The following is a 72089-nucleotide window of genomic DNA, read 5'->3' on the forward strand; positions in this document are numbered from 1 at the left end:
GTATCGCCGGCCGCGTTGGTCTCGCGGTTCTAGGCGCGCAGTCCGGAACCGTGCGACTGCTACGGTCGCAGGTTCGAATCCTGCCACGGGCATGGATGTGTGTGATGTCCTTAGGTTAGTTAGGTTTAAGTAGTTCTAAGTTCTAGGGGACTGATGACCTCAGAAGTTGAGTCCCATAGTGCTCAGAGCCATTTGAACCATTTGAACCTGAACGTATCAGCGTTCCTGGTATCGTCTAACGCTCCTCCAAACCGCAACATGTCTAGTTTTCGGTCGCAAACCAATCCTGGTCTCGTCACCAATCTTGAGATTACTCCAATCTGCAATGGTCGAATGTTGATGTGCAAAAGTGTACGTCCTTCGATTGCTACGGTTCCGTTGATTCTGTGAAAATCTTTCCATTGGTCGTGTGGAACGAAGACTACCCAGATAAAGTCTTCTACAAACTATTTGACCTGTGATACGAATCCCTGTTGTCCGGGAGAAGTCATTGCCATTATTTCTGGCAGTTGATAATCGGCGCCTGCGAGCTGACAGTTGGAAGAAACAATCCTCGATTAGTGGTGCCATACGAGGAAGACCAATTAGAGGTTTATAATTTCCATTTACCGTCGGTCTCTACTTTCTTTAGCAGCGCGGGATTAGCCGAGAGGTCTGGGGCGCTGCAGTCATGGACTGTGCGGCTGATCACGGCGGAGGTTCGAGTCCTCCCTCGTGCATGGGTGTGTGTGTTTGTCCTTAGGATAATTGAGGATAAGTAGTGTGTAAGCTTAGGGACTTATGACCTTAGCAGTTAAGTCCCATAAGATTTCACACACATCTGAACTTTTTTTTTGTGTACTTTCTCCAGACCTTAGACATATCACTTTGACTGACATTTAGCAGATCAGCAACATGTTGCTGTATATGACCTCCTGTAAGTAAAGCCACTATACAGTATGTTGCATGCCTCTACGTGGCATGTTAACGGTAGTGTTGAACGAAAAGTGAATGACGCTATTTTTGATACTGGACTTCTCTTGGTGTGCCGTTACGGCAGCGATATGTTTATATGACTGAGAAACGGCCACAAAGCACGCCAGTAATTACACTGTCCAGTATACTCGTATGTGCTCTTACTGATAATTCATAATGTGTCTGGGTCAATGACACCTGTAATATTGTAGATTGACTTTTGAAATAGTATTTAAAACATTTGTTTACAGTAAATCTTGCGTTTTATCCAAATTCAAATCACAAAACCATTGCAATAGTCCATGTCGATAGTCTATTTTAATGTCAGCCAATCCTGCTTTGTATGGATACCCGGCCTCGGTCTCAGTTTCTCGGAATTTGCCTCTTGATGCCATAATATTTCTCCCATGCATGGGAAATGGTACATTGTTTTTTAAATGCCTAATCTTCTTCCTATAGAAGTACCGATATGTGATATCATCCTTCTGTCCTACATCTAGTACTTACATTAAAAAAACCTTGCACCTTTTAATTCCAATATCTAATGTTATATGACCTTAAGCTGCAGGCAGTGGTCTATAATTTATATGTTACGGACGGCTTTTCTGGTGATAGAATCGTATGTTACTCCTTGCAATAAATTCCAAAACAGAATCTACTCCCTACTAGCTTAGTGGAATGTTCATGTCGCAAAGCACTTGTTATCGGATCACATGGAACTGTATAGCACAGGTCTTAACTATGGAACTCTGATACGGACCAAACGATGATTTTAACATCATGAAAAACTACACAAATTGAGAGAATGGTGGTATTGCCTATAGGTTCTACGGGTCGACAAAAAAAAATCGTATGCCTTGTCGTAAGTCAGGTGTTAAGACCACATATCTATGATAAAGAGCAGACCTAAGAGCGACAGATGGAGAAAAAACAAGAGTAGAATACATTTTAACGACGGCGCTCTATTTCCCACAGCGCGTATTGACAGTCAATGAAAACATGTGAAAAAAAATATTTTCCACAATACCGCAAAATGATCCTACTGTATTGGAAGCTGGTCTCTCACATGGATCACGTAAGGAAAGGTGGGTCCATATTTAACAGTAATATTTCTACAAAGAAGGAATAATTCACCAGTTTCTTCCCAGAAGAAGATTTTTCACATTTGAGCGTTGTTGGAAACACTCTCTGTTGCAAGTTCTTCTACTGCTGCTTTCATACGATTTGATAGAAATTTAATATTGGTTGCATTCTTGGTACTAACTTTCGCATGTCTGAGTTCTTCTAAAGACTATCCGTAAAATTCTTACACTCCGCAATAAGTAGAAAAAAGCACTAAGAAACCACACAGCATTTTCGGTCCATGGGTTCTTTGCGATCCAGCCCAATATTGCAACTCTTTACCATGATGGAAACACATCAGTGTAAAACAATAACGCTTCACTTTGTTTCTCATCACGTTGCTTAACAGCTAACTTCAACCAGCCTTGCATCATGTGTTCTATGCTAAGGGTGAGCTTACCGTATCTCGCTCATATCTCTTGTTGAGATACACAATGATGATGGTTCAGGAGATGAATGTGAGCTTATTTATATTCTGCACGGGTTACAAGTTACTACAGAAACAGTTTGAGCCACCGCAGGTACACTTTCACAACTATATTTCCTCAACGCCCTCCGATTTCCGGTATGTTACAGACAGGCTTGCTTTCATGTGTGACGTAAGGATCCAAAATGACGATATTTGAACTCACGGGAGCATGACGTCACTCAGGGCCACACCTTCTGCGTTTCTTTGTAAATGTATTCCAATTGTAAACGCTTAGTGTAGTTGCGTTAAATTTCTGTTCGTGTGTGTATTGATATAAACCAGAATTGGCTGACTTTAAAACTGGCAGTGAGCATGCACTAATGCAATGGCTTTGAGTAGTAAACTGGCTTATGGATTTAGATAAAATTGCAAGATTTCTTAACAAAATGGACGTGTGGGACTACCTAATATTCGGAATAAACGTGTACATATTCCTCCGCCAAAATGAACATGGTTTTTATGTTCTGGTTTATAGCTACGGAGTGGAATGTCGAACTTTGACCTTGGCAAAGTTGTCACAATTTATTAAATTCTACCAATATGGAAGTGTTATATTAAGGCAAGAGAAATTTGCTCTTCACCACAGCCAGCCGAGGTGGCCTAGCGATTCTAGGCGCTGCAGTCTGGAACCGCGCGACCGCTACGGTCACAGGTACGAATCCTGCCTCGGGTATGGATGTGTGTGATGTCCTTAGGTTAGTTATGTTTAAGTACTTCTAAGTTCTAGGGGACTGATGACCTCAGAAGTTAAATCCTTTAGTGCTCAGAGCCATTTGAACCATTTTCTTCACCACAAAACCACCAAATACAGACATTACCGAATTATGATTAACCATTGTTATTCCATGCGGTATTCCGCACTTCTTAAGAAAGGGACACACTGTGTAGAACTGACTTCAACCATACTGTTTACAATGTAGAGTATGAAAAAAAAAAATAAGTAAAAGCACATACATTTACCGCAACAGCCGAAATTCGATTTTTCTATAGCAGAAGAAAAGGAAAAGAAAGATACATATGGCACCGATGGAGTAGAGGGTGACAGTATGCGTACAATGGCAAGCGTATTATATGCAGCCATTCTTTAGCAGGTTTCCTGCATCTTATTTTCTAAGTGTTATGGTGTTACTCTGATATATGACAAAAGATCCTCTAGTTCAAATAATACTTCAGACATGGAGGAGATTTAACATTAGTTATCCTCCAACACAAAGAAAAGGTACCATGGCACACATCTTCTTGACTGAAGTGTGTGGTATTAACATCTGAAAAGTTACTTCTACCGTCAGAGAAGCATAATAATTATATCCAAGATGGAATTAAACGGATATTGCAACTTTCCTTCTCGAAATATGCACGTGAACTAGCTATCGTCTATAAACTAGTGAAAATATCTATTACTCGCCGATTACGCTTCTAGTGGTAACAGTATTGGCTTGCCGTTCAGGTGAAACAAATGTGGAATGGCAGCAATGGGAAGTGTAATAAAAGATGAAGTGGCTAACAAAAAAATGAACCATTCTAACAATTTTTTGGGTATTGGTTTTTAACCTGGGACCATTACCTGAATGTGTTAATTGTATATCCAACGAGGAGCGGCACGAATGAAGTCATGTAGTTGTAGCGCAATGCTACACAGACTCCTTCGTGCAGGTCGCTGCAAGATAGTTTTTAGCGTTGAAACTTCGAAAAAATGTTGTGGACGATGTATTACTCACTCGGCCACACGTCTCACGAAATTACGGATGTTTACTGAAAACTAATGCAGTCTCCATTTTATGCACAAAAATGGCTCCCTCTCATGTTAAGTTAGTATCCTGAGGTAATATAGTCCCTCATTCGGATCTACGAGGGAGGGGGGGGGGGGGGGTGGACAAATTGAAAGTAGGCAAAAAATCAAAACCAGAATTGGTACCTGGAATGTTAGAACTCTGCTACAAGCAGGGAGACTAGAAAACATGAAACGAGAAATGGAAAAGATCTAGTAGGAGTTGCTGAGGTAAGAAAGAACAGAGTTATAATCAAATGAAGATGTATGGCACTTCTCAGGAGAAGAAGTAAGAGGAATGAATGGAATAGGAATAATTATGACAAAGGAACTGGCTAAATGTGTGGAATACGTGGACTATGGAAATGACTGGATTATTGGTGTAAGGCTGAAAGGAGCACAAAAATATTTACTGATTGTCCAGGTGTATATGCCAACTTCAGAACATGATGACCAAATTGTAGAGGAAACGTGCAGAGTAACAGAGGGAATAATAGACGAAAATAAAATATCTTCAGAATAGTAATGGAAGAATGGAAAGCCATTGTTGGAAAAGGGAAATAGGAAAACATAGTAGGCAGTCACGATCTTGGAAAGAGAAATGATAGAGGTGAACTGCTAATTGACTTCTGCTGTGACAGGAAGCTGAAAGTGGCAAATACATGGTTCAAGAACCACAAGAGTAGACTCTACAGTTGGAAATCAGCAGTGGATAAATACAAAAACCAAATCGCTTTTATACTGGTAGAAGAAAGTTACAGGAATGGAACCAAGAAGGTGCACACATTACAAGGTGCAGATATTAATAGCGGCCACAATTTACTTATGGCAGAAATAGAAATAAGAATGAAAAAACTGAAGAAGGCGACCATGGTGAAGAAGTGGGATCTAGAGAAGATAAGATAAAACAAATAACAGATCACAGAAATGTTGTCACCTTAGTTTCCAAACACATCACGAGACAAAAAAACCACCCGATAATGTCAGCGAGTATGCTGAATATGCTTAAAGAAGGAATCATTAAAGCAGGACAGCAGAGTAAAGGATATGTAGAAGGGCCAAGGGCCAAAAAAAAACACGGGTCACACAAAAAATGATTTCCAAGATGGAGTAGAGAAGAAAATTTAAAAACAAGAAAACTGAAGATGCAAGAAATATGTACCGAAGGTTAAATAATGATGTGCTAAGAGGAACAGAGCAAGCTAGGAAAAGGTGGCTAAAAGAGGAATGTGATGGAACTAAAGAACTGGACAGGAAGGTAATATACGGCTTACTTTACAACGGAGCAAAGCCTATGACGTGGGATCGGAGCAGTGAGTGCTACTATAGAAATTTTGAGCAAAGACAGAGAGGCACTGTACAAAGATCGTGACGATGTCCTCCCGAGATGGGAAGAATATCTAAAAGAGCTATATGACACAGATCACGAACCAGAAACTCTGGAGCCTGAATCATTCAACAGTGTAAGTGATGACGAGAAAGTACCAATCATCATAATGGAAGAAATAAAGTCTGCCATAGTGGCACTGAAAAATGGCAAAGCAGTAGGTACAGATACGATACCGGGAGAAATATAAAACGCCTGAATCAAGATGGAATAAGAGAACAGTTCAGGTTATGTAATAAAATATGACAATGGTGAATGGCCTGAGGACTTTCTGAAAACAGTAATGATTCCTTTACTGAAAGAACAAGGAACCAAGATATTTAGTCAGTACAGCACAATTAGCCTTATTTAACATGCAGGCAAAGTTATGGTAAGAATAATTAATTAAAGACTAGAAAAAGTAATGCAGGAGAATCTTGATGACGAGTGGTTTGGCTATAGACGGAATACGGACAACAGAAATGCAATAGGGCTCCTACATATATACGGGGGGAATGGTTTACTGAAAAAAGAAGAGACCTCTACATGAGCATCATCGATCTAGAAAAAACATTTGAGAGTGTGGCTTGGAACAAGCTGGCGACCATAGTGAGGGAAAAGGGAGTGGACTGGAAAATCAGAAGACTTGTAAACTCATTATATGTTAATCAAAAAGCCTCAGTTACAGTGAGAGGAGAAAGTAGAAACTGGATCAAACTAGGAAAAGGAGTACGACATGGATGCTGTCTATAACCCACACTGTCCTGCCTCTACTTGGTAAAAACCTCCCTTACCTCGCGATAATGCAAAACGAGCCACCCTTCTACATCTACATGACTACTCTGCAATTCACATTTAAGTGCTTGGCAGATGGATCATAGAACCACAATCATACTATCTCTCTACTATTCCACTCCCGAACAGCGAGCGGGAAAAACGAACACCTAAACCTTTCTGTTCGAGCTCTGATTTCTCTTATTTTATTTTGATGATTATTCCTACCTATGTAGGTTGGGCTCAACAAAATATTTTCGCATTCGGAAGAGAAAGTTGGTGACTGAAATTTCGTAAAACGGTCTCGCCGCGACGAAAAACGTCTATGATGTAATGACTTCCATCCCAACTCGTGTATCATATCTGCCACACTCTCTCCCCTATAGCGTGATAATACAAAACGATCTGCCCTTTTTTGCACCCTTCCGATGTCCTCCGTCAATCCCACCTGGTAAGGATCCCACACTGCGCAGCAATATTCTAACAGAGGACGAACGAGTGTAGTGTAAGCTGTCTCTTTAGTGGACTTGTTGCATCTTCTAAGTGTACTGCCAATGAAACGCAACCTTTGGCTCGCCTTCCCGACAATAATATATATGTGGTCCTTCCAACTGAAGTTGTTCGTAATTTTAACACCCAGGTACCTAGTTGAATTGACAGCCTTGAAAATTGTACTATTTTTCGAGTAATCGAATTCCAACGGATTTCTTTTGGAACTCATGTGGATCATCTCACACTTTTCGTTATTTAGCGTCAACTGCCACCTGACACACCATACAGCAATCTTTTCTAAATCCCTTTGCAACTGATACTGGTCTTCGGATGACCTTACTAGACGGTAAATTACAGCATCATCTGCGAACAATCTAAGAGAACTGCTCAGATTGTCACCCAGGTCATTTATATAGATCAGGAACAGCAGAGGTCCCAGGACGCTTCCCTGAGGAACACCTGATACCACTTCAGTTTTACTCGATGATTTGCCGTCTATTACTACGAACTGCGACCTTCCTGACAGGAAATCACGAATCCAGTCGCACAACTGAGACGATACCCCATAGCTCCGCAGCTTGACTAGAAGTCGCTTGTGAGGAACGGTGTCAAAACCTTTCCGGAAATCTAGAAATACGGAATCAACTTGAGATCCCCTCTCGATAGCGGCCATTACTTCGTGTGAATAAAGAGCTAGCTGCGTTGCACAAGAGCGATGTTTTCTGAAGCCATGCTGATTACGTGTCAATAGATCGTTCAATTCGAGGTGATTCACAATGTTTGAAAACAGTATATGCTCCAAAACCCTACTGTAGACCGACGTCAATGATATAGGTCTGTAGTTAAATGGATTACTCCTACTACCCTTCTTGATCACTGGTGCGACCTGCACAATTTTCCAATCTGTAGGTACAGATCTATCGGTGAGCGAGCGGTTGTATATGAGTGCTAAGAAGGGAGCTATAGTATCAGCGTAATCTGAAAGGAACCTAATCGGTATACAATCTGGACCTGAAGACTTGCCCGTATCAAGCCATTTGAGTTGCTTCGCAACCCCTAAGGTATCTACTACTAAGAAACTCATGCTAGCAGATGTTCGTGTTTCAAATTCTGGAATATTCCATTCGTCTTCCCTGGCACATAGACACAGGCAACAGAGCATGCATAATGTCGGCACTAGTACAGTGTAAATCCACCTTTCGCAGCAATGCAGGCTGCTATTCTCCCATGGAGACGATCGTAGAGATGCTGGATGTAGTCCTGTGGAACGGCTTGCCATGCAATTTCCACCTGGCGCCTCAGTTGGACCAGCGTTCGTGCAGGACGTGCAGACCGCGTGAGACGACGCTTCATCCAGTCCCAAACATCCTCAATGGGGGACAGATCCGGAGATCTTGCTGGCCAGGGTAGTTGACTTACACCTTCTAGAGCACGTTGGGTGGCACGGGATACATTCCGACGTGCATTGTCCTGTTGGAACAGCAAGTTCCCTTGCCGGTCTAGGAATGGTAGAACGATGGGTTCGATGACGGTTTGGATGTACCGTGCACAATTCAGTGTCCCCTCGACGATCACCAGAGGTGTATGGCCAGTGTAGGAGATCGCTCCCCACACCATGATGCCGGGTGTTGGTCCAGTGTACCTCGGTCGTATGCAGTCCTGATTGTGGCGCTCTCCTGCACGGCGCCAAACACGCATACGACCATCATTGGCACCAAGGCAGAAGCGACTCTCATCGCTGAAGACACATCTCCATTCGTCCCTCCATTCACGCCTGTCGCGACACCACTGGAGGGGGGCTGCACGATGTTGGGGCGTAAGCGGAAGACGGCCTAACGGTGTGCGGGACCGTAGCCCAGCTTCATGGAGACGGTTGCGAATGGTCCTCGCCGATACTCCAGGAGCAACAGTGTCCCTAATTTGCTGGGAAGTGGCGGTGCGGTCCCCTACGGCACTGCGTAGGATCCTACGGTCTTGGCGTGCATCCGTGCGTCGCTGCGGTCCGGTCCCAGGTCGACGGGCACGTGCACCTTCCGCCGACCACTGGCGACAACATCGATGTACTGTGGTGACCTCACGCCCCACGTGTTGAGCAATTCGGCGGTACGTCCACCCGGCCCCCCGCATGCCAACTGTACACCCTCGCTCAAAGTCCGTCAACTGCACATACGGTTCACGTCCACGCTGTCGCGGCATGCTACCAGTGTTAAAGACTGCGATGGAGCTCCGTATGCCACGGCAAACTGGCTGACACTGACGGCGGCGGTGCACAAATGCTGCGCAGCTAGCGCCATTGGACGGCCAACACCGCGGTTCCTGGTGTGTCCGCTGTGCCGTGCGTGTGATCATTGCTTGTACAGCCCTCTCGCAGTGTCCGGAGCAAGTATGGTGAGTCTGACACACCGGTGTCAATGTGTTCTTTTTTCCATTTCCAGGAGTGTACATCACCAACTTTATTTAATCTATCCTTACTCAACACTGTTATATCGTTTGAAAAAATTTCGGCTGAATTTATTTCTGGCTGTAACCAGCTTTCTGTACCTATAACTATTTGAGCTTCAGAGATTTCTATCAGTGCTTGGAGCTTTGATTCTTCCCCAACACAGCTACTACAATTTATAACTATAATACCGATCCTTTCTGCAGCTACCTTACCGTGTTTTACCTGCCCCCTTTTAGACGGACGCCCTTTCTGTGGTTTCCTGAAACCCTCTAATCTAAGAAACCAACCAGTCCCCTCCACACAGCCCCCGCTACCAGCGTAGCTGTTTCCTGTGTATAGTGGACTCCTGACCTATTAAGCGGAACCCGGAATCCCACTACCCGATGGCGCAAGTCAAGGAATCTGAAGCCTACACGCTCACAGAACCGCCTGAACCTCTGATTTAGACTTTTCACTCGCCTCTGCACCAAAGGACCATAGTCGGTTCTGTCGAGTATTGGTCAGATGGTAAGCTCCAACTTAATCTTGGGAGCATGACTGGCAGTCTTTATCATTTCCGCTAGCCGCCCAAAACCAAATCTCCTCCAATCCAAAGCGACACACGTCAGGGTACCGACATAGGCAACCACCCACAGTTGGATACAGCCTGCACTCTTCATGGCATCAGGAAGCACCCTTTCCATATCCGGAATCGCTTCCTCCAGTATGAACATGGAGTGCTCATTGGCTTCTTTCCTGTCCTTGGCGGCCATTTTCCTAAGGTTCCCCATCGCGCCCCTGACGTTGGAGCTCCCAACTATCAGCAAACCCTCTCTCTGTGAATGGCAATACCTTATGGGCCGAGAAGCTTCGTCAGGAACAGAGTGGGCGACTGCATCCGACTCAGAACCAGTCAGCCACAGATAACACCCGAAACCTATTCATCAAACGAACTGGGTAGGCCCTACAATCAGCCACACATAAAGTCTTTCACTGCGTGCTGGTCTTTGAAATGATCTCCCACTCGACCACAGTTGATGGGTCAACCTCAGTGCAGGCAGTACCCGGGGTGACCACAGCAGTGGACCAATGATGGGACACGTGCTCGACGTCCCTCGCATCCACGCGTCTGACGCCCCACAGTGACTCACCTTGGCAGCAGCCTCAAGCTGTGTGATGCAAGCCAACACTGCCTGGAGCTGTGAGTGAAGGTTCACCAACTTAGCTCACACCTGTACGCAACAATGACAGAGCCTATCCATATCTGAGCTTGCTCCTGTTTGAAACTCATAAAGACATGTAATAAACAAACGGTGTACTCGCCTTATTAGCAGCAAAGAACTCGCGGTGCTCTCTCACTGACGGTTTAACCTACGCTGGTACATTATAATAGCCTGTCACATGATAATAGGATGCATTGAACCGTATCCGCATGTCTGCTGCCACGTAGTGCGCAACCGTAACTAGTCCTGTCAAGTTTTTTCAGGCTGGCCTCAGGATGAGGTACATAAACGATGAATCCATCGATATACTTTTCGTGCTGGATGCATCCAGTGACAAAGCTGCTGCTGTTGTTCATGTGAATGCAGAACGGTACGCCAGCTGGAGTGGCCGAGCGGGTCTAGGCGCTACAGTCTGGAACCGTGAGACCGCTATGGTTGCAGGCTCGAATCCTGCCTCTGGCATGGTTGTGTGTGATGTCCTTAGATCAGTTAGGTTTAAGTAGTTCAAAGTTCTAGGGGACTGATGACCTCCGAAGTTAAGTCCCATAGTGCTCAGAGCCATTTGAACCATTTTTTGCACCACGGTATCCTCAAAGACGCCATCCACATAACAAAGTTTTTCTTCACCTGCATCAACAGAATTTTGGCCATATTATAACACGGTACCTCAGCCTCATCGGAAATACTGGATATCGGGAAAACTGAAAAGCAACCGCTACATCAGTTTTAGTCCCCCCCATGTAGACGCCTCCGCGTGTTATGTTTCCGCTGGAAAGTTCCTGGCTACATGTGAGGAGGAACTAATAAGGTGAATTCTAACAACAATGAAAACCAGTGCTACTCTGACCTGGATGTTCGCCTGACGTGTCACCTATTGAATATTTCTAGGGTGACATAGAACGCCACTTTTCTCGTTCTGGTCACACCGCAGTCAAAGTGGATGCTTTTCGGAGACACTTAAAATCGTCATGGCAGTGTGTTATCAGCAGATCCTGAACTCCCTATAATTTCACTCGAAGTCTTCGAGAGGTTCAGTCTGTAGGGCATGTTGGCTTCACACCGTACTGAATCATCACAGTGAAAGTAAAATGTAGAGTTCCGTAACTTCCGTAGTTACAGATTTCGTTGTCTCCTTCTTAGTGCTTCAGTTTTCAGGAACAGAAGCGAACATTTTATGAAAGTTATTGATCATCTTAAACAAACATATCGTTTTCCTATCAACAGGAATTAAGATATGATCAAATCAATCCGTCATTTTGGAAGGCACACTTGTCCTGTATGCATCTATCGTTGCAGACATGTCCATCCTTAAATGCAACTTTTCCTCTGCACGAGGGCATCTACCAGCGGCACAATTCAACGCGTCACACAATACTCAGAGTACAGTGTGATTATAATTAAAATTCAAAACGCTGTAGAAATAACACCACTGGACAGAATGAAATCAGATTGCAACGGAATATTATCGGAGAAGTGGGAAACGTATGGCAGAAGGCAAAATAGCGTGAAAATTGATCAATAGATGGTGCTGCATGTGTCAGAATATGTAAATGGAAACACCTGTCATGCGCACGACCCACTGAATATGGTATAAATACTCGGGGTGCACGGATTTTCCGCCTTTCACGTCTACGACGTTCGTCATGATTACCTCAATGTAGGATCGCACTCTGATTGTAAAGCTGTATTGCAAGAAGACTGTGCACACGTCGCTCAGAAGTTCCGGACATTGAAGGATTTGAGAAAATTCGTTGGTTCCATGACTGCCATGGGGCTGGAGAAAATGATTCAGAAGTTCAAAAAGACTGGTTCTTTTAGTTTGCAATCTGGCAGAGAGAGGAATTAATTCAATGTCAGTGGAAGCAGTGGCCACTTCAATGCCGGAGACGAGCGGTGGTGTGCAAACGTGTTGTACTGGGAGAATTGACCGAACATGGGACATTCCCGTGAGGACGGTGCGAAAAATCCTAAGAAGCTTCCTTACCCATTCAAATTACCCGTGTGTACGTGTTGCTTCCCGATGAAATGCCAGCAAGAGAGACTTTTGCTTTAGAATTTCGTGCTCATATAGAAGTGGATAATGATTGGCCGTGGAAGATTGTGGACAGATGAAGCACACCTTCTGACAAGATATCTCAATACACAGAATTGTCGAATATGGACAACGGAAAATACACACGGAAATCAACAAGTACCACCTTATCATGAAATGGTCACTGTGTGGTACGGGTTTCAAATGGCTTCAAATGACTGAGCACTATGAGACTTAACTTCTGAGGTCATCAGTCCCCTAGAACGTAGAAATACTTAAACCTAACTAACCTAAGGACATCACACACATCCATGCGCGAGGCATGCTTCGAACCTACGACCGTAGCGGTCGCGCAGTTCCAGACTGTAGCGCCTAAAACCTCTCGGCCACTCCAGCCGGTGGTACGGGTTTAGAATATCATTTATCATAGGGCCATATTTTTTAGAAGAGACAGGTGCTTCTGGTCCTGTTACCTGTACCGTTACTGGTAAGCGCTCTGAGTGTCTTTTGCGCAACCACTTCATTCCAGCTCTCAAACATCATGGATGTGCGGATGGGATAATTTTTATGCAATATGGTGCACTTCCGCACATTGCAAATCCAGCTAAGTAGCTGCTGAAACCCCATTTCGGAAATGCTAGGATTATCAGCCGCCATTTCCCTGCAGCTTGGCCGTCCCGATTACCTGATCTTAATCCGTGTGACTTTTGGCTGTAGGGCTATATCAAAGATGTTGTGTTCAATGTTCCGATTGAAAACTTAGCTGCATTGAAGGTATGCATTACGCAACACATTCTGAACGTGAGCCCGGAAACACTTCGATCAGTTGCGCGGAATATGCTGTTTCACGATTTCAGCTAGTTGCAGCAAACGGCGGACAGCATATTGAAGATGTTTTGCGCCAGCCACACGGAAATTAATAATCCGGTTTGAATTTGACTGATGGTTTTTATGCGGCTTTTGGCCTAGGTACCCTTAAAAACCGATGCGATTGATGCTTTTTATGAGGTTTTGGCCTCAGGACAATTAAAAACCGATTTTTAACAGCCGATGTGATATGACCTGGCCGTGGTGGATCACCTGTACACGCATGCACAGTTTGTTTAACTTCAAGCGTACAGCTTATGCATTTATATATGATTCATTTGTCAATTTTTGTCGACCACTATTAAATTACGATGCTTTCACCGCCATCTATTGCTGCATTCGGTAAATATTTATTTTTCTTCTCGTACACGTTTTTCCTCTTTTCCACTAATATTCCGTTGCATTTTGTCGTTACTGTGACCAGTGATTTCTTCAGCGGTTTGAAACTAACTTTAATTATAATCACCCTGTACATACGTGATTCGAAGAGCACCATGATGAGTTTAGCGTACTCCCGTTTCCACTAAACTCCTCAGTTTCACTCACTTCTAGAAGCTGAGGCACCACCACGAGCAGACTGTATGCGCCTCACATCCTCAACCGGTGAAGCTGTGCATCTTACCATGGCATGGTTTCACATTCCTGCCACTACTTTCCCGAGCCTCATAGTCACTCATCTTGCAAGTCCACGATGCAAAGGCTGGTTACTAAGGCTTCCGACAGGTGGTCACAATAACGTGACTGGACCGTCTATTAACCATGTTATATGATAAAATACATGTTGTATACTGAGAGAGCTACTGCAGCACAATACTTATTAACGTGTTGTATGCCAGTAGAACTCTACATCCCAGAACTGGGACGCGCTGAGAACGTGTTAGTTGCTTCATTTGTTCACGAGCGGCGCGTCGGACAGTTTTGTGGAAGCTGCACAATATTTCAATGAGGCAGCTGCTCGTCATCTTCAGGCGCTTACTACCGTAATGTTGCAGTGGCTAGCTAATATACACAGTGAATCATTTAAAACTAGCACCGCATATATTGCGGAATTGGAAAGTGATATTGATGTGTGGTTTTCCCAGACCGGATTGGTAGTCGGGGGCTCGCATTATTATCCAAAAAACAGGCTGCAATGGAATGTAGAAAGTAAATATTTAGTGGAGACATACACTTTTTAATATGGAGCAGCGTCCAATGACATTAACAAATTAAACTTAGGGTAGATTATAATGTCAGTGATGCTTGTTGCCGATTCTAGTGCGAGCCTTTTATGAGATATTGTATTTTGTAGAGTTCCCTCACTGATACTTACACAATACCTGTGGTGGCACTCAGTGGAGAAGAACACAATTGCATTCACTAACCCGACAGTTGACCATCACAGGTTGTGTTCAAAATGAACACCGGTAACGGCAACACAAGTTTCTAGTCTGGTATGGTACGATTACTGCGCACGTGCTAGCATTTCGGCGGATATCTGCGAGCAGCCGTACGACGGTCTGTAGTTGGTACGTTCTTGTAGACAGCGTCTTTCAGCTTTCCCCACGGGAAAATGCCTACTGGCGTTATATCCGGGAAAAGGGCCGGCGTGGAGACATGCTGCAGCTCTTCCTGCACTACGGGCTCGAGGGCCATCATGTTGGTAACGCAGTGTTCAGTGTTCCGTCTATGAAAAGTGGATCTATGACCTGATGATTTATTATCCTACACCACACATTTACACCCCATAGACGCTCACGTTCAGCCTGACGAAGCCAACGGCGTATGTCAACAGACCAGTAATGCATGTTTCGGCTGTTTGCCTGGCCATGATACAAAATGGAGCTTCATCGCTAAACGAGGTACATCATTAACTTGGAGTATACTGCCTGTTTTATTGGTCATAATCGTTTCCATGCACCTCTTGATGGAGAGAGCTGCAGTAGGGATCTAACCTGTCCCAATGTAGAATTCATAGGACACTGGCCCAAATCAAGCCACTTGCTTGTGCGATTGTGCGGGAGCTAATGTACGGAGAAGAATATTAATTTTCTCCATCTTCTGCCGTAACTTGTATCCTTCTGTTACGTTGTCTAAATGTTACACTACCACTTTTACGTAACTAGTTTAAGAGTTTGATAAATAAATGCGGAGATAGTTAACCTCTAGCGGGATGTCTTGCAGCACAAGAACAAGCTGCATTTTTCCTACACTCGTCATTCATGTTAGCTTTTACTGTATCGCTAAATCCTATCGTTCACTCACTGCCTACCGGTTCGACTTCACGCAGGAACTGACTAGCAAGTCGCAATGTATTGAAGAAACACAGAAGCATACTGTTAGCAAACATAACAACATAGTACCTAGTAACTTCGCAGGTTGAATGACACAAAACAAGAATCAATTTGGAAACTCTTCAAAATACGAAGTCTCGTAAACGATTACGGTGCAACAAACACCACAGACTTTCTAATTTACCCCGAATTTAGTTTGTTGATATCAACAGGCATAGTTCAATTGAAAAAAGTGTAAATTTGCACAAAAATGTATTTTCGAAGTATTTGACAGTTTGTTTATTTCCGAACAATACGAGCCTCTGACTAGCAAATCATTCTGTGAAAGTCGCACATCATTAGAACTTAGGGGAGAGTGGGGGAAATACAAGCACCTAAGGAAAAATCGATGTGAAACACTCGTTACGTCATTAAAACCTAAGAAAATAAGTACATACCATACAATGGACATTTCTCCACATATTTCAATCGTGTGTAAATAGCTATAAACAGTACCTTAATTTTAAACATCAAAATAAAAAGTGCAAATGCGTTGTATTCCCCACCCTTGAGGGTAATAAAACGCAATATGCTGGATAATAAAACATAAAACAAACTAACCATAAAAATGTACAATACTTCCTATTTTTATTTGCTTGTTAGTGACTAAAAATAGTAAACAATGTATTTAAGAATGAAATAATGTAATTCTACAAACACCTGTTATAATTTTCGTTTTTTTTACATTTTTATTGATGTGAAAACAGTTCATTTTCTCATACAGCAAAGATCGCACTTGTAAACCTTTGGGGTGTTGCAGCCACTACATTCTTCATAGCTCCATCTGCTACAAGAAATACATCGGTACCATAGTTCACCATCTTTCCCAAACTCTCCGCAAATTAAAGAGACATCTTCTGAAATCGTCAATGGATCAATATCATCCATTTCATCGTTATCACAAATGTTCTGCAAGTCCAGATTTATGTCATATTTGCTGCTATTTTCACTTTCTTGGTGATGTTTCTTTTTATATAATGTCTGTTTCTTCTTCCATGTTGCAGATTTCTGCACTTATCTGCTTTATCCTTAAGATTTCTTTTCTTCTTTCCTTCAGCTTTCTTTTTCATGGCTTCTTTTTGTTTCATTATTGATAGCTCCGTTAGCAGTTTATTCTTCTCTGGAGTTGCTGTAAGGATCACTGACTTTCCCTTTGGCTTTCCCTTGGCTTGTTTCATCTTGGGAAGAACTTGTTTTTGTTTTACAAAACAAAAACAAGTTCTTTCCAAGGAGATATGTCAAATACACCAACGTGCTTGACACATGCACTTTTAGTTGCTGTTGTGACCTCTTGTAGACCTACTAGAAGTGGAACATCTTCTGCTGAAGATCCAGTAATCTGTTCTTGCCTCCTTTTGGGGATATGTGGCTCATTTGTTGATACAACCACTTCATTTCCATTTGTTGCATTCGGAACCTCTTCATCCTCAAGGAGAACATCTCTGAAGATCTCACATTGTTGTAAGTCGTCATGCTGAAATTTGTTTGGATTTAAAGGGAAAATCCCACATGCCTTAAACCCTGACTGCCCTTCTCCATGGTAGCGACCTTAATATATGCCTTATTAAAAAGTTCTGCTAACTCATATGGTGTAATTTTTTGATACACCTGTGACTTCATATACATGTCACATTCACGTTTGAAGGCTGATTTCAAAGAAGAAAAGAATGTAACATCTAGTGGTTGAAGCTTGTGATAATTGTGTGGAAGTATGGTTACCATGACAATAGAATGTTTTTTTACAAAATTCAAAAATATCAAGAGAAATGTGGCTGCTGTGACTATCGAAAATCAGCAGCACAGGGTCGTAAATAGTTGATTTTACATTGGTCTGAAAATGTTGGATCCATTCGAAAAATAATGATTCATTTGACCAGCCATTGATGGAACAACCATATATTGTTCCAACTAGTCCACCTTTACTTAAGAGATTTGACACCCTCTTCCTGGAGAAGATAAACATACCGGGGATGTAGGTACCAGCAGCACTCAAATGGTTCAAATGGCTCTGAGCACTATGGGACACAACTGCTGTGGTCATTAGTCCCCTAGAACTTAGAACTACTTAAACCTAACTAACCTAAGGATATCACACACATCCATGCCCGAGGCAGGATTCGAACCTACGACCGTAGCAGTCGCACGGTTCCGGACTGCACGTCTAGAACCTCGAGACCACCGCGACCGGCCCAGCAGCACTGAAACAACATACCACAGTCACGTTTTTCCCCCTTTCCCAAGATGTGGCTCCACCTATTTGTTTAACACCTTTAGGAGCCAAAATTCTCTCGGTCTTTTGTACAGTATTTATGCCCGTTTCATCGCCGTTGAACACTCGCCCCTCTTGAAATTTTGATTTTTCAAAGACTTGTTCTAAGTTTTTAAAATATGCAGTAACCTCTTCTTCATTAAATTCATGTATTCTGTTAATGCTAGTTGCTTCAGGTTGTCTCATGCTAATACCTGGGTTTCTTTTTAAAAATAGAGCTAGCCAGTCCTCTCTAGCTAACCTAGATGACTTATCAAAATTGTTTGCAATGTTGTTAGCCTGTGCATACTCAAATGCAATCTTTCGCAGCTGGATGCGTGTAATGCCATAGAACAGCTTCGCCACTGTAATAACATGATCCCTACTCTCATTTTCCTCTTCCATCAAAAATGTTGGGTTTCTTCCAAGTTTTGGACCGTCGGTATTTTTAATGTTCATTCTCGTTCGTAGAGTAGCTTCATGAATCACGAAAGCTCTTGATACTTCTCTAATTTTTCTTCCAGATTTGATGGCATCAAGAGCCTTACAAAATTCCTCTTGCGCCCTTTTTGCTTTCTGGGTTTTCGTTTTATAATATCTACCCATCTGAAATTTTAAAAGTACTCGTTAGTATTGAAAATATAACCTGCAAAGGGGAATACCACGCACTTCAACAGCTGCGTGGCATTACCCCACTGTAAGTTCGATGACTAACCTAAGCACAACTCGGCACCTAATTCAAATAGCGGGACAAATCTACTATTAAATTAAAGGTTTCATCTAGGGTTAGTAGTTGATATGCAAGAATAACATGAAAGCAACTTATAGTAGCACATAGCTTTGCAAAAGGCAGCTGACCAAAACTACATGAGACGCAACGAAAATACACAATACTTCGCTGCTCCAACAATGCCACTTCAAAATGGGTAGCGTAAGCGGCGTCGTAGTTGTTACTCCTGCCAGCAGGGTGTAGCACCAACTGGGAACAGTTTGCGCCATTCAAACTGCGTAAATCGGCCTGTGTGGGATTACCCAGATGCGTGTAATTCCCCCACCTTCCCCTACTGCTAAGTCAATATGTGCGGTGCAAGTGTTATGTGATATACATTGTGTAAACGACTTAGTGGATAACTTATAAGGTATCATGAGCTTTTTCACGTATAATGGTGATGTGTAAACCGAAGTCGCAACGCTAAAAAAATTTCGTTTGGAAAAAAAAGAAAAAAAACTGTAGCGAAATGCAGGAAGACCTGCCGACAATTGTTGGCCTTAACAGCAACACAGGTTGTGTATTGGCAATGGCTTTTGTTGCCAAACTTTAATGATAATTTAGCAGTCATAATCTTTATTAACTACACTACTGTTGAAAAGCAGCACGAAACTATAAAGCAAAACTCTGCTAAAATAATTAAGTTAGACGGAGACAGTAATAAGAGCGAAATATGACTGGTTCAAAATCGCAACAGTTATTACCAAAACAATAATAATAAAATGTTCAGTGTCAGAAATGGCATTACCTCTACTGTAATGACCGTGGGATAGCTGAGTGGTAGTTCCGCTTGGGACGCGACAGCGATCGGACGTGTCGGTACTTCCGCGTACTCGTAGCGCCGCAAGCCGTGTTTATAATAATTCTTGTATTGTGACCTGTGATATTCTCAGTGCTTCTTCACTACCGTCGTACACAAGCTTCTTAATTTTACTCACAGCAGTCCAGTGCAGTTATGGCTCCCAATGTACCTCGTAAGAATACCCTGTGTTTTGCATTTGAGAAATCTTCCAGGAATGTGCAACCGAGTTCTCAAGAAATCCATGACTAGATAGTAGATATTATTGGCATCACACCCGATCAGGTCCACACAGTATATTATGACATGGCAGAATACTGTTTGATGTGAAGTTTTGAGACCAGATACAACTGGAGAAAATTTTTGTGAATACATGTGGGAAAGCAGAGTTCCGACATCGTGACCAGTCGGTGAGTACAGTTTCAATAACTAACGCTGACATTGAGTATAAACAAGTGCGAGTGTTCAATTTGTCATCTGAGGTTGAGAGTTGTTTTCTTAGAGATGTCTTCGCCAAATACGGTGACATCCGACAGATTAGAAACGAAAAATGGTCGAGACGTCACAAACTCCAATGTTATAGTGGGGTTCGCTCAGATGACATGGCCGTTAAAGGCTCATGTCATTTACGAGGGGCAAGTAGGCACTTGTTTTATCTGTAACACGAGTGGCCATTTACGAGAGGATTGCCCACGGCGAGTTGTCGTGCTTCGAAACAATCTGCAACAACGACAGAGATTAACATTGGCTGATGCCCTAACTCAAAATCAGACACCTTCTGTGACTGAATCCCAACCGAGTGCATCTGTGTCAGAGGACAACGATCTCGGTAACAGCACCTTCCCACCCTTGCCTCAAAAACCCGTGGCCAGTCACCCCTTAGCCACAGGTGTTGCATTATCTGTCGGTAACAATCGACGACGTACTATAAATGACGGTAGTGGTTCCGGCGACCAGGTAGTAAAAAATCAAACCGATGACGCGGAGCCACGGGCCTCCACACAGGACACGCATGTGTCGGATGGCTCAGTTACGACCCGCCAAATTCCCATTCAACCGCCCGACGCAGAAACTGTCAATACGAGTGCAGCCGAGTGTTTACAGCAATCCGTTGCGATGCCGCTTGCCGACTCGCCGCAGGTGGCCAACACATAAGAGGCGGCAGTCAGTCAACTGCAACTCGTAAACACAGCGGATGAAGCACGCGGTGTAGAGCATAACATAAACAGCGGCCACCTCGAAACTGCTTCCACACAACACGAGGACCCGGACAGCTGTAGACAAACAGCCAGTGCGGCTCCAAACAAACACAGTGAGCCTACTGAAGACGTGTCTTCGGACTTGCCGTCACCCGTTCCGAAGCAAGGACTTTCACATACTGCTTACAGCCACGACTCGCCGACTCCGCCGTCTTCAATGACACTTCGGACGACTTTGCGACGGAAAAATAAAGTTAAACCATAGGACTCCGTGGGCTGGAAGTAACTGAAAAAGTAAAGTCAGCGCAACAACTGGTACAAAACCTGCGGATGTAAGTTTGACGTCCGACGGTGAGATGGACTGGGCTTCCTACGCTTCCCATCACCCACAAGTTTTGGTCCCTGAACATTAATAGAGTTAGGACACATTTAAAATTAGCAATGCTACGGCAGTTTATCTATGAATCCGAAGCTGATATAGTTCTGTTACAGGAAGTGCCTATCTTAAGTTTTCATGTATCAGGATTTTCAACAATCGTAAACACCGTGGCGGACGGGGGTACTGGTATGGCCATTCTATCACGAGACGGAATCCCAGTGACCAATATCGAAATGTTGGACTCCGGTAGGGGCATAGCTTGCCAAATTTTTGACGTCACGATTGTCAATATCTATGCTCCATCTGGAACGACCTTAAAATCAGAAACAGCTAACTTCTTTAAACAAGACATCATATACTTGCTACGCCGCAACCCAACCCAGTTAATAATTAGTGGTGATTTCAACTGTGTGATCCACAGGAAAGACCAATCGCCAAACTTTAATTACTGTAGGGAACTACATGATCTGGTGCGTCACCAGCAGCTGAAGGATGCAACGGACGCAAGATGTCAAACACACGATTGATTTTTACCAAACAGTTCTGTGAGAGTTGTATGCGACTACCACACCAACCAACACACAGCTGACGACCATGAAACAAATAAAGGCGAAGCTTATAGGCATAAAGCGAACGCATCTTGACGGACAGAAAATCAGATCTAAAGCAAAATCGCTTCAAGAGGACGAACTTGCATCGCCGTATCACCTCATAAAACATCGTGCCCATCGCAAGCGATGTTTTATCGGGGAGCTGGATACAGATGATGGACTGTTTCACCCGACAGAGTGATATTCTTACTGCAGTTTACCGGTACTTCACGGATCTGTACTCGCAATGCGATACATATGGTGATGGCGGCGGCGATATCGTGAGTGCTCTGCCCAGCGTAGTCACGCCTGCGGACAACTCGGCGGTCGTACACGATTTTGCTCCAGACGAAGTCCTTGAACTGATTTCTGGCTCGCCATCGAATAAATCCTCTGGCCCTGATGGTTTACCACGGGAAGTTTATGTGCGCTTCTGGCCCATAATCGGACACGCATTTACAGATGTTCTCAATGAAGTGATGCGAGGGAGTGACGTGCCGGCTGAAATGAAGGAAGGCCGAATTGTATTGATACCAAAAAGCAAACACTGAAAACCCTTAGATAACTTCCGACCTATTACTTTACTCAATGTTGATTACAAAACCTTCGCCAGAGCACTCAACAGCAGATTGTCTCCGTTAATGAAGCAAGTGATTCACTACCATCAATCATGCATCCCTGGTCACACTACCATGACGCCCCTTTCGGAATATAGAGATGTAATAGCCATGGCGTCAGTCACTAACGTGAATCTTGCATTGCTGTTTATCGACTTTTGCAAGGCTTTTGATCGCGTCCGCCACGAGTACCTCCTACAGCTACTGTAGCGTTGTGGTTTCGATCAACGGGTTATAAATGTCGTGCAACATTTCGTCACGGCCATTACAACCAGAATCAGCGTAAATGGACAGCTTACTCAACCCATCGAGGTCCAAAGAGGAGTGCCGCAGGGGAGCCCTCTATCCACGATGTTATTTGTTTTATCGCTCGAGCCGCTCTTACGCTCTATTCAAGACAAACTTGCAGGCCTTTCGATCGCCGGGACGTCCTTCGTGGTTCGTACTTACGCCGACGACGTCGGAGTGTTATTGCGCAACGACGGAGACATATCAACCCTAAAGACCGCGTTAGACGAGTACTGTCATGCTTCCGGTGCTAAAATCAACGCCGATAAATGCATATTTGTCAACATTCCAGGATTCTACGCAGTTACTATACCTTGAGCGAAGCGTGTCGAAACTCACCACTCTGGGGATGATTATCGACAAATGCCCGCTAAAAATGAATGCAAAAAATTGGAAGCAGGTCACCAATAAATGCAAGGTGCAATCTATGAAAACGATTGGCGCTCCGTTAACATTCTCCAACGCATACGACTCCTCAGCAGTTATATATTCAGTAAAGCGTACTATATGGCCCAACTATTTCCAGTCCTCAATATGCAGGCCAAACACGTGATGAAACTCTCTAATAGATTTATCTGGCAAGGGCATATGTTCAAAGTGAAATACGCCACGTTGACGTCTTCCAGACAGGTCGGCGGACTCAAACATACCTAACATTAACCGAAAGTGTACTGCGCTATATATTAAACGAATCACCCATTTGTTGGACAAGGAACCTCTCAGCGTAACTAGTTGGCTCTTCCGAACCTTACAACCCACCGATATGCATATACCCATTAGTGTAGGTAAAATACATTACAAACTACGACATGTCAAGCAGTTCTTTCTTGAAGTAAGCTATATTGATGGACATTATTTCACACAGGATTTACCGACGACGCAACTGTTACTAAAAAGATGGACATCTCCAATAGTCCAGAATCCCATTGAACTTAAATACACGAGTGTTTATTGGCAGGCAGTTTGGGACAACATAAGTTTAACTGTCCACACTGCTGAAGTGGCGTCTACATGGTATAGAGTGGTAAACGATGTTATACCCATTAATGAAAGGTTGCATAGAATCGGTTTAAGTGGCAGTGATAAATGCGTCCGCTGTGGTCTGGTCGACACCTTACGCCATCGCTTCACTTGTGGCGGTCATCTCATTAACTGGAAATGGGTGCAGCAGAGGCTGGGCCTGATTACCCGCAGCATCCCAGCCAGCCGCTGCACCGACATCCTGCTCTGGCCGGACGCGAAACATTTTCCCGCCGCCAAGAACAACACCGTGATGTGGATGTTAGGACAGTTTGTGACATACCCTCCTGGAAATTGAAATAAGAACACCGTGAATTCATTGTCCCAGGAAGGGGAAACTTTATTGACACATTTCTGGTGTCAGATACATCACATGATCACACTGACAGAACCACAGGCACATAGACACAGGCAACAGAGCATGCACAATGTCGGCACTAGTACAGTGTATATCCACCTTTCGCAGCAATGCAGGCTGCTATTCTCCCATGGAGACGATCGTAGAGATGCTGGATGTAGTCCTGGGGAACGGCTTGCCATGCCATTTCCACCTGGCGCCCCAGTTGGACCAGCGTTCGTGCTGGACGTGCAGACCGCGTGAGACGACCCTTCATCCAGTCCCAAACATGCTCAATGGGGGACAGATCCGGAGATCTTGCTGGCCAGAGTAGTTGACTTACACCTTCTAGAGCACGTTGGGTGGCACAGGATACATGCGGACGTGCATTGTCCTGTTGGAACAGCAAGTTCCCTTGCCGGTCTAGGAATGGTAGAACGATGGGTTCGATGACGGTTTGGATGTACCGTGCACTATTCAGTCTCCCCTCGACGATCACCAGAGGTGTATGGCCAGTGTAGGAGATCGCTCCCCACACTATGATGCCGGGTGTTGGCCCTGTGTGCCTCGGTCGTATGCAGTCCTGATTGTGGCGCTCACCTGCACGGCGCCAAACACGCATACGACCATCATTGGCACCAAGGCAGAAGCGACTCTCATCGCTGAAGACGACACGTCTCCATTCGTACCTCCATTCACGCCTGTCGCGACACCACTGGACGCGGGCTGCACGATGTTGGGGCGTGAGCGGAAGACGGCCTAACTGTGTGCGGGACCGTAGCCCAGCTTCATGGAGACGGTTGCGAATGGACCTCGCCGATACCCCAGGAGCAACAGTGTCCCTAATTTGCTGGGAAGTGGCGGTGCGGTCCCCTACGGCACTGCGTAGGATCCTACGGTCTTGGCGTGCATCCGTGCGTCGCTGCGGTCCGGTCCCAGGTCGACGGGCACGTGCACCTTCCGCCGACCACTGGCGACAACATCGATGTACTGTGGGGACCTCACGCCCCAAGTGATGTGCAATTCGGCGGTACGTCCACCCGGCCTCCCGCATGCCCACTATACGCCCTCTCTCAAAGTCTGTCAACTGCATATACGGTTCACGTCCACACTGTCGCGGCATGCTACCAGTGTTAAAGACTTCGATGGAGCTCCGTATGCCACGGCAAACTGGCTGACACTGACGGCGGCGGTGCACAAATGCTGCGCAGCTAGCGCCATTCGACGGCCAACACCGCGGTTCCTGGTGTGTCCGCTGTGCCGTGCGTGTGATCATTGCTTGTACAGCCCTCTCGCAGTGTCCGGAGCAAATATGGTGGGTCTGACACACCGGTGTCAATGTGTTCTTTTTTCCATTTCCAGGAGTGTATATCATCATCCACAACAGTGAAGGTAATCTCGTTAGTTTCGAGGCTTACACGAGGATGGCACGCTGGAAGATGAAACGTTATCCAAATTTCAGGAAGATTTTTGCTAACATGTTAGACATAATTTTTGAAAAACAAGGCGTAGGGTAATTGTCGATGCCTGTAAGGACACAGATCACATGCAAGACTATGTAGCGAACAATATACACAACGAATACGGGGCTATACCAGTTCCTAGGACTACTCACAACTTCCCAATGGTGTTATTAACTTCATTAAGACGTTTTTCATTAATTTATGTTCCTGTGCATCTCTTGTTATCCATTTGTTTGCTCGAAATGACTGAGTTTGGACGGTTATGAATCAAATGACACAACTGTCATTCCAGTTACGACAATCAATTATATATATGTTTGCGTTTCGGTTCTATGTCTCTCTCTGGACTGAAGAGGCTATTGTCAGTTTACTATTTATGTTCTATTTTGTAAGCTTACAAATGGCACTATATTAAAATGTGTTCTTCAGTCTATTGTAGGATACAATTCGTGTTAAATCAGTTCCAGGACTTCAGTATTTTGTTTCTGTGCTTATGTACATACATGGTTGTTTTAATAAAGGAAAAAAATTAAAAAAGTGGTCAACACGATCGAATGTCAATCCTAAAAGCCCGGTTTCGATTCCCGGATGGATCGGAGATTTTTCTCTGATCAGGAACTGCGTGTTGTGTTGTCCCAATCATCATCCTATCGACGCGCAAGTTGCCGAAGTGGCGTCAGATCGAAAGTCTTGCACCCGGCGAACGGTCTACCCGACTGGAGGCCCTAGTCACACGACGTTGTTATTATTACTCAAGCAAGGTATCGTGGTACGAAGCGGAAAGCTTGAGATTTTTGTATCGATGCTTTGTCAGTACAAGCACGAATGTGACCTAAGGCCCCTCCGCCTGTATTCACACACACACACACACACACACACACACACACACACACACACACCCGCGCGCGCGCTTTCATAAACGATGAATGTGACCTATCAAAGTTGATCAGATCGCTGTGGAAACGATATTGCGTCTGCAGTCGCCTGTAGTAAATAGTGAGGAGTCAGCGGCACACTTTCAAAATAAAAGAAGTACACAGCTGTGCTAAGCAACTAAATCCGTAAGTATCAAGATTGCTAACTACACACTGCAATGCCTGAACTCGTTTTTGAGTAATCCTGTGCAGAGGCGACACGGCCACGTCTGTGCTCGAGACACCGTCTCCCGGGAACCAGCAAAACAACGTCTGGCCTACTCTGCCGTTTTGGCGCCGTTCTTTCCATACCGACAGCCGCCAGACGCCACTTACCAGAGTAGGCTCCGCTGCTGCCGCACAGCAGACTCCGGACGCCAACATAACAGTGACTCTTCCATTCTCCTTTGCTACCACAAGCATCCGTCCGCTACGCGTCTCCCCATGAAGCACGGTCATTCTCGGTGGCTCTGCTGCGCGCCATCAACTCAGCAAGCAACCACTCTGGAGCAGACTGGACAACGCCCGGTGTGTCCGGTGCCACACACGATGTGTTCGCAGTCCTTTGCTGCCCACGACTTCACCGCTGACACGGAGCTACCGGCCGTCCACTGTCACGTACAGGACTCTGTAGTGCTGCCGCAGTCGCAGCCTCGTCGTCTCACGGTGGCTCTGCGTTCAGCTGCTTTCCACACCCTGCTCGCTCTCTGTCGCATCGGGAAGAGACCGCGAGTGTCGACGTCATCAGCCGAGTGGGCTGGGAGAAGGACACACAGTCACAAGCAGGATCGTCGCTTAATTCAAGAAATGCCACTCGACCATTAGTATAAAGAAATGGTTCAAATGGCTCTGAGCACAGTAGTGCTTAACTTCTGAGGTCATTAGTCCCCTAGAACTTACAACTACTTAAACCTAAGAAACCTAAGGACATCATACACAACCATGCCCGAGGCAGGATTCGAACCTGCGACCGTAGCGGTCTCTCGGTTCCAGACTGCAGCGCCTAGAACCGCTCGGCCACCTCGTCCGGCAAAAAGACAACATATTTCGCATAAATGTACAGAAACACCTATTACTGAATTATTAATCTGTTGCAGAATAGTCACTGCAAGCTATTATATATATAAAATATCCCTGAACAACGGTACGGATCAATTTAGAGAACGATAACAAAACTGTTGGCAGGTAACGGAGCTGCTAGGATGTAATTCATAAGCAGAATTCTCAGGAAAATGTAGTCCCCCCACAAAGGAGGTAGGTTTAAATCCGCTCAACCTAGTAGTATTTGTATACTGCTTGTCAGTTTGGAATCTGTGAGGGACAGGACTGAGAGGAATCAGATAACATGCGACTAAGGGCAGCGCGTTTCATCACAGATTCGCGCAGTAACTGCAAAAGCGAAACGAAGGTTCTCCGTCAACTCCAGACGCTGCAAGAGATGAATTCTCAATCAAGGCATTACTGCGGGATAAGTGTATCCTACAGTATGGTTCCATGTGTTTACAGGGGGGCCCAAAAGTCTTTTTCACCGAATAATGTTTGAAATGATACAGCCTCTTACTGAAGCCAAAAAAAGTGCACAAATTAACCAACAAGTAGCGCTTTATACGATGCAGTTGCAGTAATTGGCATCACCATTGATTTTTAGCAAGGATGGTGTTGTGGTTGGCAGGAGAGCTAACCGTGTTCCTAAAGGAGACCGAAATGCACGCGTTTTAGCTCACGCAGGCTGGCCTGAGGTATGGAACATGACAAGGTTATTAGAATTGAGAAAAACGGACCTAGCTGGTGGAATACTTAACTTTAATCCATTAATGACGAACGTCGCTCTTTATGGTACATGATTCACAATATCAATAGTACGGATACTGGCGCCTTGCTAGGTCGTAGCAAACAACGTAGCTGAAGGCTATGCTAACTATCGTCTCGGCAAATGAGAGCGTAGAGGTCAATGAACCATCGCTAGCAAAGTCGGCTATACAACTGGGGCGAGTGCTAGGATGTCTCTCTAGACCTGACGTGTGGCGGCGCTCGGTCTACAATCACTGATAGTGGCGACACGCGGGTCCGACTTATACTAACGGACCGCGGCCGATTTAAAGGCTACCACCTAGCACGTGGTGTGTCTGGCGGTGACACCACATTTATCCCCCGCAAATCGGCGTACGGTTATGGCATAAGGCTTCCGCCCGCCTTGGGGAGGACCGCATGTTGACGTATGCGACGAGGTGGGGAGCCTAACAACAGGCGAGGCTGTTCCACCCGCGCCCTGCCATTCGGACCGCGGGGAGCTAGGAAACGCCTGAAAACCTGCTCCAGGGTGCACGGCAACATGCGGTGTATGCGCCAGCAGAGAGACAAGAGGGGCCGAAGAGTCGACCTCCATCGACGGGCGAAGACGACATATGGTCCGGAGCGGGCAAGAGTTCCATGTCGGAGGACAACTGGTCACGGGAAGCAATCGGTGGCGCGTGACCCAGGGAGGCGCCCGGCGGTTGCAGCAAAACGTCCACTGCGGGCGTCGCCGCCGGGAGAACAGGCGGCGGCGGCGGCGGCGGCGGCGGCGCGTCGCCATGGGGCAAAATAGAAGGCAGCGTCGGTAACACCTGGGCCTGAGGCGAGCCAGTAGATGGGTCCCCGGGGCGCTGATCGGACGGCACCGTCGCTGAAAGCAGACGGCGAGCGGCAGATCCCGTGCGACGACAGAGGTGCAGCTGATTGAGATGCCGACGCACCTCACCATAGGCCCCCAAAACCAGATACATAGCGCTCCCGAGGCAGCGAAGAATGCGCCCTTCGAGCCAACGCCGTGAACCTCGGTAGTGGCGATAGTAGACAACGTCGCCTGGAGCAAAAGCAGGTGTCTGCCGCTGCACAGTAACCTGAAACGGCGGATGTAGCAAAGACATCAAGATTCGATGAGGGCGACCGTGGAGCAACTCAGACGGCGAGTGACCATCTCGGGACTGAGAGCGATACGAGGACAAAAAGTGCAATAACGCGACCTCCCGAGAATGCGACTCTTTTAACTTCAACATCTGTGACTTGAAAGTCCTGACCATTCGTTCACCGGCACCGTTTGACTGTGGCGAAAACGGCGCGGACGTCAGATGTTGAATACCATTGGCCTTGCAGAATGACTGAAATTCTGCGGACATGAATTGTGGGCCATTGTCGGAAACAATTGTCTGTGGAAGACCTTCAATGCAAAAGATAGCGGATAACGCTTGGATGGTGGCAGATGACGTCGTGGAAGACATCCGGACAACAAAAGGAAAATTACTGAACGAATCTAACACAACCAACCATCCAGAATTTCAGAATGGACCAGCAAAATCGATGTGTAAGCGTTGCCGAGGGGAAGTGGCTTTTGACCACGCAAAAAATTTCCGCGGTGGTGCTGATTGTAGTTCGGCACACACCATGCAAGAAGAGCACATATTCGTAATCGCGGCATCGATCCCGAACCAAGTACAGTGCTGACGAGCAAGTTGTTTCGTTCTCACTATACCCCAATGTCCTTGGTGGAGAACCTGTAAGAGAGGACTGTAACGAACGTGGTACCACGACCCTGGACTGATCATTATCAGAACGCAACAGCAAAACACCGCGTCGTACAAAAAGTCTTTCCTTGTGAGCAAAAAATCGGCGAACCAACGGGTCCCCGATCCGTGACTTTGACAAGGGCCATTGCGTAGCAACAAAACGCAGAACGGGAGCAAGGACAGGGTCGGCAGCTGTGGCTGTAGCTACACGACGAAAATCAACCGGAAACGATTCGACCACATCATCGGTTTCCGCATCAATGAACATGCAATCAAGTTCGGAGGAATCGAATGCCCTATCCTCAGCAACAGGCAAGCGGGACCACGCATCGGCGTTTCCGTGCTTAGCAGTGGACCGATACAAGATATCGTAGCGGTACTGCGAGAGGAATATAGACCAAAGAATGAATTTCTGAGCTGTACGTGGAGGTACAGGCTTGGTCGGATGAAAAGGCGATGTCAATGGTTTGAGGTCTGTGATTATGGTAAAGTGACGACCATACAAGAAATCATGAAACTTTGTAACACCAAATACGAGAGCCAACGCTTCTTTCTCGAGCTGTGAATAATTTCTTTGCGCACACGAGAGCAATTTGGACGCAAAGGCAATAGGGCGATCGTGCGATCCATCTTTGTGAGCAAGCGCAGCACCGATCCCGAAATCCGATGCATCCACCATCAACAAAAGGGGCTTCTGGGGATCGAATGGCGTAAGGCAAGTATTGGAAACCAACGCCGATTTCAACTGGCGAAAGGCGCGTTCGCATTCCGTCGTCCAGACGAACGGAACGCCCTTACCGCGTAAGCGATGCAGCGGAGCTGAAATGGAAGAGGCCTGTGGCACATAGCGGTGGTAGTAATTTATTTTTCCCAGCACACTCTGTAGCTGCTTCAAATTCTGCGGCGAAGGCAAGTCTTGTATGGCACGCAGGTGCGTGGGACTGGGATTTATGCCTTGGGCATTGATTACATGTCCAAAATATGGCAAGTCCCGAGCAAAAAACACACATTTGTCCTTTCGCAAGCGAAGACCATTTTGTCGCAAGACCTGAAATAATGTTCTGATATTGGCCAAATGATGTTCTTTCGTCATTCCGGAGATCACAATATCGTCCAGATAATTTGCTGCAGTAGGGACCGACGCACAAACAGTTTGTAGATATTGCTGTAACAATGCAGGGGCGGATGCACACCCGAATGGCAGTCGTTTGAATCGATACGAACGAAGATGCCTGTTAACCACCAAAACGCGCTGGGATTCTTCGTCCACCGGTATTTGCAAGTACGCATCTGCTGGGTCCAACTTCGAAAAATATTTACCCGGGCACAGTTGGTCAAAAAGATCTTCCGGGCGGGGTAAGGAAAAGTTGCAATCACTAGTTGTGGATTCACTGTTGCCTTGAAGTCCACACAAAGTCTCATTTTTCCGGAAAGTTTTGGCAAGATTACTTAGGGTGATGACCAGAGAGAAGCCTGCACACGTTCAATTATACCTTGTGATTCCAAATCGTGTAATGTTTTTGCGACCTCATCACGAAATGCGTGGGGAACATTGCGCGCTCTGAAAAATTTCGGTTGGCGTTTACTTTCAGTTCCAAATGTGCTTTATAGTTCTTAGCGCAACCAAGACCCGGTGCAACAATGCCTGCAAATTCTTCACATAGACGAGAAACACTGTCTGAAGGCACAGTGTGGTTCGCTGATAGGACCTGATTTACTATAGACAAGTTAAACAACTGAAATAAATCGAAACCAAACAAGTTCACTGCAGAACAAGAACGAAGGACGTAAAATGACAAGTTTTGTTTGTCCTTTGTATGTTGCAAGAAGGCTGCACTGCCTAACACAGGGATACGTTGGCCGGAGTAGCTATTTAATGTAACATTTGCGGCACGCAACGGAGGTGTGCCCAGCAGTTTGTAAGTGACTTGATTGATCAGTGAAACTGCAGCTCCGGTATCGAGCTGGAATGGTATCACTTTGCCGTTAATGTCCAAGTCTGCAAAAAGTTTATTGTCCTGCTGACGACAAGAGCGACCGTCTCGTGCAACGTGAACTGACACTGGTACATAATCACTTGCGACTTGACGGGAGTTCCGGCTATGTCGACGCACTCTAGTTTTGGGACGAACACAGTCACTGTTAGAGAGAGTGACACTGGGCGGAGTGGAATGAACAACATGAATTTCCAAGGGCGAAGTTTCACGAGCCTGACTATCCTTGGTTCGATTCCGATTCCGGCGTGAAGCAAAGGGCCTGGAACGGTTTTGAGCTTCCGATCTGAGTTTTTTCTGGCAAACACTCTGAACATGTCCTTTTTTATTACAATAAAAGCAAATAGCTTGGCGTGACGGGAAATTCTCACGCGAATGTTTAGTAGCACACCGCGGGCATGATTTGATCACTGCATTTGCTTGCCGTCGCGGAACACGTGGCTGAGAGCCTGGCGGCAGCGGCGCGGCCGGGCGCGATGGCTGTTTACTGCTCCGTACAGCTCGCCAGGCGGGCCGGTTAACCTGACATACTGCTGGCGAAGTTTCAAATGATTCCTGAGCAAAGTCATGTGTGTCCTGCCTATCCAATATGTCCATCACTTGTTGAGGTTTCAAAATCTGTTCCCTTATACGAACATCAGAAACGTCCTGTGCAATTGCTTTACATACCATAGTATCTAAATAAGGGAGTCCACATTGACACTCAAAAGCACAATCCCTAGTAAGGCCTTTCAAGGTTGCAACACACTCCCGATTAGTCTGACCTGCCGTACGTTTTGTACGAAAGAAGGTATACCGTTTGGCAACTACATTGACTGATTCCTTGAAATATGCATCTAATGCAGCCAAAATTTCTCCGTGGGACAGAGTTGCTACGTCGCGTCGGGGAAATAATTTGACTATCACTCGGTACGTTTGTACCCCTACGGAGGAAAGGAGGAAAGGAGGAAAGGCTGCCGATCGTTACCTTGAATTCTGTAGGCGGCGACATGGAATCAAAATTGGCGTGACCCCTCCGTCCAGCTTTCCAGTGCAGCATCAAAAGGTCGAAAAGTTTATGCAACAGCGTTTTGTGGCTGCGTGGTAGCGGCTGATGCCACATCGTTTTGCATCGCACGTTGACCCTGGACGAGCTGTCCAAGGGCATCCAGTAAGGCCTGCGTCTGCTGATTCTGTAAGCGATAAAATTCGGACAGTACATCTGGAGATTGTGGCAAAGCCATTACACAAGTAAATCAGGGCAATTTAGATAAGAACACTTTTACTCTCATCGCCAATGTTGTGGTTGGCAGGAAAGCCAACCGTGTTCCTAAAGGAGGCTGAAATGCACGCGTTTTAGCTCACGCAGGCTGGCGTGAGGTCTGGAACATGACAAGGGAATTAGAATTGAGAAAAACGGACGTAGCTGGTGGAATACTTAACTTTAATCCATTAATGACGAACGTCGCTCTTTATGGTACATGATTCACAATATCAATAGTACGGATACTGGCGCCTTGCTAGGTCCTAACAGACAACGTAGCTGAAGGCTATGCTAACTATCGTCTCGGCAAATGAGAGCGTAGAAGTCAGTGAACCATCGCTAGCAAAGTCAGTTGTACAACTGGGGCGAGTGCTAGGAAGTCTCTCTAGACCTGCCGTGTGGCGGCGCTTGGTCTGCAATTAATGATAGTGGCGACACGCGGGTCCGACGTATACTAACGGACCGCGGCCGATTTAAAGGCTACCACCTAACAAGTGTGGTGTCTGGCGTTGACACCACAGATGGTGTTCTTTATAATAAATGACCAACATATTGGCCGTTACTGGTCGGCAGTACCTGCAGTCCATCAACAATGTTATGAGTAGCACGATAGAGCATATCTAGAGGTATGGTGAGAAATTGCAGTCGGAGGTTGTCTTTTATAATCCCTAATGAGCTCGGACGATGACGGTAGACTTATGAGTACAGGTAATCCCACAATCTATTATCAAACGGATTCAGGTCTGCAGTCGTGGGAGGCAAAACAGGACGATATGGTGACATAGCATTCGATCCTCACCAGACGACGTGCGCACGAGAGCAGGGTCACCCCGGCCAGCGGATGGGGCACAAGCTCGAGATACTGAAGGAAGGAGAAGCAAAGCAGCTGTACACTTTTGAAGAAACCATTCTGGCATTTGCTAAAAGCGGTTTAGTAAAATCAAGGGATACCTAAATTAGGATGACCGGAAGCTTGTTTGAACCATCGTCCTCCCAAATGCGAGTCCAGTGTGGGAAGCACTGCGCTACCTCAATTCAGTATCTTTGGTTTCGAAAAAACCTCATGTCATTCCTGGCAAGTGTGTCAATTTTTACCTCTCTGCCTATATTAATCCTTGAATTAGTGCGTTTTCAAATGATAATTGACTTTTGAGCCAGTATGTGTATCTTCTGAGAAAAATTTGACGTAAAATTAGAAATATTGTAGCACAAACGGAGGCCAATCAACAGTGGTACTTCCCGGGAAGCATTTGCCACTGGAACAGTAAATGGGAGAAGTGACAATGATACACAAAGTAGGCCTACTTCCCGTCACACATGCCAGGCGACTTGTGGATTATATAAGCAAATGCCGATGCAGGTATGTAGAGCCCATCTTCAGCTTGTGGGTGGTTGATTTCTCCATTTTCAGAAAGTACTTTCGAAGTGAGTGTCATGTATGAAGGCACCAGAGGGAATACGGCGTGATTACCACGAGCGCCGTTGTGATCGAGTTGATGGCAAGGGCGGTCGCCGGAGGCAATCAGCGGCAGCAAGTGGAACCAGCAGCATTTTCTGGAGGCCAGCCGCACCGCAATGGCGGAAGCAGTGCAGAAGTCTGGGGCTCATCGCCAGGGGCTGGACCGCCGCAGCGGCTGAGATATCCATTACGGTAGAGTGGGCCACAGGGTGCTGGGATCAGTTGCTATGTGAAGAGTGGCGAGACATTTTGCCAGAGACGAGAGCGAGCGCCTCCAGAAACTGGCGTGTTGCGGTACTGTCGGCTAGACCACTACATTCTGCGTGGGGTGTGACTCCTGTATGAACAAATTAGCCTGCTGCAACGGCTTAAGTCTTTTTCCATTCCAGCCGGAAGAGCAGCGATTCCAGAGGAGCAAGAAAACTGTGTTTCTGCGTATGAAAAGGACGACTACCTGAGTGCTTTTTCAGCTAAGGGTTTTACGAAGTTGATTTTATGGTGGATACAGTGCGCTCTGTAGCATATGAGCGCTGCATAGGGTGTGCCTTACGTCTGTGTGCAAGTCCAATAAACACCAGGATACCCGCCTATCATGTAACTGCTGGTTTAATAGCTTTACATGCGTGGGCACACTTCATAGGTTTCAAACTTAACTCGATTAAAATGCAAGCAGTTTTAGTCACTCACGAAAGCCTTATTACCACACAGTTTTGAGAATCTCTTAGAACCTTATTCGTAAATGGCACAAAGATAATCGTTTCCACTTGTGTAAAGAAGTTAAGGTCAATTCCGAACCATCACTCAGACTGGACTGAAAACACAACTACAATCCTTTGGCTGAGCCAAAAACAGTTCGTTCGCTAGCGAATGTAAAACTGTGTGTCCTTTCGAGCTTAAAAAGAAGCTCATTAAGTCGCTAATAGTACCCCTACGGGCCAATATGTTCTCAAGATCTTACAAATGAAACTCCACGTAGATTACAACTGGAGAGCCGCGCGGGATTAGCCGAGCGGTCCGAGGCATTGCAGTCATGGGCTGTGCGGCTGGTCCCGGCGGAGGTTCGAGTCCTCCCTCGGGCATGGGTGTATGTGTTTATCCTTAAGATAATTTAGGTTAAGTAGTGTGTAACCTTAGCAGTTAAGTCCCATAAGATTTCACACACATTTATAACTGGTGATGAACTCTTGTCTGCGATACATTTGTGAAGTACGTTATTTCCATCATAGCGCACCTGCATACGAACAATTGTAATGGATGCATGTCAGTAAATTTAGAGACTATCATATTATATGCTGCATCGTCTTCTCAGTCATTGCACTCCCTGTTATTTATTTTCAACTGTTGCTCTAATATATCAACAGTGCAGAAGGAATACTCATTCTCAACAAAATGTGATCATCTCTGTGTCATTACACAACACTGAAATGTTCTGTAAATCATTTTCTGTACCAGGAACCCCATTTTTGGACCATCTTGCTAAAAAAGTCAGAGTAATTACATTCCATCCAAACATAAAAAGCAATTACCTGCCCACTTTCTATCCCAATAGCCATCTCTTCCGTTTATATTTTGCAACTCACTATTATAGATCATCCCCTCCCACAGAAGTTTTCCCTCTCTCATGTTGGCAGTGTACTTTACCTATAATCTGTTCTTTGCCAACAGTCACTGCAAAGTCCTGCCACTGTCAATATTTCTGCATGTATAATACTAAACATGCCCTTGAGGGGCTCATTATTGACTTGCTGAGTGCGAGCTTGTCGAACCCAGAGACTGGTAAGCTCCGCCAGTCCTCTGTCACTGTAAGCTCTGGGCATGCTTCAGAGACCACTGATCGGCGTTTGTCGAAGTGAATGGGGATCTTGGTCTGACTGCCCAGATCGCGATGATGTAAAAACCTCCATAAAAAGACCTTCAATCTCAGGTGTGCTGTGCAATGATGAGATGCATGGATGTTTAGGTGGTACAGTCCTTTGCGGACAGTCTTTGGAAACCTGGCACGCCTCAGTTGTATAAGGTTACTCAGGTATGTGGGGCTCTGTGTGGGTTGACCTTTATCTCTCTAGATGCCCATGGGACCAAAATGAGCCCTTCCAAATTTTTCCTCGTCTCAGCCGGCAGGGTCTTACAAGAGGTTTTGTATATCCAGTCCTGCTGATTCGGGGATTATAAACTGTTCTTCAAAATATTGTAACACGACGCATGCTGGTGATTAAAAAGCGTTTTCGATTGTGAAACGAAAATGGGGCAGCTTTGAGACGGTTCCCTCTTTTTACATTTAGATATTTTGAGGGCCTCGAAGGTACTCCAAAGGCATTGCAGATACTCTGAAATCTGTCACTGAACGAGTACCGGAATACTCAACCAGTCACCACCAATGGTAAGTGTCTTGGGGAATATTCCATAGAAACGGAGCTCCATAACATCTTGAGCTATAGCATAGATGTTGTGTCCTGTAGAGATCTTGTCGACATTCCCAAGGAGGAACTGAAGTATAAATGGTCTGAGGAAGAGACCATTGATGTGCAATAAGTTGTGTTGTAAAAGGTGGATGGGGTGTTATACACTGTGATTCCTTTAGCTTTATCTTCAACAGCATGGAATTCACAGAGCATGTCAAGGCAGGTTTTCTTCTTTTAAGTGTATGGCCTTAAGTCCCTAACCGAATAAGGTGCTTGAATTGCCAGCACTTTGGGCACATCACATTAGGATGTAATGTTGAAGTCACTTGTGGTAAATGTGACTAAGTCACTCATGATGACGTTGGTGGCTCCTCCCCTCCAAAGTGTGTAAATTGCTCTGGGGATCGCCCTATATGGAGTAGGGATTGCAAAGCCTTCCTTGAAGAATGAGAGATACAGGAGAATAAGACATCCAAATGCATCCCATACAATGAGTCTAGCAAGGTTTATAAGGCCATGCAGTCTTCCACATTCGTTACACCTTTTGTTTCAGCGCTTAAAAAGGCTTTTTCGTCAGCCAACGCTTCTGCACAAACTGAGGTTGCTATTGTCAAAACTAGTACCTGAATTTGTCAGTGCACATGCCAATTTCCAGTTGTTTCAGAGCCCATAGTCCTCCTGTGACCATCAAGGAAAGCGGCAGTTCCCACTAGTGCTGACATTCCAGTACCTCCAAAGACAGAGCCCAGTAAAACGTCTGGTACTGGTTCACTGTTGCTGTGGTAATTCCTCCAAATCCCTCCCAGTCTAAAACAGCAAACACGAAGCTTCCAGCATAGGCGAAATCAGTGGGTAAATGATGAATACCGTCGATGTCATTCGACTTGAGGTCTCTGCTGCTTCTGCTTCAGAGCCAATGGACTGCAAAGTCTGCCTGGGGGAGCGATTTTGCCCCAAGGCTGAAAGTCCTCCCACCCCAGTGGAAATACAGGTTGAAAATACAGCCCCTCTGATAGATGGCTCCCAAACTACAGTGGAACATGAGTGGGTTCAGGATTCATATGGAGGAAATGAAAATCGCACCACAGGCATACCCCGTGGTTTGTGTTTACAGGAAACCTGTTTCAAAGCTACTGCTGCCCTTGTTCTACTGGGCTATGCCCTCCACCAAAAGAATGACCTGACTGTGGACAGACCCAAGGGAGGTATTGCTGTGTTAGTCAATAACACACACTACTCCTCTGTTCTACAGACCTACAAGCAGTACCTATTTCTACCATGTGGGCCTGAAGATCACTATCTCCTCCCTGTACTTACCTCTGCAGGACGCCATAAAATCTAAGGTTCTTGTAGGCCTTATTGAGCCGCTGTGTGTTTCCAATGCCCATAGTATACTACGGAGCTCAAACCCTCCTTGCCCCAGAGGTCGAGCCTCTATCCTCAACATGAGCAATTCCTGTCACTTCTCAGCTGCTACTGGGTCATCCTCAGCCATCGACCTGTCTTTCCGATCTCCGAACTCAGCACAGTCGATAGCAACTGACGACTTTCATTCCACTGACGACTTCCCACTGTGAATCCAAATACTGGAGGAGGACTTGTTGAACAGAAGCCATTAAAATGGTTGATCAGCGGGGCAAACTGGATGCAGTACTGCAGGCTGGCTGTGCTTGAACGCTCCAAAAGCTTCCACGAACGGATGGGCCACATCATGCGAGTGATCCATCATTTCACTGACCTAACCATCCCAAAGTCCTCTGGTCAGCTTAGACGACCAGCACCTTCATAGGCACGTAACTGCCGTTCAGGAATCCTGGAATGGCATGTAGCTATTCGACATTTTAAATGCTTACCAACATCAGATAATCTCAAGGCGTTTCGAGTAAAAAGGTCAAGGCTCAACACAGCATTAAGAAGAGCAATAAAAGATGATAGCAAAAATTCAGAGACACCACAAAACGTTCCAGTTTTTCTACAACAATTGAGAAGCCATCTGGAGGATTTCCAGCGAACTCAACCGTTTACAAATAGCAGCAGTAATGAAACAGGGGTGACTCCAAACAACACCTGGAGATATCGTTCAGACACTGGCTAAGAATTTTACAAACAATACTTCCAATATGTCGGGATTCAACACCTCGTCACTACTGTACGACTGTCAGGAGGGGTAAGCTGGACGTCAGATCAAGTAAGGGGTTAGTCCTACAACTCCCCTTTCTCCATGCTAGAGCTGAAATCGGCCACGTGTGAGACTCGTGACACTGCACCCAATCACGACCAAATGTGGTACTGCTTCCTTCAACATGTGCCAGCGGTACACAAGAAAATCCTTCTCGAATGTTTTAATTTTATCTGGCAGACAGGCAACATCACTAACATGTAGAGGAAAGCAATGTTAGTGCCTCTCTTCAACCAGGGAAGAACCACACGTGTTCCAGTAGTTACTGGAGATGATAATTATAATTTTAGATCTGCTACAGTCCAGAAGAGATTGCAAGTCCTGTGTAGCAAGTACTCTGGAAGGAATGATTAACCTTCGTCTGAGCTGGTTGTTAGGTACCTGGCAACTCCTTATCCACTCTCAGTGCTAATTTTGGAGACATCCATCCATTGTCGTCAACCTGACCCTGCTAGAGGTGGTTTTTCTGCAGGCTTTCCTATGGAAACATCACTGTATTGGCATATTCTTCCATATTAGTAAGTCTTATAATTAGTATTTGGAGACACAGTATTCTTGCACAGCTGCATCAATGGGGCTTTTGTGGCCACCTTCTTGCTTTGGTCTTTCCGGCTTCAGTGGCTTTTTAGGACCTGCGTTGGTGACATCATATCTCAACGTTTTGAGCAGGAGAATGGTGCCCCTCAGGGCAGTTTCTTAGGTGTTACCCGTTTTGCCGTAGCCATAACCAGTGTCATGTCTACAGCAATGAGTTCTGTTCAGTGCTCCTTATTTACAGAATGTTTTACTGTTTTCTATTCCTCCTCTAATGTTGTAGCAGCGAGCCGTCAGTCTGAACTTAAATTGCGGAGACTGGAGGAGTGGCCTCCAAAGACAAGTTGCAGTTATGTGAGGATAAGTGTATGTTCATTTTAATCATTCTCGTCATATTTTTGATTTACCTTACTTGTATATGAAGTCTACATTTTAGAGACTTCGTGAGCTTTCTGGGTATTATTTTTTACTCCAAATTGTCGTAGTGGCCTCACCTGAGAGACGTGAGAGCCAGACCTATTAAGGAGCTGCACATCACAAAGTACCTTATCCACAAGTCTTGGGGAGCAGACAGGAAACGTTCGCTGCAGTTTCATAGGGTCTTCGTGCGCTCATGGCTGGACTATGGTTGAATGGTAAATTGATCAATGAGGTTCAAAAATCAAATGGCTCTCAGCAATATGGGACTTAACTTCTTAGGTCTTTAGTCCCCTAGAACTTAGAACTACCTTAAACCTAACTAACCTAAGGACATCACATACAACCATGCCCGACCCAGGATTCGAATCTGAGACCGTAGCGGTCGCGCGGCGCAAGACTGTAGCGCCTAGAACCGCTTGGTCACCCCGGGCCGGCCGATCAATGAGGCCTTCTTATCTGAAGATCATTGACGTTTTCCACATTGAGGGAATTAGGGTGGCCACAATTTCTTATAGGGCCAGTCCAATAACCAATTTTTTGTGGTCGGGGACCAGTCACCCACCATCCGACGGCAGCTCCTCCTCGTGCGTCATGCTTGTATTTCCTCACACTTCTGACTTCAATTGCATACCCACTGTAGCTCGTCCGCCTCCGGAACGCCTTTTCTCCATCCCTCCACGAGCCACAAAGACATTTGCGATCCGTGTGTGGTGTGTGCTGCAGTCGCAGGTTCGAATCCTGCCTCGGGCATGGATGTGTGTGATGTCCTTATGTTAGTTGGGTTTAAGTAGTTCTAAGTTCTTGGGGACTGATGACCACAGCAGTTAAGTCCCATAGTGCTCAGAGCCATTTTGTTCCAATTATCCGCTCTCCCTTCACTCTATCCAATGGTTTTACCTTACAGATAAAGTAATCCGTAATACGCAGGATGCCCAACTGCAGCTACAACGACTGGGGAAGTAGGTAGTAGGTGTCCTTCCACTGGGCACTAGGCCACGTGGGTGATGAGGGAAACTAAAGGGCGGATCTGGCAGCCAAGGAGGCATGTAGTGATCTTCAGTTATTTCAATGTGCCATCCCCCTGCATGCTATCACTTCACGGCTGAGGTAGAAAGTAATGCGTCGATGAGGAGAGGAGTGGCAGGAAGTCACAGTAAAGTCATAAACGTAACGTTGACGTACATCCTTCCAGCGACGTCGACGGATCGAGGTCCTTTCATACTCGTCTTTGCATAGGCTACAGCCCTGTGAAGCATGGCTGCTTGCTCTAGTGAGAGGATCCTCCAATGTGTGGTGCTTTTGGCGTATAGATTACTGTGCGCCAAGTTTTACTGGAGTTTGTTTTATTTTCAGACCAGCGGTCTGCAGTGGATTTGCCCACCTGATCTGCCCCCTACTTTAAATGACATGTAGGCAAATGTGGTTCGACTTTCAATGTTTTGTGAACTGTCCAACATTTTTTCCAGGATTTAGGGACGTGGTTTCATTGTGTTAATACGATGACTAGCTCTCGTGAATTTCCTGTGAGTCACATTTCCCAGAGCTTTCCTTTTCGCACTTCTGCGTACTGTCTTCTGTGTTTTAATGTTCTGTACGACTGCTTTCCGTCTTTCTAAGTTGTTATATCGCATGTGACATTGACTGGCTGAGTGGTCATTTCGAGTGCATGAGTGTGCAACATTTAGAGATAAGCTGCACATTCATTCGTTTTAATGAGTGTAAGAGTGCTGATTACCTCGCCGTTGAGCGCGCATCAGATCGAAACACACACACAAACGAACAACACACACACACACACACACACACACACACACTCACACACACACACACACACACACACACACACACACACGCACGCACATACACACACACACACACACACACACACACACACACACACAATGAATGTGTTCGTAATATCTATGTTACGTGTTGTTCCTGGTCAGATATAACAGAGGGCCGGAAGGTCTAAGCTGATGATGCTAAATAAGCAATAAATAAATATACATTTCCTAGTGACAACATTTTTACGATAGTCCAGGAATGCGTGTGACTATTTGTGCGTTAAGTATGTGATGATAGGAAGATTAATTCTATTAATCCCATAGTGTGTTACTTGAAGTACGCTGCGACCACGACTGCTGAGAAATCATCTTCGTGTGTGAACAGTCAATTTCTAGAATTACTGAATAAGATATTACTAAGATATATGTGCGCGAGCAGTTTGGTTGAGTATGGTACGCAACTTGTTGTGTGTTGTTGTAGCTCTCTGGCAACGTTAGTGATTGTAGTTGTGTGTTATGATACTAGTTAAATCTAATAATTCTTTTCCTTGTCTGTTTTACACCTGAAGTTCTACCAGACGTTTTGATTGGCTATTGCCCAGGGCCAAACGTTGTAATATTTTTAGGCCTGGATTTGTGTGTTGGGCACATTTTCGATTTTAATTCTGTGATTCAATTGAAGACATTTTGTGGTACTGATTGTGTGAAGGCCTGATTAAGAAAATTTTCGTTCTAGAGGAACACTTTGTTTCACTGAAAGTATATTTCTGTCCTGTTATTAGAAATATTTTCGTTTCAAATAAAATAATTAAGGCCCACGTCTGCACAACGCCTAGCCTGAGGTCCACTGCAAATAAAGTCTACGTTACTTCTCTTCATTTCTGCAATCTCGACTGATAAAAATATTGCCCTTTCGTGTAAACTATCAATATGAGTAAGCTGTAGACTCTCCTCCAAGGTGATAACAGTAGTGATTATATGGCCGAATGCATGCCCCCCTACATTGAAATACGCTCAAGTTCACTATACTACCTCAAGAGGCCTGCTGAATCACCTGACCTTATTCCTACACACTATATTAAAAGGAGCTTCTAAATTTCCTGGAATATTATAGCTCTTGCTGGACTTAATCATGAATGGGTACCTCCATCTATACTACTCGCTATTAAAATTGCTGCACCACGAAGATGACGTGCTACAGAAGCGAAGCTTAACCGACAGGATGAAGATGCTGTAATATGCAAATGATGAACTTTTCAGATCATTCACACAAGCTTGGCGCCGGTGGCGACGCCTACAACGTGCTGACTGAGGAACGTTTCCAACCGATTTCTCATACACAAACAGCAGTTTACCGGTGTTACCAGGTATAACGTTGATGGGATGCCTCGTGTAAGGAGAAGAAACGCGTAAAATCACGTTTCCGACTTTGATAAAGATCGGTTTGTAGCCTACCGCGATTGCGGTTTATCGTATCGCGACATTGCTGCTGGTGTTGGTCGAGATCCAATGAATGTTGGGAGAGTATGGAATCGGTGGGTTCAGAAGAGTAATACGGAACGCCGTGCTGGATCTCCACGGCCTAGCAGTAGAGAATACACGTATCTTATCCACATGGCTGTAACGGACCGTGCAGCCACGTCTCGATCCCTGAGTCAACAGATGGAGACGTCTGCAAAACAACAACCATCTGCGCTAACAGTTCGTCAACGTTTGCAGCGTCATGGACTATCAGCTCGGGGATCATGGCTGCGGTTACCCTTGACGCTGCATCACAGACAGGAGCGCCAGCGATGGTGTACTCAACGACGAACCTGGGTGCATGAATGGCAAAACGTCATTTTGTCGGATGAATCCAGGTTCTGTTTACAGCATCATGATGGTCGCATCAGTGTTTGGCGACATTACGGTGAGAGTACATAGGAAGCGTGTATTCGTCATCCCCATACTGGCGTATCACCCGGCGTGATGGTATGGATTACCATTGGTTACCCGTCTCGGCCACCTCTTCTTCGCATTGACGTCACTTTGAACAGTGGACGTTACATTTCAGATGTGTTACGACCCGTGGCTCTACCCTTCATTAGATCCCTGCGAAACTCTCAATTTCAGCGGGATAGTGCACGATCGCATGTTGCAGGTTCTGTAGGGGCCTTTCTGGATAGAGAAAATGTTCGAACGCTTTCCTAGCCAGCACATTCTCCAGATCTCTCACCAACTGAAAACGTCTGGTCAATGGTGGCCGAGAAACTGGCTCGTCACAATACGCCAGTCAGTACTCTTGATGAACTGTGTTATAGTGTTGAAACTGCATGGGCAGCTGTACCTGTACATGCCATCCAAGCTCTCTTTGACTCACTGCCTAGACGTATCAAGGCCGTTATTACGGCCAGAGGTGGTTGTTCTGGGTGCTGATTTTTCAGGATCTATGCACTCAAATTGCGTGAAAATGTAATCACATGTCAGTTTTATTATAATATACACTCCTGGAAATGGAAAAAAGAACACATTGACACCGGTGTGTCAGACCCACCATACTTGCTCCGGACACTGCGAGAGGGCTGTACAACCAATGATCACACGCACGGCATAGCGGACACACCAGGAACCGTGGTGTTGGCCGTCGAATGGCGCTAGCTGCGCAGCATTTGTGCACCGCCGCCGTCAGTGTCAGCCAGTTTGCCGTGGCATACGGAGCTCCATCGCAGTCTTTAACACTGGTAGCATGCCGCGACAGCGTGGACGTGAACCGTATGTGCAGTTGACGGACTTTGAGCGAAGGCGTATAGTGGGCATGCGGGAGGCCGGGTGGACGTACCACCGAATTGCTCAACACGTGGGGCTTGAGGTCTCCACAGTACATCGATGTTGTCGCCAGTGGTCGGCGGAAGGTGCACGTGCCCGTCGACCTGGGACCGAACCGCAGCGACGCACGGATGCACGCCAAGACCGTAGGACCCTACGCAGTGCCGTAGGGGACCGCACCGCCACTTCCCAGCAAATTAGGGACACTGTTGCTCCTGGGGTATCGGCGAGGACCATTCGCAACCGTCTCCATGAAGCTGGGCTACGGTCCCGCACACCGTTAGGCCGTCTTCCGTTCACGCCCCAACATCGTGCAGCCCGCCTCCAGTGGTGTCGCGACAGGCGTGAATGGAGGGACGAATGGAGACGTGTCGTCTTCAGCGATGAGAGTTGCTTCTGCCTTGGTGCCAATGATGGTCGTATGCGTGTTTGGCGCCGTGCAGGTGAGCGCCACAATCAGGACTGCATACGACCGAGACACACAGGACCAACACCCGGCATCATGGTGTGGGGAGCGATCTCCTACACTGGCCGTACACGTCTGGTGATCGTCGAGGGGACACTGAATAGTGTACGGTACATCCAAACCGTCATCGAACCCATCGTTCTACCATTCCTAGACCGGCAAGGGAACTTGCTGTTCCAACAGGACAATGCACGTCCGCATGTATCCCGTGCCACCCAACGTGCTCTAGAAGGTGTAAGTCAACTACCCTGGCCAGCAAGATCTCCGCATGTTTGGGACTGGATGAAGCGTCGTCTCACGCGGTCTGCACGTCCAGCACGAACGCTGGTCCAACTGAGGCGCCAGGTGGAAATGGCATGGCAAGCCGTTCCACAGGACTACATCCAGCATCTCTACGATCGTCTCCATGGGAAAATAGCAGCCTGCATTGCTGCGAAAGGTGGATATACACTGTACTAGTGCCGAAATTGTGCATGCTCTGTTGCCTGTGTCTATGTGCCTGTGGTTCTGTGAGTGTGATCATGTGATGTATCTGACCCCAGGTATGTGTCAATAAAGTTTCCCCTTCCTGGGACAATGAATTCACGGTGTTCTTATTTCAATTTCCAGGAGTGTATTTGTCCAATGAATACCCGTTTATCATCTGCATTCTTGGTGTAGCAGTTTTAATGGCCATAGTGTATGCAAGACATATCAGAAGAGATTTGAGAACCATTCTTTCCACTGACTGAAGCAATTAACATGGCTAGAGGCTATGTTACAAGGCAATCGCGCGAAGTCCTCCGGGTGTGATTAACTTTTCTATTTCCATGAGATTTGTAACTATATTAAGAACAGAACTGTGACAGCCTTCATGTTGTTCAGGTCCCACATATTAGCTTCTTCTGCATATCGCTACTGTGTCGGTAGGAGCGACGAGAACAACGGATTGGCAGAGCGTTCACAGGGGTTGGGTGCGGCGGGAGCGCGAGCGTCGCGGGTGTGAGCAGCAGCAATGGCGGCGGCAGGGCCAGCAGTGGGGAAACACGAGGCGCGGCGCCGACCTGAGGCAATTCCGGGTGGTAATCAGCCGCGGCGCCCACGGCTTATTGCGCCGCAGTGTGGCGAGGCTCGCTCCGGCTGGCGCCGGTTACACCAGCTGCCTTTTACAGCGCGCTCGGCAGTTCCCAGTGTTGGGTAGAGTAGAGTTACGAAAGCCCAGTGTCGCCTGCTGTCGTGTAGATGTCATGTGTGCATGTCCAGTAGTGGTGAACCGTATCCAGTTTTGATGTTACGAGGTAGTAGCCAGTAAGGGACTAGATACACAAATGTTATTTAAAATATTATTTTGCTCAGTTTGGGATGCCATTGCTATCGGAGAAGATAATTAAATCCTCACTGGTTTTTCTCTTCCTACCAGCACTTTACGTTCTCAGTGGTTTGGATTTTGCTCTACGGGCTCAAATTTAGATGCTGAAAGCTGTTATCAGTATACATTGCAAAGAGAAAATATAATCGATGAGGTGTGTATATTCATTTATTCTCCGCCCCCGGTAGATGAGTGGTCAGCGCAACAGACTGTCAATCCTAAGGGCCCGGGTTCGATTCCCGTTTGGGTCGGAGATTTCTCCGCTCAGGGACTGGGTATTGTGTTGTCCTAATCATCATCATTTCATCCCCATCGACGCGCAAGTCGCCGAAGTGGCGTCAAATCGAAAGACTTGCACCAGGCGAGCGGTCTACCCGACGGGAGGCCCTTCTCACACGACATACTTTTATTTATTTATTTAGCATATGGCTAGTGATACAACATCTATCATGATTGAAATCTACACTTGTATGTGTAGATTGCGAATGTTGTCTATAGTTTGTGGAATCGCGAGAGCGAAGTCACTAGCACTGACATTTAACTTTCTTGTCCTACATTCGGTCATGATGTGCTGGATTGTCTGTTCTGTAGCACCGCAGTCACACTCAGGCTCTGAAGTTATGTTCCAGTGGTAGTGGGAGGCTGCACTGTTCCCATAGATGGTTCGAATTCTGTTTAGAGTGGACTATTGTCTGCCAGGGAGGTTGAAACTAGGTGGCGGCTTCTTCTTCAGAGGAGGCATTGTTGGGCAGCATTTGTCATTAAGTCTATTCTGCCACTCAGTGGTAGTTGGTAGATGCTGTTCCTCGAGTTCATGCCATCTCTTGTTGGTGGTTTTCTCGAAGACGATTAGCATTAGCGTTGCTGACGTCAGAACGTATCAGCAGTTCCGGATTGCCCATTAGTTTGCTGAATTCTCTTAAGAGTAAGTATTTACGTTTGACATCTGGCGGGGAGATATGACTTACAAGGCAACCTACCCATCGCACCCCCCTCAGATTTAGTGATAAGTTGGTACAGTGGATTGGCCTTGTAAAACTGAACACAGATCAATCGAGAAAACAGGAAGAAGTTGTGTGGAACTATGAAAAAAATGATGTGAGCTCAGGAGCGCCGTGGTCCCGTTGTTAGTGTGAGCAGCTACGGAACGAGAAGTTCTTGGTTCAAGTCTTCCCTCTAGTGAAAAGTTTACTTTCTTTATTTTTGCACAGTTATGATCTGTCCGTTCGTTCATTGATGTCTCTGTTCACTGTAATAAGTGAGAAAAGGACGTGCCTCTCCAATGGGAAGCGAAAACATTTGATCGCAAGGTCATAGGTCAACCGATTCCTCCACAGGAAAACACGTCTGATATATTCTATACGACGCTTGTGACGGCACGTGCCTCACATGACTGGAATATGTGGTCGAACCACCTTGCTCATCGACTACTCACTTTGTATATTTTGCTTATTTTTTTCATAGTTCCACACAACTTCTTCCTGTTTTCTCCATTGATCTGTGTTCAGTTTTTCAAGGTCTATCCACTGTGCCAACTTATAACTAAATCTGAGGGGGGTGCGATGGGGAAGTTCCCTCGTTAGTACTGGTAGCCAGAGTGTGGGAGTAGATTTGGTTGTGCCAGTGATAAGACGCATTGTGCTATTCAGTTTGGTAACTGTGATATTTGTATAGGCGTTTATTTATACTGTTTTACCTGATCATGCCTGTACATTCCAGTCCTAGATTTAAAACTGTAACACTTCATGTTGCTTTGATGTGGCATTTCCAGAAGAACTTTTCTATGTTGCAGGAGAATAGCGACGGCGTCGAGCAATTGCTAAGAGGATCGTTTCTAATTTTTTTCTCTAATAGTTAAACACACGGGATGGTAGTAACATAAAATTAGTTCGGAAGGTGATATTTCTACGAAGAACTCATTTATTCAGATTTGAACTTACAGTTTCGAATATGGTTTCGTAGCTCCTCGATGTACATATGATACACCATTCTTCAGTGGCTACCACAAAAGGAAAGGCGACTATCTCCTCTGAATCAGATAAAATGGCGGCAGCGAAAAAACTCCTTACACTAATGGGGATGTATACTGTCCGATCACTTTCATGTGACAACTCCACAAAAGCCTAGTTTATTAGTTTTTGAAGAGTGAGACGAGATGGAAGAGAGTAAGTGATATTCCGGATGGTACGGCTAGGGATGTGGAGCCATGACCACTTCAGTGCAGCGGCTAGCTGTCCTAGGTTTCTCGGTTGAGGATCCACGCTGCGAACAGGTGACCCCACAGATTCTCGTTAGCTTGGAAACCGGAAAGTTTGGCGTCCAGGAGTCATCGGATAACTTATCCTGGTGCTCTCTGGACCACGCACGTACACAGCGAGCTGTGTGACATGTGGCATTGTTGGGGTTGGGTTGGGTTGTTTTGGGAAGGAGACCAGACAGCGAGGTCATCGGTCTCATCGAATTAGGGAAGGATGACGGCCGTGTCCTTTCAGAGGAACGATCCCGGCATTTGCCTGGAGTGATTTAGGGAAATCACGGAAAACCTAAATCAGGATGGCCGGACGCGGGATTGAACTGTCGTCCTTCCGAATGCGAGTCCAGTGTCAAACCACTGCGCCACCTCGCTCGGTGTGTGGCATTGTTCTATTGTAATACACTACCGTGCCCAGGAAAAGGAAACTGCATGTAGTGTTACAGACGGTCTCCAAGGATGAATGCATACTTGTGCTGATCAATTGTGCCTTCCAGAATGACGAGATCTTCCATGGAATGCCTCGAAAACTTTCCACATACTATAACGCTCCATCCTTCGGCCTGGAATCTCTAATTTCAGCAGCCCTTTCACTCCTCACACGCCAATGGCCGTCTGTCCGACGGAGCATAAAACGTGATTCATCTGGAAAGGCCACCTGTCACCACTCATTGGACGTCCAGTTTCGGAATGTTGTGTAAATTCCAGAATCTGATGAGCAACAGACGGCAAAGGTGTGTAAACTAGGGCTTGCTACAGAGGCCCCTACACAGCAACGTTCGCTGAAAGGTCAATGTGGAGGCACTGATGGTGGCCCCATGGATCCTGTGCAGCTCTTCGCCTGTACACATCTTCGCAGCTGCCATTAAGTCATTTTATTTACGGCCCATGTTGCACCACAGTTGCTTCTACGCCGGTTTTGAACAGCCGTATTTTGCCATGAACGATGTACAAGAACCACGGTGGTACTATGAACAGCTTACAAACCAACCGTTTTGAAACTGCTTCCACCCTTGTTCCGAAAGCCAATGATCATGACCTTTTGTACGTTATGTAAATCGCTTCGATTCCGACTTACGACAACGACTGTATGGTATTTCGCGTCCCGCCGACAAGCTTTATATATCAGCCTACATGCCCGTCTGTGAGTGATTATTGCATGTTGCCGTCGAACACAGTCGGTGGTCACATTAATGTGACCGGACCATGTACATAACAATCACACGAATCCGTTAACCAGTCTGCTGAGAGTTTTTCGTTCCTCATTTACTTTGTTCTGTTTTCTTGGTTTATTTTGTAACAAGAAGGACATTTCCTCCTACGAGCGGTAAATACACTGAAGCGTCAAATAAACTAGTGTAGCCACCCGTATTCAAATACCGAGATATGTAAACAGGCAGAATACAGTGCTCCCCTTAAGATGTGCATTTCTGCGACCATTTTACAACACCTTTTTGCTTCGAACGTCCATTCTTGTTATATGCCCAAATACTGATCAAAGCTACAGAGAAACTATGTATAAAATTACAGTATACTGGGAAAACTCAGAGTGATGATTAATAATGAAACGCAACAATTGTGGCACCCTTTCACACTACGATACCTCATGATAATGCAGTGCTTTTTCAACAAAATCATTTCAGGATATATATTGCATTACATTAGTGTCTTGACATTCTCCTAAGTTCCTAAGGTCCGCCTGTCACTCATCATAGCGATATGCTCACTTAGGTTTCCAGGCAGAATAAGAGGAGGACATGAAAACGTACATGGGCCTTTGTAAGGTGTCAGGCAAATCCAACAACTTCTATGAAAACCCTGACATGATAAGAAAATCTACTAGTATGTCACATAGCTCCGAATAAATCGTGACATTAAATTAACCAAAGTAATACAAGTAACGAGTGAGCAAATGGAATGCCACAGACCAACACAAGAATGCCTAAATGCATGTCGTACCTTCCCACTGTGAAGCAGCAATTCCGAGGGGAGAAACGAGGACAGAAGCCGAGAGCAGAACCGTGTTAAGCTTGAAGGCCCTACGATAACGGACGGAGTGGACACCCACGTCGCTAGGCTACCGCTAAGTCTACCACCCACATGTTTTAGCGTGACGCTTTTTCGCGTCTCAGGTACGTCAAGGACACCCCCCAGCCCATGTTAAAAGCTAGAGCCCTCCAGAAAAACAGTATAGATCTTACGATAACACAAAAAGGGCCACTACCACCCGCAAGTTTTAGCGTGAGACTTTTTCGCGTCTCAGGTACATCAAGGACCACCCCCCAGCCCATGTTAAAACATAGAGCCCTCCAGAAGAACAGTATAGATCTTACGATAACGCTAAAAGGACCACACCAGCTGCAGGTTTTAGCGTGAGACTTTTTAGCGTCTCTGTTACGTTGCAAACATTAAAAACATTGCCCCACCACGAAAAGTATAACGTTTCTCATTGGATAGACAGAATTTTTGTAGGCGGAGCTTAAGGTTAACATTGAGACCCTGATTGATAAGATGAAAACACAGCCAGATAGTTTCTTTAAACTAACTTCGGTAAATTGTAGTAAGGAGAAGTTAGAGGAGAGTAAGTTCCGAGACGGTGAGCTGGATGGCTGCTGCGCCGGCTGCTGTCGCCCTGACGCTGCCTAAACACCGACAAGGTAATGAACGCACGCGATACCGCATTTTTGAGCGTTTAAGGCTTCACTCAGAACTGCAGAAGTCTCATCTGTTACACCCCCTTTTGCGTAATACTAGTGTCGATCGTTAATTAAAACTCATGGTGTTCACATTTGCCAATTGAAGAACAGATCTGAAACGCGATGATTTTTCTTTTATATAGCTATTGAGAAGCTACATCAGCCACTGTAATTTTCGACAAGTTAAATATGTAATTAAAGATAATTGAGGCTCACTGTAGACCATTTTGAGAGTTGTAGACCATTTTGTAAGTTTTCTCTTTTGTGAAACTTAAATTAAACCTAGATTATAGTTGTGATATGGCATAGGTCATTCTTCGATCGATTGTAGAACTTGGAAACCCATTCAGGGAATATTCGTTCATATTTTTGTTGAACGCAGTTGGTTTTTACCATCCTGTATTAAAACATCTCCTTTTATCAATAGTGCAATTTATAAACAATGTTTTGTGAGTAGAATAAAATTTCCAATGGTAAACGTAACTGCTTTTTCGACGTTATTTTACCAGCTAACTAAAAATAGGAAAGCCTTGAACCCCTTCCACTAAATGTAGTTAGTATTAACATTCTTTTACAGGGAGTACAGTGGAGCTGACGCTGAGATCATTTAGTATCTGGTTATATCATCGCTAGTCTCACTGAACTCTTCTGAATTCTACATGTCATGTGTGGTCTGGCGTCTCCTTACCAGCAACAGGTCCCAGGTTCAAACTAGTTAATTCCCTAAAAAACACGCTCAGAGCGTCGTTGCGCGAAAGTGGTAGGGAGACACGATATAGAACAAACAGACACCACCATGAATGTCTAGAATGCTCACTTAGGTTTCCAGGCAGAATAAGAGGAGGACATGAAAACGTACATGGGCCTTAGTTGCGTGTTTATGGGCCTCGAACAAGTGTTACATGAAAGGCAAATTTTTTTTAGTCCAGTGGTTACCAGAGTGTATCAGCGTATCAAGCGCAAAACTATGTTTCATATATTTAGTTGTAAGCCTTAGACTCAGTGTAGAGAGAATGAGGCAGTGCTCAGAAGGGTGTTCCTGGAGCCACTATGTAGTAGTTATGGATGTTTGGGATGTCGCATTGTCCTGCTGCAAATTCCCAAGTCCGTCGAAATATACAGAAATCCCATATCACCCTAACTGCACACGCCCCGCATCATTACAGACCCTCAAATAGCTTTAACAGTCCCCTGCTGACGTGCAAAGTCTACGGATGCATGAGATTGAATCCATACCCTACACGTCCATCCACTCGATACAATTTGAAACGAGACTCGTCGGACCTGGCAACATGTTTCCAGTCACCAACAGTCCAATGTCGGTGCTGACAGGCTCAAACGAGGCGTAAAACTTTGTGCTGTGCAGTCATCAAGGGTACGTGAGTGGACCTTCGGATCCGAAAGCTCATGATGTTTCGTTGGCCCAGCATTGAAATCTGCAGCAATTTGCTGAAGGCCTGCACTTCTGTCACGTTGAAGGTTTATCTTCAGTCGTCGATAGTCCCTTTCTTGTAGGTTCTTCTTGCCGCATCGATGTCGGAGATTTACTGTTTTACGCAATTCCTGATATATGTCGTCCGGGAAAATCCCCGCATCCATCGCTATATTGGGGATGCTGTGTCCCATCGCTCGTACAGCGTTAAGTATAAGAAGATGGTATCCGCTATTTTGAAAGAACAGATACCATCTTCATATAGTTAAGGCTAACCGGCCATTGACCTTCTTCTTCTGTGCTGGATGCGCACTCATTGCCCGAACTCTTACGGGGCTCGGTAAGACCATCTGCCTCGAGTAATGAGTGTAAAGGGCAGGGACATTACGAATATAATGTGTGGACATTAAGTTAGGAATGTGGGTCTCACAGGGAACGGGCAAGGGATAAATCCCTGCAGTCGCACTATCCTCTGTGCCCTCGGTGGCTCAGATGGTAGAGCGTGTTCCATGTAAACAGGAGATCCCAGGCTAGAGTCCCGGTCGGGGCACGTATTTTCAACTGTCCCCGTTGATGTTTATAAACGCCTGTCGATAGCTTAGGGTCTTGATTTAATTAGCATTTCATTCTAAGAGAGCCGCATGGTCACCGATGGTATCTGTTCTTTCGGACATCATATTGGTCGGTCTTTCCGCTAAAGATGACCACTATGCCAAGTCAGCTATAGCCACTGAACCGCTACTACCGCTCACTGAAAACAGAATTAGAGGAGTTCTGAACCACGCGGATCTGCAGCACTGCATACAGAGATGATGAAACTGTAGTTATTCCTTCCAAAGAAGACATGTCCGAAAGAACAGATAACATCTTCATATATATGAAGAGTAGGCTGAAGTTCAAGACATTAGTCAGGAAGAATCAATACGCAACGAAGTGGGATACGGAAGTTCTAAGGAATGACGAGATACGTTTGAAGTTCTCTAACGCTATAGATACAGAAATAAGAAATAGCGCAGTAGGCAGTACAGTTGAAGAGGAGTGGACATCTCTAAAACGGGCCATCACAGAAGTTGGGAAAAAAAAACATAGGTACAAAGAAGGTAGCTGCGAAGAAACCATGGGTAACAGAAGAAATACTTCAGTTGATTGATGAAAGGAGGAAGTACAAACATGTTCCGGGAAAATCAGGAATACAGAAATACAAGTCACTGAGGAATAAAATAAATAGGAAGTGCAGGGAAGCTAACACGAAATGGCTGCAGGAAAAAATGTGAAGACATCGAAAAAGATATGATTGTCGGAAGGACAGACTCAGCATACAGGAAAGTCAAAACAACCTTTGGTGACATTAAAAGCAACGGTGGTAACATTAAGAATGCCATGGGAATTCCACTGTTAAATGCAGAGGAGAGAGCAGATAGGTGGAAAGAATACATTGAAAGCCTCTATGAGAGTGAAGATTTATCTGCTGTGATAGAAGAAACAGGAGTCGATTTAGAAGAGATAGAGGATCCAGTATTAGAATCGGAATTTAAAAGAGCTTTGGAGGACTTACGGTCAAATAAGGCAGAAGGGATAGATAACATTCCATCAGAACTTGTAAAACCATTAGGGGAAGTGGCAACAAAACGACTATTCACTTTGGTGTGTAGAATATATGAGTCTGGCGACATACAATCTGACTTTCGGAAAAGCATCATCCACACAATTCCGAAGACGGCAAGAACAGACGAGTGCGAGAATTATCGCACAATCAGCTCAACAGCTCATGCTTCGAAGCTGCTTACAAGAATAATATACAGAAGAATGGAAAAGAAAATTGAGAATGTGCTACGTGACGATCAGTTTGGCTTTAGGAAACATAAAGGCACGAGAGAGGCGATTCTGACGTTACGGCTAATAAGGGAAGCAAGGCTAAAGGAAAATCAAGACACGTTCATAGGATTTGTCGATCTGAAAAAGAGTTCGACAATATAAAATGGTGCAAGCTGTTCGAGATTCTGAAAAAAGTAGGGGTAAGCTATAGGGAGAGACGGGTCATATACGATATGTACAACAACCAAGAGGGAATAATAAGAGTGGACGATCAAGAACGAAGTGCTCGTATTAAGAAGGGTGTAAGACAAGGCTGTAGCCTTTCGCCCCTACTCTTCAATCTGTACATCGAGGAAGCAATGATGGAAATAAAAGAAAGGTTGAGGAGTGGAATTAAAATACAAGGTGAAAGGATATCAATGATACGATTCGCTGATGACATTGCTATCCTGAGTGAAAGTGAAGAAGATTTAATGATCTGCTGAACGGAATGAACAGTCTAATGAGTACACAGTATGGTTTGAGAGTAAATCGGAGAAAGACGAAGGTTATGAGAAGTAGTAGAAATGAGAAACTTAACATCAGGATTGATGGTCACGAAGTCAATGAAGTTAAGGAATTCTGCTATGTAGGCAGTAAAATAACCAATGACGGACGGAGCAAGGAGGACATCAAAAGCAGACTCGCTATGGCGAAAAAGGCATTTCTGGTCAAGAGAAGTCTACTAATATCAAATACCGGCCTTAATTTGAGGAAGAAATTTCTGAGGATGTACGTCTGGAGTACAGCATTGTATGGTAGTGAAACATGGACTGTGGGAAAACCGGAACAGAAGAGAATCGAAGCATTTGAGATGTGGTGCTATAGACGAATGTTGAAAATTAGGTGGACTGATAAGGTAAGGAATGAGGAGGTTCTACGCAGAATCGGAGAGGAAAGGAATATGTGGAAAACACTGATAAGGTGAAGGGACAGGATGATAGGACATCTGCTAAGACATGAGGGAATGACTTCCATGGTACTAGAAGGAGCTGTAGAGGGCAAAGCTGTAGAGGAAGACAGAGATTGGAATACGTCAAGCAAATAATTGAGGACGTATGTTGCAAGTGCTACTCTGAGGTGAAGAGGTTAGCACAGGGGAGGAATTCGTGGCGGGCCGCATCAAACCAGTCACTAGACTGATGATCCAAAAAAAAATTCTTATAGGAATCAGTCTTGGGAAGACCTTAGGAAGCCAAATATTGTACCGACCCCCACATGTGAAATAGGGGTCGCGATATGCTTGACGCACCAGCCATAAATGATTGAGAATTTGAGTTTTCAGACATTTTGATGAGTTTGACCGTGTGAGAACTTAGCTTTCAATACAAATGATGAAGAGAGTTCTATAAGGAGATAAGGCTGCCTCTCGAATTTTAAAATATGTTATAGTGAGAAGACATTCAAAATATTTTTAAAAAGGGGTGGATGGCGATACAAAATTGTCACTAAAACATAACTAGTCACGGCACTACGTCAATTACTTTACGGAAAGCATCAAGTGGCAGTTTCTCACCAGAACGACGGCAATGTCACATTGTCTTAGCTGCCCACGCGAACGACAATGTGAGACTAGCTGTCTGGAGGAATGGAAGCTACCCTGTGGACAGTGTGAGGTAATATACTCATGACAAGGAGCACTGGGTCGCTACCTTTGCAAGTGTAAATAATACAGAATTTTATTAGTAGCAATACCTAATCGTATAAACAAACAAATTTAACAAAAGTACTATGGTGCTTTAACTATAATTGGTTATTCGACGTAAACTCTGCACTTCTTTCTTTTTTATCTAAATCTATAATTCCTCTAATACATTCTAAATATGGCGTTCCTCTTTTTCGCTGGAGTACTTTCTAATTTTCTGACCTGTTTGTGAGGCTGTGTCCCTAGCATAAGATTGCTGTTAGTGCAAATCAGAGATTATTTACGTTAAGGTTTTTCTGAAGTATTGTTCGAAGTTAGGTACCTCTTGGACCTACACATTTCTTAGTGCAACCATTGCAGTAACGCAGTATACATGTCCATTATATTTATTTACCTTTTCCTCGTGTCTGAATTTTCTACCTTCATCCAAAAAAGTAAAATAAACTGTAATAATAGAATGAAATTTTCACTCTGCAGCGGAGTGTGCGCTGATATGAAACTTTCTGGCAGATTAAAACTGTGCGCGGGACCGACACTCGAACTCGGGACCTTTGCCTTTCGCGGGCAAGTGCTCTAACAATTTTTTTTTGTTCGTGTTTGGTCGTTGTATTTGGTCACTGCGGATGTCACATGACATCCGGTTAAGTTCGTATGTTGATCCTTGCACTCAGTTTTTTTTATTACAGAGGCCAACCAGCTCTCTGACTGAATACGCTGAGCTACCGTGCCGTCAGCCAATTGAGCTACCCAACTACGACTCACACCCCGTCCTCACAGCTTTAATTTCACCAGGACCTCATCTCCTACCTTCCAAACTTCACAGATGCTCTCCTGGTAGAGCACTTGCCCGCGAAAGGCAAAGGTCCCGAGTTCGAGTCTCGGTCCGGCACACAGATTTAATCTGCCAGGAAGTTTCAAACTTTAATAATGTTTTTAAACCAAATACATCATCACATTTTTATCGGATAGTGTACCCACAAATCTTATCCTGCAGAAAACAGAGCTTTCCTTTTTTCTGATCGGCTGACCTAAGCATAATAAAACCTGCCTCTGACCCGAGGCGGGAATGAAGATTCCTCTTTTTTAATACACTTCTGTTCATTTCGTTGGCAAATTCTGGATCGTAACCGTTTTCACACACAGTTTACTTTGTAATAAGCTGCACTTCATACTTAAGCTTTAACATGGCTCGAAATGCCACGGATCTATATTTCATTAGGTGAGAAAATTGCCTACATGTAACATGATCTCTTGTAACTGGCTTTTAGCAAATATAGAAGACAATATTGTCAGTTTTTACGGTTACTTGATGGTTCAAAAACGGTAAAGTGTCATTCTTAACGCACTACCTAGTAACCTGTATCTCTTTGTTCAATCTGGTTAAATCTCGAAGAAACAATTCGCTTTCAACATTATTACCATCATCTAATTCGACATCCACCACCGAGCTGACCGACATTCCAGCTGGTTTGTTCGCCATGACGACCTGTTTAAGGTAAAGGTCATGATAGCTAGCCTTCCACCGACTTGCGGTGCCCTGGTGTTAACCAGTTATCGCCGATATGTGACGCTTTACATCAGGCAAATGAGAAAAGAAATACAGCGGCAGGGCGCACTGGTTCTTCGCACTCTCTTTACCAGCATGAGATCAACGAGCGTAGCAGCTATAACACACCTTGCGACCATTGCTCCTGTATACCAGCGCATCCGGAAAAATTTTCTTTAATTTCGATATGTGCGCGCAAGTAAATAGAACATGTCGCACCTTATGAACAAAATTTACAATATGACTACGGTCTCATCTTGAAAATTCATTCAATAAAAAGAACCACACATGAACTGGACAGTATTCTGGGTAAATATTCGTCAGACGTTCCTCCCTTCACGGATCCTCTCAACAAGGCATCTGAAGTCAATGATATAATTCCAACGAACGACAAACCGCACGGAGTCCAGTTCAGTTCAACAGCCGACTGCCTAAAATGTGGAAACGTTGACTCCCTCGCGCAGAGATTTGCTTGTGAGCCAGCGACAGACATGTGGAATTTTCCTAGCAACTGACAAGCCATCGTGGACAGCACGAAAGCACGCTATCTGAACGTTCGATACGCAATGCGGCCTGAACGCACGCGATAACCGATTACGAAACAAAATGAAGGACAAGCATAGAGCGAGCTAACATTACGCTGAAACGAGACACCATATTATGGAAATATTTTTGTCGTATTGCAGAGCAATGTTTTCGAATTGCATGGTATAATAATCTTAGGAATTCATGTGCTGCAGAACATGTTAATGAATACCCATCACACCGTCCCCAAGTAATCGTCACAGGGGGAAATAAAATTTTATAATAATTACTTAGTTTTGTGTCAGTAAAGAGGAGGAGTCAAAAGAGGAAAATCAGAATTAGTTATGCCAGAGAAAAGAGAACTAAGGCACTCGTGAGGTTCCATTTTTGATGATTTTATGTTCTGGTGTTATGTACTAATGATTAAACATTTTATCTAGTCAGACGAACAACTCTACTTTGAACTGGTGGCGTACATGGATATTTATGTTTAGCAATTTCCAAGAAAGGAATATTCACTTATCCGCTAGGAAAACGAATGTTTTATTATTTGCTGATTACCAGTTGCATAATATTATTACAAAAAATTGACACTATCCGATCAAAAGTACCCTGGCATTCCTATGTATTGTGGAAGTGAATAATAGATGTCTCGAGGCATAAAAGGAGACCGATGATAATGCGTTGCGAATATAGAACCAATAACAGCAGAAAGCTAGGTCAGGAGAGCTGATTCCCGGCGGGGTCAGGGATTTTCTCTGCCTCTTGATGACTGGGTGTTGTGTGCTGTCCTTAGATTAGTTAGGTTTAAGTAGTCCTAAGTTCTAGGGGACTGATGACCATAAATGTTTTAATCCCATAGTGCTCAGAGCCATTTGAACCAGGAGAGCTGTGCGAACTAGTCACCGGACGTCACCTGAACAACATATCCGTCGGGGACGCCGCAACACTTCTGAAGCTGCCCAGATCGACTGTTAGTAGAAAAGCGAAGGAACAATCATAGCTAAACGGAGATGAAGCAGATCTCACGTACTGACGGGCAGGAATGGTGAGGACTGTGGAGAATGCTTGTAAAAATTCCCATGAAATCAGGCGAAGGAATCACTCACAGGAAAGCTCTCAAGTATTACCAACAGTTCAGTTGGCAAATGATTGCGCGTAGGGAGTCGTTTGCAGGGAGGACAATGGTCAAGCAGTTCCTCGGAAGTCACATTTCTGCAGTCAGTGCTACACAACGCTTGAGACGGTGAAAGGAGCGACTCCTCTAACAGTGGGTGACCAGAAATGCGTGATTTGGAGTGACGAATCACACTGTACTCGGCGACAATCCGATCGAATGGTTTGAGTGTGGAGAGTGCCTTGAGAACGTAACCGACCACCAAGTGTAATGCAAACAGTGAAATAGCAAGGGGATGGTGTCAACGTACGAGGAATTTTTTCGGGGTTATATGTGGTCCTCACGTTGCGGTTAAGAAAACGGTGAATTAAAAAGGCTATGTTCCAATTTTACAGGACTGCGCACTTCGAACAACACGGAAAAAGTTCAGAGACGATGACTGTATCAGTATGACAATGCACAATATCATCAAGCAGCAATTGTGAGATCATTGTTTGCGGACACTGACATTCCTGAAATGGAATAGCCTGCTTAGACTCCCGACCTGAATTCAGGCAACACTACTGAGGCGACTCAGAAACTCTTCTTGCGTCAAGACGAAAACAAGGTGTCCAGATACTTTTAATTAGATTGTATATTGTCATTTTCTTTTCAAGTGTGAAGAAATACATTTTGTACTATCCTAATTACTATGTATTTAGTTTTAGTTCATAATTTCCTGCTAAACAATTATTTAAAAACTCAGCAGATTTTTATATCTAGTTAAGTATGTGGAAAAGCACGCACATAAACTGAGCACCTTAATCCTGTCCGATGAAAGCATATCTTCTTGAGAGCGAGGAAGGTTTCCTTAGGAGGAACGATGACATTAATGAAACAAAAGTAATTGAATAAAGAAATAAAAGTCACTCTAGGTGTGAACTAAAAAACGCCTTCAGTCACAATTTTTCTTGTTTTATTCAGTACACAATGCTTTTCGGACCCTGTGGGTCCATCTTGAGGTGTAATTCGTTTTAATACTAGCTTTATTTGTTCTCTTGAATGAGATTGACATATGCAGGAAACAATTGACATATCCCGAAATAACTTTAGAACAGATCTTTAAAATTACTGAAATAGTTGTGGCTTGTGAAATTTGTTTGTTCAATGACTTTGTTTAATAATTATATCTTTAGCGCTACGGAAAATTCATCTTTGACCACACCATGTGCAAAAACATCTGTGAAGTGTTTACAAAAATATATTTGCGAATGTGCCTCTTGGATGAAGTGATATGCTTGAAAACGATGGAGGAAAAAACTTACGCTGTTACTAAAACGTTAAAAATGCTTTTCTTGGATTATTTGGTAAGTTTACGCTATTCATCTTTTCCGCTATTTCCCACATATTTTCCGCGTCTGACTTAACAAAATTCATAACCTAACATCAAACCTTTTTCGTGACGGGAATATGCATTTCATCTCATTCGAGAGAACAAGTAAAACATGTATTAGGACGAATTACTACTGAAGATGGACCCACAGAGTCCGAAATGCATCGTGTACTGAATAAAACACGAAAAATTGTGACTGTAGGCGTTTTTCAATTCATACCTCGAGTCTACTGAGTACAATCACGTTCGAAGCTGCAAAATATGGATAAAATTAAATTAAATAAAATTCTCTCGACTGTCCAGTCGCATCAAGTCCATGTGCTTTCGGTCTAGGACTCATCGATGGTGACTGTCATTTGATTGGTGCTCTATCCATCGTCATATAAGGCAATGTTTTCGTTGCTCGCCAGCCGCGCCCGCCTCAGCCTTCCAATGGCGGGTCTCAAGCCCCGCTTAGCTGCAAGTCGGGTGTTATCACAAATTTTTGTCTAGGCCCCTTTCCAAAAATCTATTAGCCCATGTAATAACATATGTCTCGTTCAGCTCAATACGATTTTCTTTTTCTAGAGCAGGCTCCGATGTCTCTGAATTCTTAGGGTACCGAAGGCGAAAGACAAGAATACCTAGAGTACTCTGTGCTGCAGTAGGCTGTCGCTAGCATACCGATCGGCAAAGAGGATGCAGAAGAGCGATAGTAGGTGCTCATTCAAGCGCACCTATCAGGAGAGAGGACAAAGACTCTCCAGTATTTAGATCGCCGCCGCCAATCAGAGGGCCCAACCAGTCACAGTCAGACCAGTAGCAGACAGTCAGAGTCACAGCCGAAGTCAGTTCACTTACTGTTATAACTGGTGTCTGTCAATAGACTGCGATCAGCCTAGTGGAAATAGCGGGACTTACACTTCAGCAGCAGTGAGGCTAACGTGGACTATTACTGATACGTTTGTACCACAACAACTTGCCTAAAGATAAGCAGCTTCTTGCTGTTATGAATAAGGAACCCTGTTAATGTATGCCTGCAGTTGTTTTACAGAAAGAGGATTCCGACCGCCAGACAACATCTTCCCGTTGCTTTCCACGGTACGAGACCATACAATGGCAACGGCGACGCAAAAGACTCTAAGAAGCTGCGCTTTGCCGTTCTGTGGTTCAGTATTAGGAACGATTGCCCGGATCCCTAAAGAGGCATATATTCGATTTGGTCTTCAGGACTCCTGAAAAACATTTGGCAACTCATGATTTCTATGAAAGGCAATGTAGACCTCACATCACCAGGAGTGTGGGAAATACTGTGTGATTGTGGAGAGTCATAGCATCGGGGAGAATGTGCGCACAATTGCACAGTGCTGTGTAGAACAGGAGAGATGCTTTCGTTTTCGTAGCAGAGTATGCTCTAGAAAACGCACATCCTTTTGTATTCCTCGAGACTTTTGTTATTACAGGACTAAAAGGTTCTGCGAAGCGACCGAGATAAAAGTTTGTGACAACACACTGAAAAAGACGGCGGCCTGTGGCCAAGCACCGAAGCGGGAGCGGCGAACGCACAGTAAAGGCATTGCTTTATATGGCGCTGAAGCGAGAACCAGTGACGTTACAGAAGTCAGCGTGGCGATTTAATTATGGTAGGAAGAACCATAAGATAGTCGTCGCTTGACAACGGTCGAGGGGTAATAGGCTGAAAGCTCGTGTATTTTAAACCCCCTGACGCGGTAGGAAGCTCAGGAGAATTTTATCAGTACATGTCGCTGAAAAACCATGCATTGGCATATTAAATAAATAGAAAAAATCTCAGAACACGAATTCTCCAGTTTGCCTTTCAGCCTAGCATTCAACTCTGAATTCTGCAGACATCACCAGAAAAAATACGTTGTTCAAATTCCATGCTAAACTGTACCGTCAGTTTCCCCAGTTTGATTACTGAGATATGTCAGGGACACGAAAGTCGACAAAGTGACGTCCAGTTGGAAGACGTGCAGGAGGTCACTAAGCCATTCGGAACTGTTATTACCAGAGATTATGAATACCTTCTGCTTCTATTTACACCTATTATAAAGTTCGCTGGAGCGTTTTTCTGTCTGTATGTGAAGGCTAAGCTCAGAAGCAACTGTAGAGATTTTGATGCGGATGTCGCCAATAGAAAGACTGACTCAAGAAGAATGTTTGTGTATGTTATATATTACCGCCATGCCAGCCAAGTCGTTCTGCCTTCTATGCTCCATGCAACCTATGCAAAGGCGGGGTGAGTGGACAGTTACTTGTAACTTATATTGTGATTTTTATCTGTTAAATAACTTAACTGTCTCGTTTTGGTGACAGGGAAGAATTGTACGTGTTAAACTCCATGTGAGGAAAATGATGGAAACAGGTTCACTGCTACCGTCCATGATTCGTCAGGAAGAATGTAATTTTGAAAGTGTCTTCTGATTATTCTGTGCTATAAACACATATTTCTATATTGCTGCACCACTATTAGCTACACCGGTATTAGCAGGATGCTATTCCACTTGAATACACGGGTAGTCACAAACGGGGAAAAAATACAGTGTCACAATTTCAATTGAAAACACGAAGTTTCCCACGATGTTATGTCAATAAATGGCAATCCAACTCAATTTCATAAAATCTAGACATATAAAGAGAATTACCGCTGCACCTGCGTAGGCCAGTAGGAGAGAGTGGAAAGGAAGAGCAACTTTCACACCTTGTTAACATTGTTCATTTTTGAACAACTGACGTCTCTTTCCGTTCACATGTCAACTTCGTTTGATACGAGACTGAATGCTGTCCACCTGCGAGTTTGGGGGTACAAGAGGTCCTAGATATTCCTGCCTAAAAGAACTCTCCTAATTTTAGACCTTCAGTATTATGGTCCCCTTTCATGGTTTAACTCTACATTTTCCAAATTTTTCAGAAGTGTGAGCCATTTGGTGAAGGATGCCTCACGTGGTGCATCACATATCAATTGCAATCTGAGATCTTCTGCGCCTGAATTAGCCAAGACTCAGCAACTCTTTGGGTGGAGACACTGTACAGGGTGCTTAATATACACTTACTGTCCACTGACAATGATGGATGTTTTCGCACCCGACATCCAGCGAAGAAGCCAGTCTGTCTTGTAGGATCTCGTCATGTACCTTAGCTGTAGCCCCCAGCCAACACAGCAATCAGACTGTGGTTGCCTGCCGGCCACGGTGGTCTCGCGGTTCTAGGCGCTTAGTCCGGAACAGCGTGACCGCTACGACCGAAGGTTCGAATCCTGCCTCGGGCATGGATGTGTGTAATGTCCTTAGGATAGTTAGGTTTAAGTAGTTCTACGTTCTAGGGGCCTCATGACCACAGATGTTAAGTCGCATAGTGCTCGCAGCCATTTGAACCATTTTTTTGTTGTGGTGTGAGGAACATTTTTTTTTTGTCATCAGTCTACTGACTGGTTTGATGCGGCCCGCCACGAATTCCTTTCCTTTGCTAACCGCTTCATCTCAGAGTAGCACTTGCAACCTACGTCCTCAATTATTTGCTTGACGTATTCCAATCTCTGTCTTCCTCAACAGTTTTTGCCATTCATAGCTCCCTCTAGTACCATGGAAGTCATTCCCTCATGTCTTATCAGTGTTTTCCACATATTCCTTACCTCTCCGATTCTGCGTAGAACCTCCTCATTCCTTACCTTATCAGTCCACCTAATTTTCAACATTCGTCTATAGCACCACATCTCAAATGCTTCGATTCTCTTCTGTTCCGTTTTTCCTACAGTCCATATTTCACTACCGTACAATGCTGTACTCCAGACGTACATCCTCAGAAATTTCTTCCTCAAATTAAGGCCGGTATTTGATATTAGTAGACTTCTCTTGGCCAGAAATGCCTTTTTTGCCATAGCGAGTCTGCTTTTGATGTCCTCCTAGCTCCGTTCGTCATTGGTTATTTTACTGCCTACGTAGCAGAATTCCTTAACTTCATTGACTTCGTGACCATCAATCTGATGTTAAGTTTCTCGCTGTTCTCATTTCTACTATTTCTCATTACCTTCGTCTTTCTCCGATTTACTCTCAAACCAGACTGTGTACTCATTAGACTGTTCATTCCGTTCAGCAAATCATTTAATTCTTCTTCACTTTCACTCAGGATAGCAATGTCATCAGCGAATCGTATCATTGATATCCTTTCACCTTGTATTTTAATTCCACTCCTGAACCTTTCTTTTATTTCCATCATTGCTTCCTCGATGTACAGATTGAAGAGTAGGGGCGAAAGGCTACAGCCTGGTCTTACACCCTTCTTAATACGAGCACTTCGTTCTTGATCGTCCACTCTTATTATTCCCTCTTGGTTGTTGTACATATTGTATATGACCTGTCTGTCCCTATAGCTTACCCCTACATTTTTCAGAATCTTGAACAGGTTGCTCCAATTTATACAGTCGAACGCTTTTTCCAGGCCGACAAACCCTATGAATGTGTCGTTATTTTTCTTGAGCCTTACTTCCATTATTAGCCGTAACGTCAGAAATGCCTCTCTCGTCCCTTTACTTTCCCTAAAGCCAAACTGATCGTCACCTAGCGCATTCTCAATTTTCTTTTCCATTCTTCTGTAGATTATTCTTGTAAGCAGCTTCGATACATGAGCTGTTAAGCTGATTGTGCGATAATTCTCGCACTTGTCAGCTAATGCCGTCTTCGGAATTGTGTTGATGATGCTTTTCCGAAAGCCAGATGGTATGTCGCCATATATTCTACACACCAACGTGAATAGTCGTTTTGTTGCCACTTCCCCTAATGATTTTAGAAATTCTGATGGAATGTTATCTATCCCTTCTGCCTTATTTGACCGTAAGTCCTCCAAAGCTCTTTTAAATTCCGATTCTAATACTGGATCCCCTATCTCTTCTAAATCGACTCCTGTTTCTTATTGTATCACATCAGACAAATCTTCACTCTCATAGAGGCTTTCAATGTATTCTTTCCACCTATCTGCTCTCTCCTCTGCATTTAACAGTGGAATCCCTGTTGCGCTCTTAATGTTACCACCGTTGCTTTCAATGTCACCAAAGGTTGTTTTGACTTTCCTATATGCTGAGTCTGTCCTTCCGACAATCATATCTTTTTCGATATCTTCACATTTTTTCAGCAGCCATTTCTTCTTAGCTTCCCTGCTCTTCCTATTTATTTCATTCCTCAGCGACTTGTATTTCTGCATTCCTGATTTTCCCGGAACATGTTTGTACTTCCTCCTTTCATCAATCAACTGAAGTATTTCTTCGGTTACCCATGGTTTCTTCGCAGCTACCTTCTTTGTACCTCTGTTTTCCTTCCCAACTTCTGTGATGACTCTTTTTAGAGATGTCCATTCCTCTTCAACTGTAATGCCTTTTGCGCTATTCCTTATTGCTGTATCTATAGCGTTAGAGAACTTCAAACGTATCTCTTCATTCCTTAGTACTTCCGTATCCCACTTCTTTGCGTATTGATTCTTCATGACTAATGTCTTGAACTTCAGCCTACTCTTCATCACTACTATTTTTTGTTCAAAACCTGGAAGATAAGTTTCGGGAATTGGTGCCACAATGGGTCACTCGTGATTAAGACAGCATTTCCATCCGAGTCATAGGCGCAACTTGCCTGTGAGAAGCTTGCTGATATTTCCATTTCAGTCACACCCCATAAAGGAATAAACTTGGTCCAGAAGCTTATTTTTCACCAAGACCTCCTAGTGCAGTCGAACACCGACCAACGCCCAAATTTAGAAAGCTTGGGTGTTCACTTACTCCAGCTTGGCTATAGAGGAACAAAAGGCAACAGGGGTTCCCACCAGAGCCTTCACCTTCGTCATTGAGGATGGTTCGTTAAGATCAATGTGATGGTACGTCGATGTGACGCACAACCATATGTACCTCCCTCCTATGGAGTGCCTTAAGTGCTTGAAATTCTGTCACATGTCTTTCTGTGCAGTACCAGCGTCACATAGAGCTCCACGTTGAAACGTCCCCATTGAACAATTCTACACGAATGTGCTTAAACTGAGACACAATATTTTTTTAGCGCATCGCAATCTGACTTTTAAAACATCCTATGAAAGAATGGGCCTGACTAACATTAACCTATACCTTTCACAAATCACTTACCTCACAAAATATTCGTTACTTGAACTACTGCAATACAGCGAGCGCCACTACTGCCAGCTAAATAAAAGATTCAAACTACTGAAGGCACTAACTACTAATAGGCATAGTTAGCAAATGAAAGATTTTAACACAGAAAAAAATGTATTTACCTTAATAGTCATAATATATATAGCAGTTCATGACATCCAGTCTTACAAATTTCAAAACTCCGCCATCTCTCTCCCCACATCCACCACTGGTGGCGGCTTACCTCCAACTGCGCAACGCTACGCGCTGTTAACATCCATCTTCCCAACGCTACAATGGCGAGTGTTACAACAATGCCAACCACCCACAGACTGCACACAGCACAGCCAGTGGTCTGCATACAGAGCGCTACGTGGCGTTACCAATAAAACAACCTAAACAGCCTACTTACATGGCCCCCATGCTCCCCACAAAAAAATGAAATGCACACACTTATCGATACAATGTTGGTGAAAAGCTAAAATTTTCTCACAGCCCATAAAGACAGTCCTGATCGTTCATCACAGTAAAATAGCAGTGTTTTTATTATTTTTTTTTATTTTTTATTTTTTTGCTCAATGTTTGAGCAGTAAAAGAAAATGCACATGGAAGTAGTGGATTTCCATGCAGTCTTGAAGAAGTAGTGTTGTCCTTCCAACGGAAAGACATGCTGACAGGTAATGGGCCACAACAGAGAAAACCCACAGCAGAGTCAGTCGAAGTTTTGAAGAATATTGGAAGGTTGGTCATCACAGAGCATACCCAATGTAGTCCTAGTAGAGATTATGGTATTGGTGGGCCACCAGAGGTGCAGAACCACTGCAGGCCTTGTAGAAATAATGCTATTGGTGGGCCATCAAAGATGCAGACCCACTGTAGTACTTGTAGAAATGGCCAGAAACCATCTATTGCGACTGTACAGGTGCACAATCACCATCGAAGAGTCTTGCGGAGAATATAGCAAGTCCATGAACCACCACTTGTGCAATCACATTTTTTTTAAATGTCCTTAGAACCAGCAATGCTGTTATCCAGTCCCTTGCTGAATTAGTAAAACACATGTAAACACTATCAGTCCCTACTTCTCACATATTGTCCATATACTATGACCAACAGAAACGTATGCAGTGAAATGTAATTTACAAGTTACTTAATTTGATGAACTGGTGTCAATTACAATTTTATAACATAAGAATACAATAACCAAGGATACAAAATACATTATTAAAGAACGTAACAAGACAGATAAATTTGTAGTAGTACAGGCTTTACAAAAGAATACAAATATACATATACATCAGTGTTACAAGAATTATGACATAAGTACATACATAAAGATCAGAGTAACTTTTGAAACATCAACTTCACATATGAGCAACAAAACAGAACAGATAAATAATGTCTAAACATGTCTAAACAAGTAAATAACATATTATTAGAAAACTTCTACAATATAAATCCTATTAGCTAAACACACAAAGACAGGACAAACACAGATTGACATAGTGTAATAACACAAAATACGGGACAGGGTTTGTTTTCAGTGTGACATTTGGTACTGCAGTCCAACCCAAAACTTCATTCTGTAGATCTTTCGTCGTATCTCAACATTTGTTTCACCAAAAATATACTATCCAAGCATGCTTTCTGTAGTTTGTTCACATCCTCTTTCAAAAATAGTTTCTCGCCACTGTACACTACTTTCCTGGCCAAACCATTTTCTTATAGCTTCTCAATGCTTTTCTTCCAATTCATCATAGTTAGTTTCTTATATAGTTTACCCCCTCTTAAGCTAACTGAAAATCTACTGAGGTCAGATGCTAAACTAAGCGACGAGGCAATGCAGCAGCACAAGACAAATGAACACAAACAGCAATGACCAAAAAAAATGGAAATTGGTAAAGCAATTGCAATATTACAACTAATATAAGGCAATGCGCAGCAAACAAGAAAAATAAATCCGTAGTAAAACTGGCTTAACAGAGTAATACAAAGTCAAATTCAGTAACATTATGCCTGGCAAACAGCAGCAGCAAATGCAATAACTTATATCTAAACATGACAAAGCTGAAGCAGAAAAAATATTACAGTAAAAATATTTAATACCTATGTCACATCTTAACACTAGAGTGATGCATCACGAGAACATACGCTAGCAGGTAAGTTACCAAATCGTAAAAAAATTATTTTTGCAATTCCTGTGAAGGGAAATGTCTATTCGTGTTCTCTTTTCTAAGAAAGTACTTCATAAAATGATTCTTTACTGGGTCTGTAGACAGATAATAGTGATATTAGTACATCTATTAAATTTTATTTTAACCAATGCTGCAGTGCAGATAGAAACTGGATATTAAACAAAATGAGCAATCTCTCAGATAGAAGGGCAATAGATATAAAATGTTTCTCATCATTTCATTTCAGTAAACATCATAAATTAAGAGCTTCACAGTGTAATCATATGTTTTCAAGTTTGGGCGTGTCGTATTTGCGATGCTTGCTACAAAGGAATGTCAATAGCGAGGTTAATGGCCTCCTTTTTTCTCCACCTGTGCCTCTGAAAGGCACACACTAATGACTTTTTCTCAAGGCGGCTGGCACACCTGGACGCTCACAGTGCATTACGTCACGGTCACTTACCTTTCATACCGAAATATTACGACAGCAGTTTCCGCTACAGTGACAGCCTCATATATAAATATTTCACAGGTCAAGAATTTGCGTAACAAATCTGCAGAAACAAAATCCTATTGATATAACAGTGCCCAAAAAATTTTCGTCTGCATTGTAATACATTCACGCATTTACATACATTTCATAACTCTTAAAGTACGATTCTTGGTTTCCAACAACCTTTTTCACAAACCAGAGTTCCTAACCACTACTCATTACTTCTTACCTTATTACATGTATACATATTCGTCGACACTTCTTCAATATTCCATCGTAACAAATATGTAGCGTAACCAAATAACTCATATAGCATCAGCTTAAACATACCTTAGCAGCATAATTCACATCGTCGTCGTAATAATAACATCATAACACCTTAGTCAAATCTCAAAAACGTCATAGCTTTCTGCAATAATTTCAAAACTTAAAAAAATTCTCTGCTCATGTCAAAAGTGTCATCTGCCACAAACGTACTTCAAAAATCATGATCCCATACCAAATACATCATTCAAAGCTCTCATAGTATCACAATGGTTCTGAAAATTGTATGAACAGTTCACAAAGTACAGATAAAATACCATTTCGTAAGTGTGAAGTTATCTAACGATATAATTATGTAAACATGTGTCAGTGATGTTGTAGTAAAAAAAATAATGTTTATCTCTCAGTTAAAGGATCAGATAACTGTGTAATTTATATGTTAGAGAGATATGGTACCGATGTGTAAAGTTGTATAAGCAAATACCATATTAGCTAGACCTCCTTGTGCTTGCCAAACACATGATACACAAAGTAAGCGTGTACCCCCCTGAGGATTAATGTAGTTATATCCTCATGTGTTACAGATTACAGCAATGTAATGTAATGTATCATGGACAACCTTTGTATCATTGTACTTCAAATATCTTTAAAAATAAATGTTTTAAGTACAAAATGAATCACTCAAATACTTGTACTGTAGCCCTAAACTGTGCGTCTTGTTGTAAGATAATCTCTGTGGAAGTGTCGTAGTTATCGTCCTCCAAAAGCTAAATTCTGCAGAAGTCAATGTACTTACCTCATGATAAACAAAAGTGAAGTGCTTTGCGTATAGATATCTTAGTTATTACCCTTATTGCTGTGATGAAGAAAGTACTGTGCTGTAACGTATTGTTGTACTACGGAAAAGGCTGTCTCACTGTAGCTATACCACAAATGTTAATACTAAAACATGTTTTACTTCTCAGAATAATTCCGAAAAACTGTGCAGATATAAAACAGATACACCGCAAAAGCAACATTGTAAATTGTCACTCATTAGTAGCGTCGTGATATAATCGTGTAGCTGTCACATATACTAACCACTGTGTCATCTGGTATCTCACAGAACGTACTTTAAATCCAGAATGTATTTTCAAGTAAACCAAAACGTTGCACTAAAATGTCATTAGCAGTATATGTTCTAAGTATGTAAGCCTTATAGACGTTAGTAATCGTGCGACTATCAAGCAAGAATGTACAAATAACAACACTGTGTCGTCTGTTCACTATAACAATGCATTCGTAATTTTCGTCTAAAAATGTTTCCTAGGTTCTAGACTGGATAGTTAACTTTGAAACATTGTTGTATGATAAGTTTCAAAGTGTGACAACTCATACTAGTAACGTGAAGTGAAAATTTTTATAGCAAAGACTTAGTTAAATAGCAGATTATAATTCAATAAACGGTTTTACATGTGAAATGTGGTGTAAACCTTTACTCTTCCTCAGTACGCAGCAAATCAACTTGAAAGCAATTATCATGCGGTATACGTCGGTAAAGTATAGTGGATTTTTCTCAGGGTTAGCGTCTATGTTATTTTTCTCTGAGCCAGCCGGCGCACGTGGCAGCCTGCGGTGCGAGTCATTGTCTGTCTCTTTGTTGGCGTGCGTCGTTATTGGGATTAGGAGACCTAACTTCTACAAATTCACCTTGCCGAGAGGGCCAGCTCTGTTTGAATCCCGCCAGTTCTGATGAAATTCAGGTCTGTCGTTACGATCATATCGTGTGTCGTAATGTCGGTAGATTCCATAGTTTCTTTCTTGTCGGTCACGTGGTGGAGAATTTCTCCCAGAGTCGAAACTGCTCGCTGGACCGTTGCGTCTTAAATTATTCTGCTTCCCGTGTTTATAATAGTTCTGGTTGCCATATTGTCTGTTTCTATGATTGTCTGTGTAATATACATTACTACGTAAATGCGATCTTTCTCTGTAACTATTACTCTGTCAGTGG

This window comes from Schistocerca gregaria, chromosome 1 (assembly GCF_023897955.1).
Source record: "Schistocerca gregaria isolate iqSchGreg1 chromosome 1, iqSchGreg1.2, whole genome shotgun sequence".
Classification (NCBI taxonomy): Eukaryota; Metazoa; Arthropoda; class Insecta; order Orthoptera; family Acrididae; genus Schistocerca; species Schistocerca gregaria.